This window comes from Sprattus sprattus (assembly GCF_963457725.1).
Source record: "Sprattus sprattus genome assembly, chromosome: 2".
Taxonomy (NCBI): domain Eukaryota; kingdom Metazoa; phylum Chordata; class Actinopteri; order Clupeiformes; family Clupeidae; genus Sprattus; species Sprattus sprattus.
Genome location: NC_137921.1, coordinates 47,850,501 through 47,922,189, shown reverse-complemented (window position 1 = coordinate 47,922,189; position 71,689 = coordinate 47,850,501). Strand labels below are relative to the sequence as shown.

At 44.4% G+C, this 71,689-nt stretch overlaps 5 protein-coding genes across 5 annotated transcripts; 1 reads left to right on the top strand and 4 right to left on the bottom strand.

Annotated features, from left to right (window-relative positions):
* Positions 1–1,555: 1,555 nt before the first annotated feature.
* org (oogenesis-related gene) lies at positions 1,556–5,737 on the bottom strand (the record flags this gene model as incomplete). The annotated part of the gene is made up of 6 exons (XM_080860260.1): positions 1,556–1,606; positions 3,075–3,164; positions 4,329–4,463; positions 4,565–4,728; positions 4,926–5,142; positions 5,684–5,737. The coding sequence occupies 6 exons, from the start codon at positions 5,735–5,737 to the stop codon at positions 1,556–1,558; spliced, it is 711 nt and encodes a 236-aa protein (XP_080716386.1).
* Positions 5,738–17,781: 12,044 nt separating this feature from the next.
* Positions 17,782–27,863, bottom strand: oaz1a (ornithine decarboxylase antizyme 1a). Its single transcript, XM_080833080.1, is given in 6 exon segments — positions 17,782–18,756; positions 18,858–18,943; positions 19,188–19,366; positions 20,356–20,442; positions 20,444–20,501; positions 27,670–27,863. Coding segments are annotated over 6 exon segments (660 nt in total). The 5' UTR covers positions 27,789–27,863; the 3' UTR covers positions 17,782–18,625.
* Positions 27,864–28,301: 438 nt separating this feature from the next.
* LOC308360106 (uncharacterized protein) lies at positions 28,302–30,321 on the top strand. The gene is made up of 5 exons (XM_080831869.1): positions 28,302–28,409; positions 28,802–28,836; positions 29,215–29,349; positions 29,607–29,662; positions 29,790–30,321. Coding segments are annotated over exons 2-5 (354 nt in total). The 5' UTR covers positions 28,302–28,409; positions 28,802–28,835; the 3' UTR covers positions 29,952–30,321.
* A 485-nt stretch (positions 30,322–30,806) lies between these two features.
* On the bottom strand, positions 30,807–34,520 carry amh (anti-Mullerian hormone; the record flags this gene model as incomplete). The annotated part of the gene is made up of 7 exons (XM_080860860.1): positions 34,182–34,520; positions 33,580–33,942; positions 33,082–33,266; positions 32,398–32,515; positions 32,117–32,264; positions 31,465–31,901; positions 30,807–31,228 (listed from the first exon to the last, which is right to left on the bottom strand). The coding sequence occupies exons 1-7, from the start codon at positions 34,471–34,473 to the stop codon at positions 30,807–30,809; spliced, it is 1,965 nt and encodes a 654-aa protein (XP_080716986.1). The 5' UTR covers positions 34,474–34,520.
* A 2,713-nt stretch (positions 34,521–37,233) lies between these two features.
* dot1l (DOT1-like histone H3K79 methyltransferase) lies at positions 37,234–67,248 on the bottom strand. The gene is made up of 28 exons (XM_080833142.1): positions 66,972–67,248; positions 54,437–54,480; positions 54,264–54,338; positions 54,012–54,075; positions 53,184–53,412; positions 52,984–53,078; positions 51,694–51,756; positions 51,534–51,589; positions 51,242–51,321; positions 50,815–50,883; positions 50,605–50,711; positions 50,441–50,482; positions 50,025–50,114; positions 49,485–49,758; positions 49,258–49,371; positions 48,934–49,025; positions 48,577–48,678; positions 48,166–48,303; positions 47,851–47,976; positions 45,915–46,357; positions 45,521–45,620; positions 44,981–45,127; positions 44,621–44,705; positions 43,894–44,423; positions 43,437–43,642; positions 43,215–43,273; positions 42,433–43,095; positions 37,234–40,119 (listed from the first exon to the last, which is right to left on the bottom strand). Exons 1-28 carry the CDS (start codon positions 67,050–67,052, stop codon positions 40,112–40,114), a joined length of 4,182 nt encoding a protein of 1,393 aa, XP_080689268.1. The 5' UTR covers positions 67,053–67,248; the 3' UTR covers positions 37,234–40,111.
* Between the last annotated feature and the right edge of the window lie 4,441 nt (positions 67,249–71,689).

The window sequence follows — 71,689 nt, the reverse complement described above, 5'->3', positions numbered from 1 at the left end:
GCACTTTCCACCCCGTAATGCCAAAACAATCTAAAATAGCTACAGGCAGATCCCTATCTTAGTACTGTGTGTTGGTGCATTACCCAAGCCTAAAAGCAGACCACATGTTCATTTATTACTTGCTGTGTTCTGGTTGTCGTGCACCTCAATGGTTAAGTACGGCTTCCCATCTATGATCAAGGACCTGTGTTGTCTTATTGCACTCCTGACACACACATGCACGCACACACGCACACAGTCACTTTCTCTCAATGCCTCAGGGAGTCATTCAGAGTGACTAATATTCTCTGTTGTGACTGGCAGGCTGCTGGGTAAAAAAAAAAAAAAAAAAACCACAGGTGACTTTCACCGTTCCTCCGGTGTCAGACGAAAATGAGCTATCGACCATACAATACATCGGCAGCAAAAAAAAAACCTGCAAGAAAATCTTTCTTTCTATTGCCATGTTCCTCTCTCTTGTATAAGCTGTCAAAAAAGCACATCAGTTGAAATAAATCACTGTGTCTGTGCCCTTAATAGGCACCACGTATTTCCACCCAACTGAATCACTTTCACCCACCTGTGTTTCTGCACCTACATTCCAGCTGTAGCACCATCCATTTCTCTGGCCTAGATAAGGAAAACCTCACCAAGTTCATTGAATGGAGTGGAAAATACTCTCAGCTGGAAGTGAGAAGGAGGGGGGGGAAACTAAACAAAGATAATGAATGATTAATTAATGGGAGGATTTAACTCTCTCCCTCTCTCTGTCCCTGTGGAGCTAATACTCATTAATTAGTATCTCAATATCAAGAAACAGCTCTGGCACGAGGCAAGGGGCGGGGTGGAGGGGGGTGGGGGGGTGGGGGGGGGGGGGTGCTAGTGCTTGAGCATCGGAGTGTGGATTACAGACGACTATTAAGACACTTGCGGATAGCATTATCAGTTACACAGCTCACAGGTCTAATCCCTCCACATGCCCGCTTCAGCTTTCTCCCAGGACCTCACTGGCTGTTAAGGGCAAAAAGGTTAGGAGATATCAGTGCAGGGAGATAAAGAGTGGGGAGAGAGAATGAAGGAGTGAATGAATGCTAAATAGGAAAAGTGCATTGCATGAAAGGCATCATGAAGTAACCGTGAGGGCATGATAATGGCATAATGAGGGAAAAACGAATTGCAATGGTGTCAATGTGCAAGAACACAGGTGAGGGTGAATGAATGATGGAGAGGTATATTAAAAAGCAGAGCCTTCTCCTTTTACCACACGACCTTGCAAGGTGAAGAGCCAATGAAGTCCACTTTTAGCCTAAAAGAGATCCCCCCCCCCCCCCCCCTTGTAATTTTTTTCATTTGACATGCATTTGCTGAAAAACGTAAAAGTGACTTCATTATGTGTTCAAACGGTGTTAAACAGAAAGTGAAGAGAGAGTGCAAGAGAGAGAGATATGCCACAGGTGAAAAGATGAGAGCCCCTAGGGGAGTCAGGACTCATCAAACATTATGTAATCCAGCAGCTAATGGATTTCGAGGGTCAGAAAATGGAACCTAAAGACGGTAAACGCTTGCTGTCTCGCCCTCAAGGTGACAGCGTGGCCACACCAGGATGTGCTGACAGAGGCAGGGTCTGCTGCCAGAAACACCAGAAGGGGGCCTGTCACACCCCCGGACGAGTCCACTCAAGGTCGGCAAGAGGACGGACCCGTCCGCAAGAGTGTGGCCTCACATCCAGGCAGCAGGCCCTCTTCGCAAAGCAATATCAGCGGTCAGCCAGCTAGCCTGTAAAAATATACTCACACTATAGAGGTTCTCATAATAGCCCTGCATTTAATTACATTTACTCATTTTTATGGGCCATCATGCCAGCACTGGACAAGGTAGCAGTCATAAAAACATTACAAAAGACATGCAAGGTGAGTTGAGACAGAATGAGATGTTAAGTGTGATTCAAAATCTGCACCTGGTTACTGTAAAAACTGTTTATGACATTTATGACTTTCATGTCCCTCAAACAAAGACAGTGCAGTTACCGTTTTCTTAAATCCGTATAGCTATTCACCCTCATACTCAGGTCTTAAAAGAAATTAAATGCATCACCTACACCCCACACTCAGCCTGAATCCCCATGCTGTTGAGCAGAAACTCATCCATCCACATGGGCTACGTGCAGCATATTAATAACTCAAACCATAAACTCAAACCACAAAGCTCTATGCAGTAGAGCAAAAGTTCACCTTCTCAGCAGCCATATCCCACATTATACTTCCTGCAGAGGAAGGTGGGTAGAGTGAAAGTGAGAATGAGAGGCAGTTGGCAAAAAAGCGAGGGGGGTGTGGGAATAAAAGGAAAGACATAAACCACATAGGAGAGATAGAGAGAGAGGGAGAGAGAGGAGGCAAAGCTGGTTTATTTCCATCCTGCCACAGATACGGCACTCTCCCCGACTGAGCAGTCTCTTCACAAATGCAGACGGCCAAGAAATCCCGGCAGGCCACCGCCGCTCGCTTTAAGGCCATCTCTCCCCACATCTTCAAAGCGCTCCTCCTCGCCTTCCTCCCTCCATACATCCGATAGTGGACCCAAATGCAATTATTCTTCACTGCTCTGTCCTCCAAGGCCTCGTGCAAGGCCAATTTTTTCAAACATGGACAACAAAAAAAGCCAGCTGACTGGGAAAACTGTCAACCATGAGCTGCACCCCTTAATCAGTTAATGAGCTTACCCAGCTATGAAAGGACTGGAGTCAGTACTTTTTTTCTGTTGATCCCAAATGGAAAACTTGCTCAAGTGTGTGGTACTCATTATGCATGCTCAAATGGTGTCTCATTTTTTTGTGTGGGGGAAGGGGAAAATAAGACAGCCATTTAGTGAGAACAACACTTCTGCTCACAAGCACACTGGAAGAATAATTATTGGGGGATGCACAAAGGATTCTTCACAAACACCCACTGCTCTCCCAGACCTGACAAACACTAATTATGCATTCAAAACACTCTTACACACACACTGACTGTCCTCTTGCCAGCTTGTTGAACCAACACACGTGGTCTTGAAGGACTCGCAAAGCCTGTCGTGATTGGTAGCGTGGGTGCGCTCACCTCTCCATCCTCTGATGCCTTGTCCACATCCTGTGTGCCAGCCGAGTGCCACTCTGGGCCAGGGCTGCTGACCAGTCTACTGGAGCTCAGCTGACTCACCCCAAACAATTCAGTGTATTGGGGAAGAGAGAAAACAGCCCTGTTCTGATGCCTCCATTGTTACTTTATAAGGAGATTTACCTTGTCACAGTAAACACAGTGGTTTCATAGTAGACATGCATTTCAAGAACAAAGGCAAATGAGTGGAGCCTTGTGGAAGAAGGGAGGAGAAACTGCACTAAGACCATAACCTGACCCAAGGATCGAACACTACCAAGCAGCTCAAATAAGCTGTGGCTAATATTACATATAAAAAAAAAACCATTGCATCACACAGTAGAACATACATCTGACGGTATCGTCAGACACCAAAAGCATTCTCCTACTTTCCATCTTAGATCCATCATTGTAAATGCTTGCTACACTAATTAAACTGCCTCTTCCTGCATGTTTTGAAGACATTTTTAAATTCTATGCTTGGCTATGCTCATTTGCCAGAGTTATTACACAAAGACAGTTCATTTTAAAAAGCTAAGGACTGGTTTATAAAAAAAAAAAACTCTATAAGCTAGTTCACACCTATAGGTTTATACGAGATAAAAAAAAAAAAATCAACTATGAAAATGTGCAAACCATGCAGTGTAGTTTTTACTAGTCTGGACTTTATTTCCACACCAACATCTACAGGCTTTCAAAAGAGAACTGGGCCATGTTCAGACAACAACTTAACTTACTCCTGCCATCTACTGGCCCTAAACTACAACAACCTTTTCAGACTCAAGAAAAAAACACCCTGTAATTTTTTTTTAAAGAACCGCTTTATTTTTCAAAAATATATATTACATACAAGCATACAAAACTGAACACAGTCCAAACAAACAGACAGAGACCTGTGTGGGAGATCAGAACATTAAAGATAAGAATCTCAAAATCCAACTGGGCAAGACAAATTCAAACCTTAACATTTATTCACAATACATTTTCGTAAGACAAGCAACATGGCAGGAAAGAGGGGCCAACTTCTTACCTCAACTGCCACCATTGCCTTCCACTATGAGTCAGAGGGAGCCACACCCTGTAATGACATTAAATGTTGGTTTAAAGTGGGCCCAGCTTCACCCCCTCTGGTCTCCGTCCAATAAGAAAATGGGCAGCCAACATAAAAGGGATTTAAACTACTACAGGTTAAAACAAGTTCAACTGAGGACCACTTACTGTTTCAACAGCCTCGATTTCAACATCCTCGATTTCAACATCCTTGATTACAACAACACCTTTCTCCAACTCAATGTCACTTTCTGTGTTGTTGTGGGAACGGTACTCATCACTGTCTGTGCCAATACTGGTGGGCTGTGGAAAGATGGATGACTGGTTAGCCACACAATGACAAGCACACAGCTAACTTTTTTTTTTTTTTTTTTTTTTTAAACACCAGAACCACTAACACCTACCTCATAGTCTGGGTCCTCTGGATCAGGTGCATCCTCATCAGCCAACTCCTGATTGAGGGCCTCCACCCAGGATTGTTCCTCCACATCATCCTCGTCATCTTCCACATCATCCTGCTTCCTTTTGCTGCCCTTTCCACATGGTTTTGTGGGAGAGCACTGCACCTCTAAAGAGATTAGGCACAACGTCTCCATTACAATATGGGTCTGATCTGTTGCCAGTCTAAATGTCTTCTATATAACACATAAAATTAGCTAGCCATCTAAGGTGGAGGCTGATCCAGTAGTCTATAGTTTACGTAGTAAAGTTATGTCACCGTACACCTTTTCAACAGTATAAGGCAGGAGAGCCATGACTTCCTACCTGGGGAAACCGTGCGGCCGATGCTGGTGCACACAGGGTAACCCAAGGCACTCTGAACCCTACATGGCAAGAAAGCAAGTAGCGTGCGAGTCGCCCGCCACATTCGTTTGCGGCCCGTGCGGCAGGTACGGGCCGGAGAGTCGCCTTCAGCGGGGGAAAGAGGCTTTTCTGGTGAGGAGAATCCAAACAACCACCAGAATCCACGGAAAGCGCGCATCTACAAGACAGAGTGTTTGGGAACTTTAAACAAAAAGTTAACTTTACGAAAACCCCAAGACCGCAAAACGACGGTTCACTCAAATTCATTTTGCACCTTCTAGCAACCATTGTAACAGGCAAATCCACATTAACGTGTTATGCTAGGTTAACATGTCTAGCTTAAGTAAGTGGAACAAAATTGCATACCGCGAATCTGAAGGGCCAAAACTGCGAGATCCGACAGAGTACACCAACTCTCTTCGGTTCACAGTTATCCTGCAAAAAAGAGAGACCATGTCCCATCACTCTCATGAGAATCACTTAATACACAATAATTCATCGAGTCATCGAACTAGGAAGATGGCTGGTTAGCAAGCCAGCTCATGGCCACACATGTAACGTTAGATAACTTTAGCCAACGGTCAAAGTTATGGTAGATGCGAGGCACAACTTCCATTACACCAAATAATTAAATAATACACATTATCAGCATGGTAACCTAGTTCCCGCAGTTCTATTCTAGCGATTGTCAAAAAAATGAGAATGGCTTTAAAATCAACCTCAGAAATGGTCTTCTCCTCCGGCTCGATCACGATGCTGCTCTGAGAAGTCATGTTGCTGTTTGGATCTCTGTGTGAATAATGACGATAATCACGTGCCTTCTGTTACACCTGTGTTCACATAAATCCAGTGCGTGCCAAAGGTCAACCAATCAAAACGCTTCTAATAAAAACAATTAACTTTCACCTTATTCATTAGCTGACTAATCAGCACATGAATCACCTGGAGACTGATGCATGTTTTATTTTATTTGTTTATCACAGGCCACATAATCATTACACATTGTAATGTAATGCGTTGTAGTGTATCTATAGCAGTAATAAAGTAGGCTAATTTACGGATTGGTAAGGCTACGTTGAAGCTTAGTAACATTTATGTTGGATACCGGTCAGCTCTTTGTGTTTTCACATTTATCTCATGGATCATGGATAGCATGTGAATACTTAAGTGTCAGTGTTTGGTCTGCCATGGCGAGTGCTTCCGTTGGATTTGTTTCCGTCACATTTACGCACGTCTCATTCAACTTAAGAGGGGCGAGGAGGGGCTTGGGGAACTGAATATAAAAGATTCCCAACCAGCAGCTCCTTTACAAAACAGAACACAACACAACACATCTACTTACATTTATTTAAACAGGGAGGGACAAAACCGCGAAAATGAGCCGAAGCATGGCAGTGAGACGAACATTCAGTGTCGGGACCTGTTCAGCTTCCGATCGACAGGATATTCAAAGTGCGCGCAGACATAGCCTCGTGGGGATGAGGGCGCTCATGTGGTCTACACACTCGAGCTCTCTCGGCTGGGAGAGAGTGACAAGTAAGGACAACATCCTCAGCAATGTGGTGACGCCGAACAGCATCCCGCAGTTCACCATTCCACGTCTGGCTGTAGAAGACCGTGCAATGTGCACCGGGCATAATAGAGAGAGGTCGGGAGAGGAAGACGATGCTGATATATACGTGGAGAGTTTTGATGAGACTGACAACTCTACACACATTTCCACCTCGCTGTCCTCATCATCATACTCAGGCTCCTCATCCTCTGGGTCTGGTTCCTCCCCTGCAATTAGTCGGAAAGCCTGCAGAAGCATCTCAGACCCCTACAACCTGAACGGAACCTCAAGAGAAGCCCAGCAGCATTACGACCCAGACTCATGTGTTGCCCTCTCCCTTCCTCACCTCCCCAAAGTCACCACCCCTTACGGTTTCATCATGCTCAGTCAGAGCCCCAAGATGGCCAGTGAGGAGGCTCTGCTCTTCCAGGCTGGGCTCAACCGGCGGTGCAGGCTGGATGAGGTGAGCCCTGCCCAAAGGCACATCAAGCCAGAGCCAAGGAAAGCCCTCTCGTCTTGCCAAAGCCAACCCTCTACCAGCATTCACAGAGCCTCGCAAAAAACACTGACACCCCTGCTGCAAGGAACTGACGGGAAGAGGGCAGAGGGGGTCACGGCACCTAATCCAAATAACCCAGACACCAGAACCTCACAGAGAAAACCCAAGTCCAGGCTCTGGGGAATCCTGCGCAAACAATTTAACAGCCAGAAAGGACTGAAGAGACAAAACACTGTGTGAGGGAACACCTCTGCTCTCATCCCTGTGTTCATTATGCAGTTGAAGTTGCTATTGATTTCATGTGGGGCATGATGTGTGCTATAAAAGAGATACATGGCAAGACATGCTCAAGACATTTTTTGTTGTTGTGAGGTTGTGCACTGTTGCAATAAACCAAATAAATATACATTTATATGAGACATCATATCACGTGTTGTGACATCTGTTCGTTCTGTAAATCTTCCTTAAACTTTAGACCTGACTATCCAAGTGGTTGTTCCAACCCTTCATTATGAATAGTGTAGTCTGTAATGATGAATTAATGCATTAATTCATTATTCATATAGGGGCTGGTGAAAAGATAATTGTGAAATGGCAAGAAATTAATCTGTATAAAACTATATGAGTGAGGAATTTTCATTTTCCCTCGAAAGAAGTGGTCACAAAGTATTGGGTAGGTAACGACCCCTGAACCTTAACATAGCCCATGATCATTTTCATCGGCCTACCCCCATGTTGTCAGTGATTTGCTCATTGTTTTATTTTGAAGCCTCTCTGTTGTGTGAGCTCCCCGCTAAAGTACTTGCTGACGTAGTTGGGCTTCTGTCTCTGGCTCAAAGCCTCATTGCCAGGGACCCAACTCTGAAGGAGCTCTTCAACCAAAAAGCTTATGGCCTTAATGACACTCCGTCTCAACAGAACAACAAAAAGTGTTTTATCCCCCCCCTCCCCCCCCACCCCCGTCTAATTGTTATTCTCTAATTTGAATCAGTGCTCTTACGAGGGTCCCAAATTGGCCCTTCTCTCGTCCTCAAGCCATTCTAAAACAGCATACAAAAGACCCTGTTTCCTACCTGGCCATAAACTGTGTGGTGCTCTGTTCAATATGGTCAGCAACAGTGAAACCCCTTTATCACGATACACAGACCTGAGCTTAAAACAAAAAGTATTTAGTCTGATATATACAGCCGCGGAAAAAATTAAGAGACCACTTCAAAATTAACAGTTTCTCTGGTTTTACTATTTATTGGTATGTGTTAAAGTAAAATGTACATTTGTACAAGTACGTTATTGGTATGTGTTAAAGTAAAATGTACATTTGTACAAGTACGTTGTACTTTGCCTGGCTGAGGTTTGTAAAAGACCATAAGGATTGAACCAAAGCTGACTGGAGGTCCCTAAGTTCGTCTTCTCTGATGAGTCCAATTTCACAGTAGGTGCAAGACTCTGTGGCTTGTAGGCCTCTCCAGGTCTCAGTCTAACCATCAGACGACCATGTGTTGGGCAAAGCTGAAAATTGGACTCATCAGAGAAGACGAACTAGAAGACCCTCCAGTCCGCTTTGGTTCAATCCTTATGGTCTTTTACTAACCTCAGCCAGGCAAAGTACAACGTTGTCCCGGAAGAAAAACTTGCTTCCTTTTGCTCTGACAATGTTCCCCAACTCTGAGAAGTGTTTTTTCCAGCAGGGCAATGCTCCATGCCACACAGCCAGGCCAGTAAAGGTGTGGATGGAGTACCACCAGATCAGGACCCTGTCATTGCCAGCCCAATTTCGAGACCTGAATCCCATTAAAAAAACTCTGAAATGTGATCAAGAGGAAGATGGATGGCCACAAGCCATGAAAAGAAGCCGAGCTGCTTGAATTCTTGCGCCAGGAGTAGCATAAAGTCACCCGACGGCAATGTGAAAGACTGGTGGAGAGCATGCCAAGACACATGAAAGTTGTGATTTTAAATCAAGGTTATTCCACCAAATATTGATTTCTGAACTCTTCCTAAGTTAAAGCATTAGTATTGTGTAGTTTAAAAATTAATATGAGCTTGTTTTCTTTCTATTATTCGAGATCTGAAGACACTGCATCTTTTTTGCTATTTTGACCAATTGTAATTTTTCTGCAAATAAATGATCTAAATGACAATATTTTTATTTGAAATTTGGTAGGAATGTTGCCAGTAGGTTATAGAATAAAACTAAAATGTACATTTTACTTGAACACATACCAATAAATAGTAAAACCAGAGAAACTGATAATTTTGAAGTGGTCTCTTAATTTTTTCCGCGGCTGTATTTGCTAATGTGAATTTAGCTTTTGCACTAGTCGTTTATGTTCATGTTCATGTGGAAGGTAAATATGCAAGAAATATTGATTTTCTCAATTGTTTCTGTTTTTGTGATAGATAAAACATTTTAAAAAGTAATACTATTGGAATTGTATGCAAAATGATGGCATCGTAAACATTGTCCTCTAGTGACTCCAGATATATTTTACTTGATTAGTCAAAGTGAACATAATTTTACCAAGCTTGCTGTGACCACTGGGGCATTCTTGACTCTTGTATGTCTTGTATGTTTTTCCCATTACTCTGTGAATGCAGCTCCGCTGAAGGTCTATTGTGACTGCCTCTTCACATCGATGGTCCTACCCATCATCATTAGTACCTTAACTGGGATTGTGAATCACAGCAGACAATGGGCCTGAGGGCCCTGACTCACTCCCTCTTTCTTTCCTTTTCTTTCTCTTGTAAGATCAGAGGCCTGTTTCAGCCTAGAAGCCTGCCTTTCCTCTCTCTCTCTTTCTCTCTCTCTCTCTCTCTCTCTCTCTCTCTCTCTCTCTTATGAGGACCTAGGAACATCACCACCATCTTAGACGTAATTACCAGACAGGCCTTTGTGCTGCGCTGCCCAAGAAGACAGCCCACACAGGCCATTATCATGCTGATGAACATCAGCATCTGGAAAGGCCAAGGGTGACGTCATGGCAAGGACACAAAGAGGATAAAAATACTTAAGTGATGTACGTGTGTACCTGCGCAGAGATGGGCAAAAATACATCAAAATGTATTTTGATACAAAATACAAAATACCCTTCAAATAAATGTATCAAAATAAAATACAAAATACTGTTGCCAGAAAATGTAACAAAATACAATACATTATTTTTAAAATACAGGAAATACTTTTTCTGAATTTTCAGTTTCCTCGCAATTTGGTATAGCAGAACATTCAGGTTTGGCCTATTCAGTGGCGTAACGTAGTTATCACGGGCCCAGGTGCAGGCTATTATGACGGACCCTTGTCAGTGTTGTAAGGCAGTGGTTCCCAAACATTTGAGTCCCGTATCCTTTTTTTCATGTTTGTAACCGCCGCCACCACCCCCCTGCCCCCGCACATATTCCGCCTATTACACTTGTCAGTGTACTTTTTTCGCTGAATATAGGTATACATCAGTATTTTTGGCAATGTGACATGGCTATTCGCCCCTATTTAGATTGACATAAATATGTCTATGGGCCCTGGCTACAGAGCTATAATGTACACAAAGCTCTGGTGAACCCAGTAAAAAAGGAAGAACAGTCACAGAATGTCAGTGTAACTAAGCAAAGCTATTAAAGGACAACAACTTGATTGATTTTGTATATATTTTTGCAGGCAGCAGCTGTGTGACTTTCATGTTTTCACAAAACAGGGCTCTCATTGCAATCTCTATGGCTTCCGGGAGGGCTATCCCCACCATGCTGTCGTCATACGTAATTGCGTATAAGGACATCATACGGCTTTGAAATAACCTCCTTTTAGTCTGTGTACTAATGAAGATAAATTGACAAGGATCAAGACAGCTATCTAAGTTTTCGACCTGAGCCCTGTTTTGTGAAAAAAAAATGTATTTAACATGAGAGTCAATGAGAGAGATCTGGGGTGATTTCCTTTTCGCCCCAAATAGGGGCGGGCCATAAGAAGCACCACTTTTGGCAAATTGACTGATGCCTGATTCGACAATGACATTCAGAGGCAGATCAGATGGTCTAGTGGTAGAATCCGAAAGAAATAAATCTCCTGCCTAGACACTGGAGAAAGTCTTTTGAGTATTTTAAATACAAAATTACTCCACTCTAAAGTATTTTGTTACAAAATACATTCGATATTTGATCAGCCCTTGCATTGCAGGCTGTTTAGAATATTATGGGATTTTGTACTCAGACACATCTATGCTCACAATTTCCACCCTCTAAATTCACAATTCTGGGAAAAAAGGGTGGTTGCGTCATGTTGTGACACACACAGTCACACCACAGTCAACCTCTATTTTATTTTATGACTCTTAAAGACTGCCACTAGCTTTTGTAGCTGTGAGACATCTGTTGAGAACCATGTGTACAGGACATAAACTAAGCTATAGTTAGTATAGTATGAAACTATAGTAAGTATAGTACTAAACTATAAACTCTTGGATGATTCTTAGATGGTTGGATACTTTTCTTTGCAGGAAAACATTTAAGATTCATCTTTTCATTTGCTTGGTTACATGCTAAAACAAGGCCAGCATGAAACGTTTGTCTGTGTTTGACTCAACACATTCCATTTGACACTATAACTGTTTGGGTGTGACCAATGCAAATCATCCCCCCTCAACCACAGTAAGTATTGTCATATGGTTACACACACACACACACACACACACACACACACACACACACACACACACACACACACACACACACACACACAACACACACACACACACACACACACACACACACACACACACACACACACACACACACACACACACACACACACACACACACACACACACACATATATACACTTCCCAGCAGATGACACACCCTTCTAGTGAAGCACATCAGCATATGATGCCATGGCAACACCAACAGACAGGAAGAGATAGCACCAAAAACCTCCCCAAACTCTCATATGGTTTCCTCTTGCTCTTCCTCTTGCCAAATGCTTATCTCATCAACAAAAGGAAGCCTCTTCTCTTGAGTTGCCATCAATTTGTGTGTTAAGTTGTGAAAACGGCATCAGCCGCAGTGGGTTTGTTGACATAGCACTGTATGGGTTCTGTTAACATAGTATGGGTTCTGCTCACATAGTATGGGTTCTGTTGTCCTCATCTTGACTCTGTCTTCTTCAGCACCTTTCTGCTTGAGGATACAGGACAACAGACAGAGGTAGGAGCCTGTGCAGACAGCCAAGACAATAAGATAAAAGAAAATCAGTTGGTGTTGTTTTGTGGTTTCCCCCGGTCTGAACCTTTATTTCTTAAGAAATACAGTTGAAGCAGAAGTGGGGCATGATGACTGGACTTTCAGAAGTCCCGTCCGAATGCACACTGTAAAAGCGAGAGAATGACGATGCATAGAATACTGAAGTTGCTGTGGGTCCTTGTTTCTTCCTCATTTTGGAGTTGAGGTCAGTGCACAGCGGAGATATGACCCCACACTCACTCAACACACGCACTCGCATGGTTGCATGCACACACAAACACGCAGTAAAAAAATACTGTTCCTGTACCAGAGGTAGACTTCGGAAGACCGCAAGAGAAGATAAGAGAGAAAGAAAGTAAGTCAACTTAGGTAGAAAGGCAGAAGTACCGCCAGGGAGCGACACACTCCGTCTGCCAGCCTGCCAACAAGCCAGCCGGTCACCCATCCATCCCGCCATGGACTCTTCTCAGGCAGAAGCAGCGGAGCTGCCACCTGCCCTGCCAGCTAAACAGCGCAGGTAAGACCCGTCAGAATGAGGTCATCGTCTGCCTTACCTCCCAAGCACTGCCGTCCAACAAGTGCAGTTACTACCACATCAGAGAGATCAACAGCGGGGCGATTCTGCAGCTGTTGTGAACATGGCTGGTGTGAACGTAAGATAGTCCTGGAGAGGCATTTGAAATGTGTGGAACATGTTTTAGGCATTTAGATGATAAGCATTCATGGCTAGATCATTTATCACATCCTGAGATTAATGCCAAGAACGTATTCAGTCAGTAGTGTGTTTTATCTGAAACTGTCTCAGTTAAGGCTGCACTGAAAGTTTTGCATTCATATTAGACATTTCTAAGCACTCTGTTAATCTGTTTGTGTGTGTGTGTGTCTGTGTGCATGTGAATGTGTGTGTGTGTGTGTGTGTGTGTGTGTGTGTGTGTGTGTGTGTGTGTGTGTGTGTGTGTGTTCAGGAGTTTGTACTCTCGTAGCTCCAGCACCAGCACCAGCTCTCTGAACCTGAACTCCAGAAGAAGCTCCATGGTCCTCACCTCTCCATTACCCTCTCCCAGCTCACCCTTCGCCCCACTCTTTCTCCCCAACCCCCCTTCCTGTGATTGCTTTGCACCACAGTGCCCCATACACCATCGTTATGGTGAGTAAAGACGAACCCAGTGCATTGTATGACAGATGAGGTGGCAGTGTTGGTGTTGTTGTTAATGAGGAATCGAACAAGTTATTTGAGAGAAATGTGTGTTCATTTCAATGCAGAGCAGGAAAATCTATTTTAGTTTTCTAAAGAAAGAGATGGCTTTGTTGTTTGGCGTGCTTTTACACACCTTTGTTGTGTGTGAGCGCACTGCTTCCTCCTTTTCTGTGCGGAATTAATGAGGTGGAGTGACACCTGAAACCATAGCTTAAGAATACACACAGCAGCAAACCACACGGTAGACATGATCGTCACAAACCACAGCCACGTTAACATGTGATGGCTGCTACTTCCCACCAGCGTGAGCCTACCAAATCTAATTTGTGATTGAGAGCATGACCAGACATGCTTTAGTTCTTATGATAATAGACTGCATGATTTATTTTGTGTTTTGCGTTGTCATGGCATTTGTTTGCCTTTTATGTACTTTTAGCTATACTGACCAATTTTCATAGTCTTTTATATAAACATAGTGACAACTCAACGACTTGATGTACGCACCCCCCTTCGGTTTTCCATACTTATTCCTGTCCTGTTCTATGTGTCTTCTTTTGTCTTTTCTCCTCTACTTCAGAACCCTCCGATTGCCATCATGAGAGATATTTCTCAGAGAATACCCCTCCCCCAATTCCCAAAAAAAGGCTGGCACGCACCATGTCTCTACCAGGGGAGTTCCCTGGTTCTCCCTACACTCGTCCTGCTCTTCTACCTCAATTCAGCAACCCTCTCTACAGACTGTCACTCCTCGAGGACGCCGTGTTCGAACCAGGCTCTGGTGCTGGAGAGGCGGCAGCTGAGGCGCATGTAGTGCCATCTCTCCGCCTTCTTCACCAGCTGGACTTTGACACTCCCGACGAACACCTGCCCTGTTTCTTCTCAAACCTTGGTGACCGGGTGCAGGTGTCTGAGAATCTCCAGCAGCACCTCCTGCTGTTTCTGCGCAGTACTGCGGAGAGGATAGAGAAGGGGGTTGGGGGAGTGGAGAAGCCAGGGCAGCTCAAGCCTCATGACCTGCTGCTGTGCAGAGATCAGATTCCCCTACAAACTCAGGACGGAGTACTGTACTACAGCGTCAGGTGCCCCAGACTACAGGGACAGGAGTTTTCCATCAAGGTGAGAACCCCAAATTTGGAGTTAGAGAAATGACCAGATCCTTATTTCAGTTCATGAAATATGGGGCCGGTAACACAAAGCTTCTTGTGTCAGATTACAACAATTTACCTACAAGCAAATGTGAGACTAGACCACATAACCATAACAGTTCAGCACTTCCCTGTATAACATAATGTCAAATATACACCAGTTCATACATTCTTGATCTTTTTACTGACTGTTGGGTAATGTCAAATGTTGCCATGCCATCTCCATGTGGGCATTTTGAGATATTCTGCTATTTCTAATTGAGATCAGGTGACCAAGCTTCATGGCTCTGCAGAGGCATTGACAGCAAGCTGAAAGAAACCTTATCATTTGGAAAGAGATTCTCACACTCTAGATGAAACCACAGGCAAACACACTCTCCCATATAAGGAAGCCGTCTGAGTGCACTATCTGTCACACAAAGCCACTTCCTGCAAGCTGGCAACAGGTGTTGAGAAATCTAACTGTCACCCAGCAAGCACAATCATGCAGCTATCAGCCACGTTTTTAGCAAAGTTGCAATGAGTGGTTAAAAATCAAAAGCAAAAACATATGTAAAAAAAATTATTGTAGATTTCAAAACATCTAAGACAGAGATGTTCTGCTGAAAAATCCTACCTTCACTTTCCATTCCAGGTAAGCAGACAGACAGCCACACCAATTCCCGCTATACCTCAGCAGCCCCATGCCAATGTTCAACAGGTCATCAGTCATTTTCCAGCCAGTCCAGAGGTACTGTCGATGTCAGAGAAGGGAGGAAGAGGTTTAACACCGGAATGGCCACAAGAGGGCAGCAGTCTGATAGAAATGCAGCAGGAAGGTTCGTCAGATGAGAGAGAGCATTCAGTCCTGTCTCTGCTTAGAGAGGGTTGCTGTGTTTCGATCAGCAGAGATCTAACTCAGGGTAGTCTGGAGGAGTTTGTGCTGGAGATGAGCTCACTCCACAGCAGCAGGCCTGAGGTGTACCACAGGCGACTGGTCCTCCTGCTGCTTCAGGTGACCCAAGCCCTCCAGCACCTTAAGACATATGGCATTCAGGTGACAGACCTGGAGCCACACAACATCCTTCTGGCCTGGGCAGAAAATGAAGGTGGCAGAGAGATGCTCAAGAGAAAGGAGCCTGTAGAGTCACAGGAGACCAATGATAACCAAAGAATGAACAACTGTAAGAGTGGCAATGAGAAGGACACTGAGGAACAGCTGGAAAAAGAGCATGGAGGAAAGCTTGAGCACCGCTGGAGGAGGTGGGGGACGCCTCGGGTGGTTCTAACCCTGGGCCCTTCTACGACCAAAACATCTCAACCAATCACATCACACCACATTCAACTAGGACTGCTGCTTCAGCACTGTCTGAACCTTCCAGAAGCCTCGACGAGCTGCACCACGGCCCCACCAGATTCCTCCTACTCTCAAGGGCTGCTGCGCCTCCTCTCCCAACTCCTTGTCCCAGAAAATAAGCTGCAGATGGCCGACGCAGTTCCCTTCCTTCAAGCTCTGCTCTGGGGCCCACGAGCCTCTCTTTTCCAGCACAGCCTCCCCAACCCTATCACGGTCCACAACTGGCTGCTTGTCAAACGCTCCCTGCTGTTGCTCAAACTGGCTGAGAAAGGTCTGTTTTCATATCAGTCGGCTGTTGACTGGGAAGATTACCTCTGCCTGCAGTACTTCTGCCTCGCTGATACCGATACTGTGCTTAATGCTACTGCAAAGCTGGGCCTCCACAACACAGAGTTACGAGGCTGAGTTTATGCCTCTGGAGCTGCTGTTGTGATGCATTCCACTGCTGGGACTCTCCCACTGGTCTACTCTCTCAATGTAACATAATTACTGATAAGCTCTTCGAGGAAGTAGCTTCCAGGATATTAAATGTCACAGGTGTGCTACAAAGTTGTTGTGGTTGTGTCTGTCTCTATGTAGGTACATATAGTGGATACAAATACTTATGCATAACTTACCCTATGTTTGTTTATATGTGTGGGATGGTATACCATGTCCATGCTTCAAGCTGTGACATGTAACCTGTACAAATGTTTAAAAGCAAATAAAAATTGTCAATCGCCAAAAAAAACCAAGAGTGCTACAAAACTAATTGAGTGAATAAGTAAACCAAGGCCTTTTCATTTAGCTTCTTTTAAAACATGTCACTATTTACTCCAACAATTGTAAAGAATTGTAGAAAATGACTGTACACTGCAGGGATCCTTTCCATGTCCAGACAGGCATCAGAGATGTTCAGATTTGGATTACCATTTTTCCCTATAAAAGTTTGACGAATTTACATTTTATAGCCTACTTAGTTGTATCATGGTTATACCTGAAGACCCATCTAAGGAAATTGCATGGGGGGAAAATAAGTCAGATTGGATATGTCTTTGATTCCATAATTATACAGATTATCTCTCTTTAATCTTTAAAATCATGCCTGGCAATCGAACCTAATCAAAAATCATAATTTTTTAACACAGGCATATTTATTTTAATTTTTACAAATATTAAATCAAATGAATGTGCTCACATTAGCTAAGAAAGCCTGCCTTGTTTGATTGATTGTAAAAGTTCAGGGTCAGTGGCGTGGTCATATTACGCACCTCGATGCGGTGGTATATCTAATATTCAAAATTTTAATAAAAAAGGATGACCTATAAAATGTACTTAATTGCAAGAGCCTTCCCATTCAAAAACTAAAGACATTTACAATGATGCAAAAGACATGTTCGCTACAGCAGTTACCTAATGAGATATACATAAAAATATGCAGGTGTAGTGGGTCTTGTAATTTTCCATCTTAGGTGATGTAACATCCCTCTGAACAAGAAATTAAGTGGGCAAAGAGACATGTATTATCAGAGCTTCTTACGATCACCTGAGATAAGAACCTTGACCTTGGAGGCTCAATATCAGTTTTTTTTATTTTCCAAAGCTGGCACAGGTACAGTAGCCTACATGATCCAAGTCACATCCAGCATTGTGACAAAGCTGTACACTACAGCAGCAACTACACTTAGACTGTGGGAGAGCACCTGTTTTAGTTCATTTGTGTAGTACTTTAACTGAGTACACGTCAGACATCACATCCACGGAGGAATTAGCATGAACTTCAGGTCAAAAGACCATTAGCAAGAAGCACAGGATACCAAACTAATCCCTTCATTGAGGAAGAAAAAAACAATGACATCCAATGACAAAACCATTCATATTAATTTGTTTGAGCACTTTATTCTGTGCACTGTTACAACATGCAGAGTTCAATCTTCAATAGAATCACAACTAAAATTCAGATTCATGCACACATAAAAAAAAAATCAATACAAACATTAAAATCAACATGAAATAGCCATGAGAAACAAAACTACTCACATAATGTTTTAATGTTGCATGGCCACCTTCAATCATAAATATTACACCCTATAGAGACGATCAGTAAAGTGGAGGTTGGAGGGAGTTGGAGGACCAGAGAATAATTAAACCAAAAACAAACAAAAAAATCATGGGGATCTGTTCCAGCTCATTGCTCGCACTGCCTCCCTTCCTCGTTCATACTGTGCTAAAGTAACTGGACAGGCAGAAACAAAATGGCTGACATTCCACTGGGCCATTTGATAGGAAGAGTGAGAGGAATATCAGCCCGACTGCCCTCTCCCTCTCCCTCTCTCTCTCTCTCTCAAATACCCTTGACTCTGTGGAGGAGGGAAGGCTGATGCCTCAATGAACTGGGACAAGCCCTGGTAGGAAAAGTAACAAATAAATGTGTGCCAGGTGTAAGCTTGAATGAGATCCAGATCCAAAACAAGTGCAAATGTCACGTTTCTACAGCACGACTCCAAAGAGGTGGCGTGAAATGAAAAACAAAAGTCACTGAAAAATTCTACGCTCAGTTTTAATTTCTTGATTCTTTGTCATTCACTGAGAATGATGGTGAAGAAAGAGAGTATATTAAAGAGTATGTGTGTGCGTGAGTGAGTGTGTGCGTGAGTGTGTTATGTCTATGTGTGTGTGTGTGTGTGTGTGTGTGTGTGTGTGTGTGTGTGTGTGGATTAAGCTTATTCGTCGTCAGATGAGTCTTTCTCGATGCTGTAAACCATAAAGAACGCGTCAGGGCGGGAAGGGACGAGGGGATGACCTGGTCGCACAATCTCAAAGCCCAGGAAACTGAACGTCCGAAGCAGCGATGCTGGGGAGAAAGAGAGAGACAGTGTGAGTTTAACGTTTCTTTGCGATGGGGGAAGTGAAAGAGAAAGCAGACAGACGCAACACTCTGCCAAGCAGACTCACCTCGGTCGTCTCGCTTCTTGTGGAAGCAGATGAAGATGTGATCCACGTGCAGCTTCTCCTCCGCAAACTCCAGCAACAGAGCAAAGCTAAAAACACACAGACCCAGTTAAAACACATGTCAGAGCATCCCGAGTGCTTGTGTCCAACATGGCCCAACCCCTGCCATCACACTTACATGGGTGACCTCATATTGAGGTTAAAGTGAATGAGGCCAATTCCTCAAGCATCTCGGTAATACTACATAATAGGGGTGGTACATTTAAACATTTAAGAAGTGTGTGTGGGTGTGTGTGTGTGTGTGTGTGTGTGTGTGTGTGTGTGTGTGTGTACCTGTCCTTGCTGCCTTCAGGCAGGGCTCCAGGGGGAATCTCTACATAAAGACTTGTCCCCTTCAGCGCTGCCCTCCAGGCCGGTGCCTTGGCCTCGGCGGCACGCTGCGCCTCGAACAGCAGGAAGCGCACTCGGCCACTCAGCTGGGGAGGCTCCTCAAAAACCAGCAGATGATTATCCTGCATGGAGACACAGAGTGCCCAGAGTGTGAGACCTGCTCCTCAGCAGAGCAAAAGATACACAGAAAAATGCTCTTAGGAATCACCCCCTTAGGTTAATAATAGCCGTGCTACTGTAAAGGTCAGGGGGGACGGGCTGAGGATATAGATATAGCATGGCAGGGTTGTCTGGGCAGTCCCCCATCTTCCTACCCAATGGATAAAGAGAAGTCCAGAAGACCAACTGCTGGCTCTGACACAGTAGACAGCTCTGGCCTGTCATTTCAGTTGAGGGAGAGTTAATCTTGCTTGATAGTAGTTATGTTCGTAATGCTGTCGTTTTTGTTTCTCCCAAACAAAGCTATTTCGGTTATTCACTGTGCTCTCACACACACACACACACACACACACACACACACACACACAAGACCACTCGGGTTTACAATATCACTTGCAAGCAGATTTAAAGAAAAAGGAGAAACATTGATGAACGCTAAGCCGGTCACTTGAGGAGAGACACAAAACAGCTTAAGCGGGACACTGTCTCTGTCAGAGCTCGGAGAGGGCAGACAGGACGGGGAGAAAAGAGAGCAGATTAACTTGGAGATGAGAGTGGCGATGGGACTGGGCAGATTAACTGCTGCAGAGAACATGGGAAAATAGAGGACAGCACACCTCAGCCAAAAAAGGAAAATCCAATGCCGAGCGAGAACATCGTGGCCTGGTGGAGAGAGTGGTCAAAGGCCTTACAGGGGAGAGTGGCTGAACTAGAAGCACACGTTATGTTTTATTCCATACGTCCTTTTTTACCTGGAGCAGGCCATGTTTTGAATGAGAATGGTTTAAGCATTCTTGTATGTCTTTACAGAGTGTCAAGATGAATGACGGCATTAAACTAAATAATTGACCGAGGCTATGTAATACAATAGTTTATATTCTTGGCAGAATAGCAGTAGAGGCTTGGTTAGCTGGGAAGCTGTGTGTGTTTGTGTGTGTGTGTGTGTACTTACAGAATAGAATAGTTTAGCTGTAAGATTGTGATCCCTCTGGCCGTCCCCCCGCCCACCTGGGATCTTCAGGGGTGGGAGAGGGGCATCAGGAACACCACAGAGGCCCCGGACACGGGTTACTGCAACACCGGGAGCAACGACGCACACTAGAGATGGGGGGACGGAGAGGGAGAGGAAGAGAGACATTTTATTCCTCCTTTCATTTTAACCTCAGGTTTTGTAAAAGGTTAATTACTGATCATTTGGATAGGCCGAGTCAAAAGAGGATCTGTTTCCAGAGAAAACCCTGTGACTGACTTCCTCAAAATAATACATGTGGAAGAGAGAGACAGACAGGCAAGAGGCCAAGCAATGATGAGGCTACCTTTCTAAACTCTTGGGTAATGTGAACAACCACATCACATTTTTGACATTTCTGAAAGTCAATGTGCTTGTTTTATTCTAAGTAGAGGAGTTTTGGGTGTGACCTACTTAAAACAATTGGACAAACAAACCTCAAACTCTTACAAACATTATTTCAGTAAATGAACCACTGAAACCTCTAACTGTTTCAGAGTTTCAACTCTGCTAATTTTCCATTGTTTACAACTGACCGAAGCTATTCTGAGCTTAAAGAGCAAAATAGTTGTTTGAGAAAAAACTTCAGTCCAAATTCTCCAGAGACAACAAGGATTGGAATTTGGGTTTTGGCTTCACAAAGCATCAAAATAGCGATCTTACGAACTGTTATGACATGATTTGGTCACGGAAATACAAACTGTTGCCTTTCCTTGTTGAAACATTTTGCATTACGAATGTGGTCTGCAACATGTTTTGTTCATTAAAATAACATTCTATTTCCTTGTTCCCCACTTAACAAACTATAGACATGGTTAAGGTAAGCAATGGCACTAAAGAGCCACAATACATCTGCACTGTATTACATTGTTGATTTGCTAAACAAAAAGTAAAGCACTTAAAACACTGCAGGCCAAGATTCCACCATAAACCAATATGTAAGCCTTCAGGCACTTATCACTGATAACTACAAGTTTGTTCCCATTGTGAAGATTTGCAATATTTAATGGTAAATTACTCTTGACTGAACATATTTTAAAGCATCCAACAGATTTTAACGTGTTTGCACATCATGGCAGTCCCACTTTAGTCTGGATCTCATGGTGATCTGAACCCTGGTTGCTAAGGTTGCCAGTGGATTTACAATGAGGTAGTTTCAGAGCCTGGTTTGACAAAATCTAAGGCAACCCCTGAGCAAACGTGGGATCAAGTTCACTGCACTGTACAGCTGCTCTTCTCTCTGCACAAACTGTCCTTGTCAAACATTACCGCAGGAGTGTGCCATTCAGAGGGTCAAAGTTTAATTATTAAGACTGCTGACGTGATCATCATAAATGTCTGGTGTTCTCAGGACATCCAAGTTGGGCATGGAGGAGGGCAGTCAGCGGGTTTCAACCATGAGGAAATTTTGTCATCTACTCTCTGTGCATCATCTCAAACAGGCCATTACAGCAGCAACTGGCACATAATAAGTCATCAAGGTAGTGCGACATGTGTAGTGAATGTGCGATTGCAATGTCTGAACCACCACCATGTCACACACAGACACACAACACCAATCTAAACAAGCATGAGTCATACAGGCTCACACCTGCACACATACCACCAGTTCAGATGGCCACTGTACTTGGAATTTCCTTTACATATAAAACCTATATGACTCAACATCTCTCTGCAAACAAAAAAAATTGAATCATGAACCCTATACCCAGATAAAGGAGGGCTTGGAAAGCATCAGACAGCTGGGAGGACTGATGCAGAAATCCAGCTTTCTGTTGTATAATCACAGCGCTGATGAATGAAGTGGCTCGTACTTGGCTGAATCACAAGCATTACACAAGGGGATTAGAGTGGCCAGAATAACAGTTCCCATCCAATCCCATAGGTCAAGATGCAAATCCGCAAAAAAGCCTGCACAGGACAGGGCTCTGGTAAATACATCTTGTGTAAGGGATGCTGGGAAGGGATTGGAGCGTCATGGAAACCAGCGAGGCAGATGACGATGCAAGACTGCTCTGTACTGCACCGTCACTAAAACCACAAACACGCAAAGTACATTGAATGCCAGCAACTCCCCACTAAGTGCCCAGCTAGTTTGCTAAACAGCACCGTTGTTGGGTGTTGAGTATTGGGACAACTGATTAAAAGGCATGTGCTCAATCATACAACAAGGGATGGGGTTATATAATAGAGCTTGGGTTAATAACAAGTAGATACAATGGCCACTTTTTGATCAGGACTTGAATAGTTAAGGTGATGTAATAAGATAATGTACCTCTTGGGCAATTAAACAAACGAGTGATGTAGACCTGAATCATTTACTGACAAAAAAAAGAAGACTAAATGACTGCTGGAGGCTTCTAAATATCATGACTCAACTAAGGTGTTTGAAACTATGAAGGTATGAAGATTTTGTAGGCTTCATACTATGTGGGAATGACGCCAACAAGACAAAAAAGGGGCACGCTTTTCAATGCAAACTCGTGACCGACTTCCCTTAAAACTGAACTGAATGGTCCCTTCACTTGACAAGTTATCCGCCCAGAATACCAATAGTAAATAAGTATTCCAAGTCGTGACAATCATGCGCACAGGATACGATGCAAATAATCGAAAATCGTTGTGTTTAAACGCGAAGTACAATAATAGATTTAGCCTACATCTGAATGTCGTTAAGAAGTATTCCAATAAGTGGTCCCTGAATGAACCACATTTAAAAGTACCATCTTTGACCCATTCGGAATGGGGGAGATCGCTCGGGTTAACATTACCTGTGGAACTGGAGTTCGTTGTAAAATGCTAAACCACCTAAAACGTTCAGCCAACTAGTCTCTAACGTTTGTCTATTTTGTCCAAGCCTATTAGGCATCAGTACTTACAGACTCTTGACGCCTTAACAAATAAGTACCACGAATAACGCAATTCTGCAAATCAGAGAGGTATTGGTATTGGCTTGCTAGCTAGCTACGCAAAACAAAAAGGCTTAAAGGCGGCTGCTTGCTACAGCGTTGGGGGTTAACGGTTGCGCAAAATTTACTCAGTGCAGTTCATGCTCCCAAAGGTTGCGCGTGTTGTCATGAGCCTGCCAAATTGCCTGGCAGATAGAAAGCTGTTTCCCTAACAGAAAGTCTGAAGCTTGAAGTTCTTTTCAAACCTTTGCTTGGGTAGCACTGTTAAACTGAGCAGACATGCAGACTACATTTGAGTAATCTCATCACGTAACATTCGTTTTCTAAAAACAATCACATAGTATTGCATGTTTTACTGTGGTAGAAAATACGTTAGCTTAATGCTAACGTATATGGAAAATCCTATAGACACCGCGCTAGGTATTAGCATCAAGTAATTCACGTTAATGTTTTTGTATGAGCCTGACATTTGCTCTGCAGATAGATAACAGGTTCCCTAACAGAAAGTCTGAAGCTTGAAGTTATTTTCAAACCTTTACTTGGGAAGCACTGTAAAACTGAGTAGACATGCAGAATATTTTAGTAACCTCATCTCGTATCATTCGTTGATAGAATGCAGGCTGCGAGGCTCGCGTAAGGGCTTACGTAAAAAATGACGCAAGTCTAGAAAAAGGGGCCGACGCACGCAAGACGTAAGAAGTCGCGCGGCCTCTTGCGCTTGCGCTTACGCTTACGTAAGGAAGCATGAATCAGCCTTAAGACTGAAGGCGGCTGCTTGCTACAGCGTTGGGGGTTAACGGTTGCGCAAAATGTACTCGGTGCAGTTCATGCTCCCAAAGGTTGCGCGTGTTGTCATGAGCCTGCCATTTGCCTGGCAGATAGAAAGCTGTTTCCCTAACAGAAAGTCTGAAGCTTGAAGTTCTTTTCAAACCTTTGCTTGGGTAGCACTGTTAAACTGAGCAGACATGCAGACTACATTTGAGTAATCTCATCACGTAACATTCGTTTTATAAAAACAATCACATAGTATTGCATGTTTTACTGTGGTAGAAAATACGTTAGCTTAATGCTAACGTATATGGAAAATCCTATAGACACCGCGCTAGGTATTAGCATCAAGTAATTCACGTTAATGTTTTTGTATGAGCCTGACATTTGCTCTGCAGATAGATAACAGGTTCCCTAACAGAAAGTCTGAAGCTTGAAGTTCTTTTCAAACCTTTACTTGGGAAGCACTGTAAAACTGAGTAGACATGCAGAATATTTTAGTAACCTCATCTCGTATCATTCGTTGATAGAATGCAGGCTGCGAGGCTCGCGTAAGGGCTTACGTAAAAAATGACGCAAGTCTAGAAAAAGGGGCCGACGCACGCAAGACGTAAGAAGTCGCGCAAGGGGCTTGCGCGGCCTCTTGCGCTTGCGCTTACGCTTATGTAAGGAAGCATGAATCAGCCTTCCCAAGTAAAGGTTTGAAAAGAACTTCAAGCTTCAGACTTTCTGTTAGGGAACCTGTTATCAGTGTTGGGAGTAACGCGTTACTGTAATTCCACTACTTTTAGCGGTAACAAGCATGTAACTAAGTATTTGTTTAAATCGAGTAACGCAGTTACAGTTACTGAAATCTAAATTAGTTCGTTACCCGCGTTACTATCTTTTGTGGAAAATTAACACTTGCAGACAAGAAGACAAGATAGACCTACTTTATCTTCTTCTGATCTGACGTCGCAGGACCAATGCGACCGCACATGAAAGACACTCTGCTACCCAGATCCACGACCGCTTACGCACACAAACACACACACATTGCACCTGCATACAATCACGCACGCACACACACACACACAAAGACACGCACAAGGCTGTACATACGCAACTTTTTCTCCCATTTTCCAGGACTGCTAACACACACACACATTGCACTTGCATACAATCACGCACGCACTCACACACGGATATACAACCGCAATTATTTCTCCCATTCTCCACGGCCGCTAACACACATTCATTGCACTTGTATACAATCGCGCATACATATGGAAAGAAGGCTAGGACACCGATCGTGGTTTCCAACATTTATTGTTTAACCAGAAAACGCGTGGAATCTATTACCAACTGTATAGGGTGTTCGTGTCATAGACATGTATAGGTACACATGTCTATGGTTCGTGTCCTCAGTCATCTTGGCTGTCGGGGCAACGGCGAAAGAAGCGCCACCGGGACCAGTGGGAACTTATAAACAGTTCCTACCTTGATCAAGGTGGGGATTGCCAGCGATTAGGATGTATTAGAAAGATATTATTCTAATTATATATTTAGCATATTGTGAATACTGTGTGGGTGTTTCAGGGTATTTTGTGAACTGAACCACTAATTGATTATTTTGTATCCCCCTACTCTTTATATGGTGTTAATACTGTAAGCCAATCACTTTAACTACATTGGGCCTAATGTAGTAAAAAAAAAAAAAAAAAAACACTGTTAAATGACTGAGACAGTTATTTTGTGTTAAGTTAAGTGTTAAAAGGGACTTTTGTACTACTGCTTGATTTGAAGGCATGTTGCCCTGTTGTTTAAAATAATTAGGTAAAAAATATATATGGTTATTGGGTTTGTCTGTTCAGTACTGTTCATATTCATTATATTAAACGCAGATATAAAAGTAACTTAAAAGTTACTTTCCCTAGTAACTAATTACTTTTGATATACAGTAACTGGGAAGTAATTAAATTACCTTTAAAAGAAGTAACTAGTAACTGTAACTAAGTACTAATTTTCAGTAACTTGCCCAACACTGCCTGTTATCTATCTGCAGAGCAAATGTCAGGCTCATACAAAAACATTAACGTGAATTACTTGATGCTAACACCTAGCGCGGTGTCTATAGGATTTTCCATATACGTTAGCATTAAGCTAAAGTATTTTCTACCACAGTAAAACATGCAATACTATGTGATTGTTTTTAGAAAACGAATGTTACATGATGAGATTACTCAAATGTAGTCTGCATGTCTGCTCAGTTTAACAGTGCTACCCAAGCAAAGGTTTGAAAAGAACTTCAAGCTTCAGACTTTCTGTTAGGGAAACAGCTTTCTATCTGCCAAGTAAATGGCAGGCTCATGACAACACGCGCAACCTTTGGGAGCATGAACTGCACTGAGTAAATTTTGCGCAACCGTTAACCCCCAACGCTGAACCAAGCAGCCGCCTTTACTAGGATAGCGGGCACGGAAATAAGGCGAGCCTGGATACATTCCTAGCTCAGTCCTAATGACTAATATCGACACATTTATTTGAGTGACGATCGTTATTTTTTAGCACAGGCAAATATCTTAACCTTTATTTTAACATTTTTTGTTTCCCTTTTAAATGTCATCGCAATATTTGACAGTTTGTTGTGATAATCCAGGGGTGCTTCATGCTTCAGTGACTACGGTACCGTTTACTGGACCCCTTAGTAACCAACCTTTTCTAGAATATTCGATTAGCTATTTACCATGACATTTTCACACCACAAAGCGCTAGATAAATGCATTCGACTCCCGTATGTATAAAGGCTACCTGTATTTATAATCCATATTCAACTTCAAGCGCATTTCGACGTCTGAGATTAGGGGTCAGTTACTCGCTGAAATAGCTATCTAGCATGCCAAATCGTGTCCTACGAATTTCTGATAGCATAGCATACAATTATTTAGCTAGCTACGTTAACTTGTCTTAGCATTAATGAGCAATTACCTGACATTTATACTCGCCAAGTTATACATTAATGAATGAGGGAGTGTTCCACCCCGTAAAACCCCCTTTATAAAAATCAAAAAGTATTATTAACAGTACAATCAAAAAGTCTGTTAATTCAGCCAACAGCACACATATAGCTGCATAAAGCTAACCCTTGACTTCAGAGCTAGCTACCTCACCTAGCAATGTAAACACGTAACGTTAGCGGGCCACCTAGATAGCTACCCATGTCGGACTGCTAATTAATCTTTACAGGATTCTCAATGTGTTAGTCAGTATAGCCAACGTTATTCATTTAAACTCTTTCCCTGCATAAACCTGAATTTAACGCAGATGACAATTTGGGAAATACAGCATATACGTGTATTAACTTAAGTAAATGCATTGTAACGACCTCTTAAGTCTGAAATATTACAACATCGGTGAGATTTATTACGCATCAACAAGACACGAGGCCCAAACGCTAGCTAATGTTACCATATTCACAAATCTTGATTAAAAGGCATGCTAAGCAGCTACATAGCTAGCGCGACAGGATGGCTAACTCGACAGGTAACATAGCAGCAAGGCCCAATTTTCCATGTCAACAACTCAGTGATCCTGAACTTACCTTTCACTTTCGGGTTTATTACTACTCAGCTCAATGACAGGCATTTTGGAACTATTTCTCTCTTTTTCGCGCACAAAACAATGGCTATTCAGTATCGTCTGTAGGTTGGATTTAACCATCCGGCCAACGTCCAAGCCCGCAGATCTCTCTCGCCTCTCCACAAATGATACTGTTTTTCTAACGACGATCACTTTTGCCAGCACGGGGCGGGCGTTATCCGAGTGGAGTCATAACGGGGGCAGAGCGATTTATCTTACGTAAATGATCTTAAGATATATTTCTTTGCGTAACTGAGACTGACATGCCTTAAAACAACTCTGGAAATTGATTTACATAATATTCGTTAGAAATTGAAGACTAAGTAAGTCAACGAGACGTTTCTATCTTTTATGATGATGCCTGAGCAGCTTTGTTTTATTTGTTGCCTTACATTTGCCTGTTTCATTATTGTAGTCTAGGCTAATTTAACAATTAAATCTTAGGTCTTAGAAAACGCAGATGTATGAGAATGTCCCCTACTAGTTGGAGGTAGCCTACTACCTTACCTGCAATATGAGTTTTAACCTGAAATAAAAACACTGTCCATATCACCGCCAGGGTTTTTATTTTTTTGCTCTTGACCCAGCTGTGCCTGTCTGTCAGTGTCAAGTGTTTGAAACAGAATCCGAGACGTGGGCTAACACCCTGCTTCTAAAGTGTATAGCTCTTATCCAATCGCACAACACAACAGGTTAATCCAGGTATGGCGCTTTTATACTAATTCACTGTCATGGCTACGGCTGACTGATTTGTTTGCATGTGAATCAGGCATGTAGCTTGTAATTTTGCAACAGCCAACGGTGTTAACTTACTCTTGGTTCCATCTGATTGAGCCTGGCTATTTAAAGCAAGTCGTTGTAGCCTACACTCCTCTTGGGTGGTTGGATCACAACGTTGTCATATGCAGAGACACTGTTTTTCAGGCAGACTTGGAATCATCTTGCATTAAAATATAAGAATTTAACGTTCATAACACAGCTTCTGGTTCAGCTGAATATTCTGTAACCCACGCTTTTTGTGCGACCTGAAGCTACGTTTTGTCTTGGATAACATAGAAAGGAATAGCCTTCTAATCATGGTTTCTTATGTTCAGGTTCCCTGATTGCTCCAAAGAAGACCTGCTTTCAAGTCTGTTTATTACCCTTTTATCTGACAGCGTCTGTGTTATATAGCTAAATGTAAAAAAATAAAAACAATACACAGTGGGTTTGAAGAATATATGATAATGCAAGTAATGCATGCTTGTGTGAGAACAAGAACATATTGTCAAATATGTAAAACCATTACATAGCACTGGGGCCCAGTCCTACTCTAGGATGTCTACAGGTTTGGTTAAAATACCAGTTAGGGCACTAATAAGTAAGGGTAACAACCTGATGTAGTTTCAATGGGGTTTGCCATAGTTTGAGTCCGCTGCAAGTTGAGAACTAAGTGTGGAAGCATATGTATGTCATAGATCATGAAGGTAGGGGTGCCTGTTGACTTGGTTTTGTTATGTTACGTTAGTGCCCTATCGCCGGAAACTCCCTGTTGAATCGCTGAGTCAGGTGGAGAATCCATGGAAAGGCATCACACTCAACCGCTGTATTGCCCTGGCCATGCTCATTGTGGTGGTCAGCTCAAGTGTTGAGCAAATGCAAGGTAACACCTCTTTTCACTCCTTGCCATTGACTTTGAACATGAACTAATTCATTGGCCCATGCAATGGATGCATACGAATTCCTTTGTTTTTATCAGTCTGTTTATTTGATTGTACACTCTGCCAGTGGGCCTGTGTTCTATAATCATTAAAGACAGATCAGTGTTGTATGTTTTTGTTTACCGGTTCCAGGAGTGACCCATGTTTTGTGTTAGTGTATACATGGTTCTGTTTTACCCAGCATTCTGCTTTCTTTCAGAGGCTCTGGATGCCTTCCTGGAGGAGGAGCATGGTCTGACTGATGGAAATTATCAGGTAGTTAAAGCCACAGACCTTGCTTGGTTCATGTTCACTTTAGAATTAGCTAAGGGAGGAAATTACAGAAGCTCAGTGGGAAACGCTGCTGTGATCACATGACATGCTCCCTCTGTCTCGGTAACAGCTTGGCAGCTTGCTATGGGATACCATGGCATTTTGGAACCGGGGCTCGGACGAAGGCACGATAAAGAAACGATCAGTACGCAGAAAGATCCATAAGAGGGACCCATCTAACGGACTTCTGAAGGACAAATCAGCACTGGGAGCAGTGGATGGAGATGACTGAGGAGGAGAATGAAGAGCAAGTGAGAGCACGAAAAGCCAAAGGGGGAGGGATATGTTGGAAGAGGAGACAATAATGACAATGATGATGATGACGGTGGTGATGACTGAATCATCAGACAGTTGCATGACTCAACAAGCTCAGAAACTCAGTCAAAGACAGGATGTTAATATGAGTCATGCTAAGAGGGCAGATTTTATGTACCCCAAACTGAACATTGTGTTCAGCACCAACATTATTACAACTTCAGCACTGCCATTAGAGATATTGAACAACAGAGAAAGTCAAACTGTGTATCATTTGATTAATCAGTGTCTTTGTAACAGTTCTTTTGTCACTTTTTGTCACAATAAATGAAGCATTACTCCATGAACAGTTACATCATCTTTTGTTTACTAATATTTTGTCGGTCTATTTAAATGTACTGTTTGCCATAGCATGTCATTCACAAGCTGTTTCAGCCGAGATCAATTCTTACAATAACTTCACTCAAAAAGGCTATTAATAAAATATAAAATGTAAGTCTTGATCTTTAATTTGTTTGCAACATTAAAACCCTCCAGGCAACATTTCGTCTTTTCACAACGAGTGGTTTTAATGTTTTCTGCAGACAAAAACGCATCTGATCTGTGAGTCTCTACATACATACAAATACTTTCTCTGTCTTAAGGAATGTGTCAGCTAAAGTCATGTCTAAACACATAGACAGGTAAATGAATACAGTGGTGGAGTATTTACACAGTAATTGTAATACTTTACATGATGGTAGTGAGTGACAAAAAGGAAAAAAAAACATGCAAGTCTTTATATATTTGTGTGCTGCCCTGTAAGTGGGCTGTGGTTGGTAGGTTAATGATTTCAGCGGCAGCCACATTCCTTGGCCACCATGTTTGTCTTGGCGGTGATGGTGGTGCCATCCTTATCCAGCTCAATGACCAGCAGTTCTCCGTACTCTGTGGGCACGCAGCAGGGGGCACGGCCAGTCCAGCCCTCCTTCTGCACCATGGAGTTCAGCAGGATGGCATGGTTGTTGCCCTTGGGCAAAGGGAAGCCACACTCACCCTCACAGTTGTTGATGGTGGCCTCAGAAGGCTCCAGAAGGAAGGCCCCGAGGGAGATGGTCAAGCTCTGCAGGCGACAGGAGTTGCTTTTCCCTGGACTCTCCTCTCCACTGCGGGCTTCCCTCTTGGCTCGCTCTGCCTCCCAGGCCCCCAGGATAGTTTGTAACGCCTTCAGCAACAGCAGGGCACGGTACTGGCCCTCACTGGCTTCCCTATCACCTGCAGGGATATTCTGGTGTCAGGACAAAGCTGGCACTTGTGGAAATGGCATTTTACATCCTAATTTATATCACATTGTAAGTGTTGTGGGTGTGAGTGTGTGTTTAAGTACAACCAGCTGAGTTGATTTGCATGGTTGGATTAAACAGAGAGAATAATTTAGATAACTTTGAAGTCTCAGAGTTAGAATCATTCTGTTGCTATCAAAAGTGAATACAATAGGTAACTCCTCTCACCTTCTGATTGATCCATCCCTTCAGCTGGCAAGGCACTGAGATCACTGAGCATCTGTAGTCTGTCAATCAAACTCTGTCCCAACTCTTCGCTCCGAAACTGGGACCTGGCGTCAACCAACTGCTGCTGAAGCATAGATAGCAGTTGTGGCTGGAGAGAGAGCGCCACCCTGTGGCCCAGCAACCCAGCGCCCCACTGTGGAAAGGAGAATAGTGTTGGCGTTGAGGAGTTCAGTAGGCCCAACAAGAGGCTCTCGCTGGAGGCCACGCCCAGGTTCAGTGGTGGCAGAGAGCTCAGTGAGGCCAGTGGGAGAGCAACTGTATCTCTGTAAGGCTGAGATGATACTTTCATCTGGCGTAGAACATCACTAAGGAACCTCTGGAGCTCACACAAGAACTGGTAGGTTCTGGAAGGTGGAGGCGGAACTGTAGATGGGGCACTGTTAAACAAGAGGAAATTACAAGTAAGTCCAGTCACTCTTTAGTAATGATCATGTCAGTTTCATGTAAACAAATTGAAAAGATCTTCCAAAGATATGGCCAGTCAATTACAGACAGAATTACAAGGACGTGTGAAGATCCTTAATGGGGTTGTAGTCCAAATACACATTCAGAGAGACAAACAAGCACGTTTCTGTTACACATATGATCATACCTCTGATCAGCTGAGGTGAAACCCCTCGGCTTATCCTTATTTGGTGAGTTGTTTGGGACTAAGACCAGCAGAGGTCCGTTCTGGGCACCATCTCCTCGAACACGACTCATTAACACGTCTTGCACTTCAGACAAATACGGCTTTGCCCCTAAGAGAACTTCAGTTTCACGGTTAAAGATTTCATATTTATTTCCACATAGTCCAGATTAAACTCCAGACAGGAAAAAAAAGCGAGCAAATAATGAATGGACACCTTACTCTAGTAGAAGACAGGTTCTCACCGTTGTTTGGTTCCTTTGATTCAGCAGTGATTCGTATGGTCTGCTGTCTTGGACTCCCTGGTCCAGACGCCCTCCGGGTCAGAACGATGAACCGAGTTCCCACTGAAAGACATGCTGTCTGGGAGAAGGGCCATGAGATTTGGTCAGACACAGCATGTGAAGCAGTATATTTGCAGCATATATAACATATTGTTCTTTCTTCCCCAAGACCTTTCAGAGGAATTGCACTGAAATATAGTCAGAGGATGGAAGATCTCTGAGTTGCTTTTACACCTGCCTCTACTGCAGGTAGGGGAGATGGAGGACCAAAGGGAGGGAGCAGGGAGCAGTTGAGGTAAACATATTTCTGGGGTTTCTTCTGCAGTCACTGACACGTTTTATGCAATCAGGAGACAGAGACGAACAAGTCAATGCCATTTTCACGAAGAGTGTATTCTTGATTGTGACTAGTTGCTAGGTTTTAGTGCCCAAATACAGACCTGTGTCAGTGGTATTTAGTCATTAACTTTGATTCCTTGGACAGTGTAAAACTGCCTCAGAAGCTTCTGGACATCATTTTTCCTTGTGAAAGATTCAATTGTTATTGTCAGAATGCACTAGACTGGATCTTTAAAGTCTTAGTACACAAACAACATTCCTACACACAGACATGAAAACAAACAAGAAAAAAGCTCTGAGGTGAACCTGTTTGATGGGAAGGAGTGAATCGCTGCTGAAAGTAACTTCAAGGATCTCTGTTCTTTTGGAGGCTACAAACAACAACAGCATTGTGGGAACCGCTGTGCTGAGGCGTGCGCTCACTTCAAAGGCCTGAGGAACTTCAAAGGTCAAAGAAAAGCTTCCTGCTTCCTCTCCAGGAACCCAGCGTTCTAAAACCCAAAGTAAGGAATATCATTAATTTAAGCCATATAGCGGTTTTCAAAATGCTCTTAAAGCAGAAATGCAAGGTCAGTGTTTAGTGTTAGAGCTCAACTATACAGGTATTTCTCTTTAAGAAGATGCACATTGATGAGATGAGACATTGTCTTTTTTTCATGAGATAGCTTTGCAGACTTGACCAGTCATAACAATTCATTTCTTAAGAACTTTGCTTTGAAACCTTTGGAAGTAAATGTTTAAAACTAACTAACTGAAAAAAATATATATTTTCAAAGTACCATGATAACAAATGAAAAAATGCACCTTTATCCAGATGCAATGCCCAAGGGCCCACATTGTCTTTATCTCTGACTGCAGCCAAGATGGACAAAGCTGGGAGCCTAGCATCAGTTGACCTATCACTGCCAGTGCAAATCCCAAACTGAGCCAGGGTGTCTCTTCCCAACTCACTCTCCCTGTTCCAGCCAGCTGGGAGCGCAGACAGGACTTCTCCCAGTCTATCGCCTAAATTCCCAGCCATGGCAAAACACGACGCTTCCCCAGACACACCACTGCGCAGAGAAGGGAACGACCTCGTACTGATCACCGGAGGCTGTGGGAACGAGTCCTCTCCCCTCTGCACATCCTCCGTGCTCAGGCTGGATTTCAGAACATCCACCTGCTTTCCTTGAGAGCAAAATACAAACCACACCTTACAGAATTTCTCAAATCTTAAAATCGTCAAACAATACTAAAATGTAACCACAAAAACATTCTCTCATAAACAAACATGACAAAAGTGGACTATAGCCAATAGCAAATGATACAGAAATGCAAAACTCAAAAAAGCTAAATTCATCAGCAAATCCCAATGGCTGATCCAAACATCTGCCACATGGAAAATTCCATAAAAAGCTTTCACACACCTTCTCCATTTCCTCCCCCACGATGGGCATCACGAGTGTCTCCGTTCAGCATTATAGATCCCAACAGCCCTACATGTTCAAGGAGAGTAGCTGGCGTGGCAGATGACTGAGCTGACCCAGCATGCCAGATCTGAGGTCCTGATCCAGGGTCCTTGCCCACCTCTGGTGCAAGAGGCGTTAAGGTGGGCCCCTTGCTTTCCTCCAGGGGTGTGGTGGTGACGGGGGCAAGGCCCAGGGGCAGAAGTAGGAACAAGGGCATCCACATGTCAAAGAAGTTCTGACTCGCCTGCATCAGTTCCTGTTTTTAGGGTGGGCCAGAGAGAGACTGGTTTTATATCAGCTCGGACTTCTCCAGGTTCACAAGAGCGGGAACTGTCACAGAGCACAGGACTCTGGCCTTGATTGGGTTATTGGAGGTGGAGTTTGGGCACTACTTCACGAAGAGGTATGAAACTCACTGTCCACACACAGAGGTATTGTTTACTACAACTACTTGACTGTGTGTGTGCGGGGGGAAAGGGCTGAAGGGATTTACATATTAACACACTCCCACACCGCCTCCGGTCTGGCCAATTCTGTTATCATCAAGGGAGGTGAGATATGGACCTCACATTTTTTTTAACTTCTTCTAACTGTTAATAATGTTAATACCCCCCCCCCCCCCCCTTCACCATATATTATTTAGTGGTAAAGGTCTCAAGAGTCTGTGTGTATACTTTGAAACATCTCTCACCACTATAGTTCACTTCAGTTTCTCAATTTCTCAGTTTCTTTTTTTTCCCCTCAACACAGATGAAGGAGCTTCGCTATGAATCAAATTTTTATATGATGGAACATGTAAATATAACTCTGTGAGGGCGTTCAAGAAGTCCTAGCTAGGTTTGTGTTATGCAATCTATGGGACTATAGCTTTTAAACCACCACTCTTTTCCCTCAGTGGACTAATGTGCATGAGTGAGTATGTGCACATCGGCGAGAAGTTTATCTTCAGGAAGAATGTGTTCTGTGTTCTGACCAGAGGGAAGACAGCTGCATTTTTGTTTTGCAGACTTTCAAGGTCTCTCCTCTGTTTCCAGGGGTGCTGGGTGACAACAGATGTCAAGGTCCTCTAAAAAAAAATAAAAAAAATCACAGGATCCAAAGCAATCACTCAGAGAAATATTCGAAGAATTATTTCCTATTTCGGTGAGTGTTTTTAGAAACAGTCAAATAAGTGCCTCCACAGCATGACTTAGAGGTCCATCTTTATTTACATCTGTGGAGGACATTATTGTTTTATATGCAAAGCCCACTAAGACGCCTGTCCTTTAGAGAAACCCATTTGGCCAAGATTAGATTGCCACACCTCTATTGCTTTTGGAATGCCTCTTCCTGATTTAAACGACTGACAGAATGATTGGAGCAAATATAGGTCTTTACTTACACTTTAAATCTACTTGAAACTCATTCTGTGGCCAAACATTTCAAATACACCTTGAATATTGCAGTACAGCTCTGCCCTGAAGTGGCTCATTAATTGAACGATGAGAAAAAACGTTTGCAAGTCTTGAAAGGAAACGCAATACAATAAGATCTTAGAAGCGTCAACTCCATGTGAAGCCCATGGGGCAATTTCCCAAAACTGTCAGACCCATATTTGGCGAGTATTCTGATAAGGCTCTGCACATACTGTCCTCCCCTGCAGATGGACAAAACAAGTAGCAAGCAATTCCGCGCCCAGCTGCCAGCACCCACTGCTACGCTCTCTCTCTCTCTTCCTCACACACACAGTGGTATCCAACGACTTCAAGACTACAGAGGCTCAAGTTTCAAACATTTTCACGTTTCTCCTTTTCAGTAATCAAATACCCGCTCAACATCCTACTAATGAAATATCTCAACACCTGTTCATTGTTTTTGTACAACTATGTGCAGGGGGTGGGGGAGATCAGGACACATCTTAGAAATACTCAGACAGCAAACCTAACTGTGCTTTTGATCACTTGTAGTTGGCAGTTGTCTTTCAGTGCAGACGACGGGGATCATGGAACATGAGTAACCGGATAAGGTCACCAAAGTGACAGAGCAGTAGGGTGTGTGGGCATAGTGATATTTGACCACTGGACTGTTAACAGCGCATAACCCAAGCAACGGCCTTTTCACAATTACATGAGACTTTAGGCAGGCCACAGGTCAGTGAGGGCCACTTACACCCACATGCTTCAGGGTACACCTGAGAGACAAACTACAGTGAGTGGAAAATACAGACTAGCCTTCTGGGTAATATACAGCTTTTGGACAAGGACATGGCAAAGGCAACGCCGAGTTGACCAGACAATTATTTAACCAACACTATATTAAACTTTATGATGAAGTCACATTGTTGTGAGATATTTTTTTGGAGGAAGGATGGTGAGATTGCAGAAAATGTTCTTTTTGCACAGTAAAAAAGTGGGATGGGAGCAGGATACAAGGAAGACATGGCAACAGGGCATGTTTGAACTGAAGTTTATTAGACAGTTGCACCTCTACAGCACAGGAGAGGGCACTCATTATGTTCATAGCTGCATTTGTCCTTGTTTTAAGTGAAGGAGAGCACCTTAATGTCTAAAGAGTATTAAAACAATCTGAATCTCTTAATAAGTGTTATTAAAAGCATCACCATTTGCAATTATCAAACACGAATAAAATCAAAGTTGTAACAAGTACAAGAACAATTCATTCATAACAAAAACAAAACATAAAAAACCCTTTCAGTGCTGGTAATGAGGGACTTGTTTCTCTGGTCCACAGCATGGGTGTTTGTGTTGTTGCTGTTATTGTGTGTAAGTGTGTGTGTTCTCGTTTCTGGGAGATGAGAAGACAGGAAGGCTCAGGGAACATCTCTGATTAGAAAAGAAAAAGTGTTTCCTACCCGACAGCATTCAGACTCTAAAGCTGAGGTGAGTCTAAGCTCTCCCTGAACGTGTACAAAATCAATTGGAAAGAAAAGAAATGCAAACAACCTGATGAGTGGATTGTGGGGGGGGGGGGGGGGGGGGGGGGGGAGAGAGAGAGAGAGTTGAGTGACCCACTGACGGCTATACCGACAAACTGGGGAAATAGTCCAAAGTATGTGAGCTAGTATTAGTATGACAGCTAGCATTTGAACATCATCACTAATGACGTGGCCCAACCACCGAGGGGTTGAAAGTGTTAAAGGTTGAAGAGAGGCGGGTTTTGGTATCGGATGCACCAGTTATCACTTGTGTTTTTGATTCCAGCGGGTCAAGCAGCACCATAAGTTGTTGACATCGCTACCCCCCCCCCTCTTGCTTTCCCTGTTTCTCTCCAGAAGCAGTAAGGCTTAGAGCTGAGCATTCCCACAGCTGTGAGTGCTTTCGGAGGCCTGCAGTGCATGATGAGGCCCGGGGGAGTGAGGAGCCCTGCAAGACAACTGTGTAGCACCAGGTGAAGTGTGTTTTTTTTTTTTTTTTTTTAAGCGTATGTGCAGGCCAGGGGTAGGTGTGGACATGAAAGCACCCTGTTGGCATTGAGCAGTTTCAGGGGGGCTACAACGCACCTCCCAGCGGGGCTGAAGGCCCGCTTCCCAGAGGCCCCGTGGAGCTGACTGGCTCATTACTCAATCAGCTAGACTCTCTGGCCTACAGCACCAGTTAATAGGGAAGGGAAGGTAAGAAAGTTAAAAGGTTTAGAGTGACGGGACACACCTTAAAAGCTCAGCACCGGAGGAGTTATTCTGGCTCTGTACTTCGCCTGCCAACTTTCAGACTGTAAAACAACTCTAAAGCTAGAGAAAGCTCTACAGACACACCTGTCGATGTCACATGCACATCATCCTGAATGCAAAACAATGTCTAAAACAACCAAATAAACAGGTGTTGAGCTATGCATCAAAATACTGTATATATATTTACATATATATTCTGTGCCAAACATCGCAACTAAATGTATCGAAACAGGCAGGGACTCTTTCGCTCTATGCACTTAAGGAAATGTCATTACATTATAAATATAAAAGAAACACACAAACAAAAACACCAGAGCGCCACAAAGCGGCCTCTGTTTCATCCCTGTGAAAAAGAAGCACCAAGAATCGATAACTATTATTACAGATGTTCTTCATATAAATAGGCACAGTCCAGAGTTGTACAGATTGTAGCACCATGTTTGTTGTTTTTCTGTTTTCTTTTTAGACTGAGTCAAGCACGTATTCTTTACACAATCTATTGTGTTCTACACAATTAAACTCTTATCAATAGATTAAAAAACAAACAAATGAAAAAAAACATGAAAAACAAACACACGCACCATCGCCTTTGCTAGGGAAAAGACGCAAAAGATAAATAACCTAAATTATGCACAATTACACAGTATGAGAAGACACTCCATTCACAGTACAAGATTCATTACATTAGAAAAGGAAATACCCATCAATAAACAAAAACATAAACAACCGAACAAAAACAAAAAGGAAGAGTGAAGGTTGCCCAGTAGTTTTGTGTATTTTTTTTCTTTTGTTATTTTTGCATTTCCCAGTGTGTGAGGGGTGTGTTGAGGCTGTGTGAGTGTGTTGAGTGTGTGCTGGCTGGTCGAACTGGTTTAAAATACCACCACAACAGGGTTCCCATAGCGACATGTTTAAGCACCACCTTTTTTTTCTTCTTTTTCTTTACAAAAAACACAATTACCTGAATCATTAGACTGAGCAGAAACACAACCAGTCCCCAAAGGGCTTTTTCAATAGCATGGGTTCAGCAGGATGCTAGCCTTCACGTTTCTGGTTTAAATAAGGAAGCGTCAGATAAATAAAGCCTTGCGTTGGGAAAGGTGTTCCTGCGCAGCCGGAGAAGACAGCGTAACCAGAATAGGGAAACGGCAGTTGACGTGGCTGACCTGATAAAGACTTAATTTCTGACTGTCTGAGAATTCTCACAAATCACTCCACTGTCTGCTGTAGCCAAACTCAGCATATGTGAAAAAGGTTTTGTGTGTTTGAGACACATAGAAAACACAGAAAAACAAAGCACCTTTGAAACGCACAAACCCCTTCTCACAAGTATTCTGTGTATGAGAGGGTGTGTATGTGTATGTGTGTGTGTGTGTGTGAGTGTGTCTGCTTCTGTATATGCGCTTGAAATTGAAGCCGACTGTGCTGTGGTAGCGTCTGGTTGCACAGATGCAGGTGTGTGTGTAGACTGGAGGTCAGAGCTGTGTAGTTTTGCCCAAACCCATTGGCATGCATCAGTGTATCATTACACTGAGCCAACGCAGGGGGGAGGTGTGTGTGAGAGTGCAGGAGAGGGACAGACCGACAGACAGACAGAGAAGGAGGGGGTAGCTTCTTTATACCTCCACATAAACCCCCTCTTCACTCCTGTGCACCACAAGATAACACACACAGCAATCTATTGAAAACAGTGCAGACGACCTGCAGAGCAAACAGGAAGGTCTTTGAAGGAATAGTTAGAGAGAGGATGGGAGAGAAAGCGGAGAAGCACTGAGAGCCCACTGGCCACGACAACCGCGTCAGCTCACCTGCCAGCCACCGCATCCACACTGAGCACCTCTCTTCAGCTACGTAGCACAGTCACTGTTAGAATTCTGAACTCACCTGCGTGCACACAAACAGACAGAGACGGACAGACGGACAGAAAGATATCTGTGTCCTTTCTGTCCTCTAAACAGGATACTTTACAGTGGCCGTGGCTGCTGTGTCTCAGTGTGCGTGTGCGTGAGTGTGAGTGTGAGCGTGAGCGTGAGCGTGAGCGTGAGCGTGAGTGTGAGTGTGAGTGTGAGTGTATGGTGCTGTCGGTGCTGGCGTTGGGTTTCAGTGGATCGGTGAGGGAAAGGTCACAGCAGTGGCGAGCGTCGGGGTAACAGGATTGGCTTGGTCCACACCTGTCCATCTGAGCTTTGCATAGGTTTCCGCTGGGTTGAGGTAGATTTCTTCATGTTCCTGTCGAGGACAGGGCAAAGCCACTTTAGACAGAGCCAAGGGTGGGGGGGACTCAATGCTCAAGTAACTGTCTGAGAATACACTTGAACAGGGCAAAATGTTTTTATATGCTATTCCATATATATGCAGAGTGTGTGCTTTGGTTGACAATCTACACTACTGTGGGATTTAAAGTCAACCAGGGGCCTATGAAAATGTACCATGTCAAACAAAGATGATCTGTACCTACATGAGGTTTGCTATTAGAAAATCATTACCGTGGAATTAATATCCCAGCATAACTGTTAGAAGTACATAGGAACATGGCTCAAACTACCATTACACTCTGTTCAGGCACCACCTAGTGGCAACTCATGAATGTTACACCAACACTCCTCATAAATACATCTTTCCTAAGCACATGCAAACCACCACCCCCCCCCCCGCAACCCCACGTACCTTTACTGGAGAGGGGCCATGTGGGCAGCACCCTGACCCCCTCCCTCACTGCCGCTCCTCTCTCCCATACTGTTCCCACCCGTCCCTAAAGCCTATACCCCCCTCCCCATGGCAGCTGGCTGCTATCTGGGCCGGCTGGCCGAGGCCTGAGCCTGCAGCCCCACAGTCCTCCAGGAGCTGCCAGAGCCCGACGAGGGGGGCAGGGGGGCCGGGTGCGGGGGGTAATGCATGGAGAAGGTGGAGCGGGAGGAAGATGAGGAGGACATGATAGAGGAGGAGAGAGAGGCAGAAGCGGAGGCAGCAGACACTAATGAGGAGGAGGAGGAGGAGAGAGAGATAGAGGGAGCAGATGACACATGCATCCTGTGGTGATGCTGCAGCAGTGCAGAGGTGGCAGAGAGGGAGGGGGACGAAGAGGAGACATTGAGCAAAGGGGGCGGCGGGGGCAGGGGCAGGGCGAGCGTGAGGGGCGTGTGCAGGACAGACTGCGTCCGGTTGAGCATGGGCAGGGGGGCCGAGGCAGAAGCGGGGGCCAGCGTGAGAGCCAGGCCGGGGCCAGAGGCTCCTCCTCTGGCCTGAGAGGAATCCTGCTGCTGCGGCCGGGGATGGGAGGAGGAGGTTGAGGATGATGAGGAGGAGGAGGAGGAGGAGGAGAGGCTCAGCAGAGAACCCAGGCCTACAGAGCCAAACGGAGCAGCGGAGCTTGAAACTGGCAGCGTGTGGTGAAAGATACCTGTGAATACACAGCAGATGGGGGTGGGGGGAGGGCAGACAGAGAGAGACAGGGAGAAAGAGAGAGACACAAAAAGAGAAGAAGAGAGAGGGACACAGACATAAAGAGTGACAGAACGAGAGCAAGAAAATGAGGGATACAGAGAGACGGAGAAGTCAAGATCCCCGAGAGAGGGAGAGAGGGACAGAGAGAGTGAGGGAAAGATCCAGACAGAGAGCATGAGATAATGAGCAATAGTGAGTCAGAGACAGACAGACACAGGTAAATAGAGACAGAGAGAGAGAGAGAGAGAGAGAGAGAGAGAGAGAGAGAGAGAGAGAGAGAGAGAGAGAGAGAGAGAGAGAGAGAGAGAGAGAGAGAGAGAAAAGGAGAAAGAGAAATAGAGGGAAAGGGAGGGAGAGGGAGGGGGAGAGAACAGGAGGGGGCTGAGCCATGTTTTGCATAGCTGCAAGCAAGTCCACAAGCACATACAAGCATGAACATAAAAGGCAAGAGAGGCATTTCACAAGTGAGCCAAGACCCTCACAGCTTCTACTATTCCTGTACTAGTTTGGAAGGGTCATGTTCAAAGGCAAAGTGGATCTGGACCACTGTAAAATGTCTCTGTTTAAAAAAATCGGGGGCAAACACTCATGACGACACAAGGCACCACAGGAAGCGTGAGCGCTGTTCAATTACTTAAATGTTTGACTGAAATATATCCAATTCACCAGGTTCAGTCATGTCATACCTCAAGGTTTAGAGTCTGACCCACTCAGTTTCTGAGTCAACGGTCAGCATAGGGTTACATTTAAAGCCAAAGGGCTTGTGTCAGTTCATCATAGCAAAGCAGCACAGCACAATACAGCACAGCACGAGGCAGGACAGCACAGCAAAACAGCAAAGCGCAGCTATGGGTGGTCAGCGATGGATAGCTCCGTCACTTACCTCCATCTCTCCCACCTCACCACACTTCAACCTCCCCTTGATGCACCCTCCACCCTTCTGTACACTCCACCTTCCCTGTGACCTTTCCATCCCTAGTAGCCCATCCCAATATTCCCCAAACCACACAAAGGCCCTTCCATGTAAATGAATCATTCCTGTTCGAACCCCACCCCCATAACAGCAGTAAACTTTGACCCCTGTGGCTGGTGTCTTACCTCCGGCAGCCCCTCCCATCAGGCCGGCGCTGGAGAAGCTGCTGTGGCCGTTGACCAGGCGCGGCGGCACGCTGACTGGGGGCATGGTTGCCTGGCTGCCAAACAGCGACTGCAGCACCGAGGCGCCGCCCAGGGGGAACTGGGTGCCCACGTACTGCGCCCCAGAGCCGCCCACTCCTCCTCCACCGGAGGTCACGCCGGCGCCGCCCATCTTGCCAGCCAGGATGCCGCTGACTCCACTGGTGGCGGCAGAGATGAAGAGGTTCTGGCTGACCAGGCTGCCTCCGGCACCGCCGACGCCCTTCAGTTCCCACTCACGGGGCCTGGCTTTGGTCAGGCTGCATGCTCCAGTGACCCCCTGTCGACCAGCCCCAGGGTCCTGGCTGAGGAAGAGGTTGGAGGGGAGGCAGAGAGAAGGGCTGCCCCCCATCGCCGCTCCCGAATCAGGTCGCTGCTGCTGGGCGCATGCCTTGTGCTCTGTGTCGGACACCCCTGCTCGAAATGGGGAGCCACCCTGTCGGAGCTCTGGGGGCGTGGGCTTGGGGTCAGAGATGGGGGAGAAAGTGGACTTCCACTTGCTGGATGAGGAGGAAGAAGATGAGGAGGATGAGGATGAGGAAGAGGAAACATCACAGCTGCCCCCTGATTTACGGCCCAGAGACCCTGAGAGAGAGAAAGAGAGAGAAACAGAAGAAATGTGATTTATGAAACGGCTACATTATGAGAGGTACATGTTGAATGAAGCAAGTAAAACAAGTATCCTGAAGTCACTGGTTTCTCACCTCTGTCAGACTCTCCTCCTCTGCTTTCCAAGGAGATTGTAGCAATCTTCCTTTCAATCCTACAGCAGAACAGGTATCGTCATAGGTCATGACTGAAATAAACTTCTTCTAACTAACTTCTTCTTCTTCTTTGGGCCTTTTCCCAAACTCATACATCCTCCAACTTAGATCCCCCCCGCCCCCCCTCGCGCAGGAAGAATGGAGGTGAAACTGGGTGTCTACCTGGAGCTGGAGCTGTCGGCAGGGTAGCCTGAGCCCTCGTCCTCTGAGCTGGGGGTGGAGGGGTATCGGCCAGAGCCGTTGAGCTCCAGAGGGCGCTCTCTCTTCAGCACAGGAGGCTGGTCCAGGTCCCCTGGGCAGGGGCTGCGTCCTGACTGCTCCGGGGAGGAGATGGCAGAGATCTCCAGAGGCTGGTTGATGTTGTTCACCTGAGGGGAGCAGATGGGCAGACACCCACTCTACAGATGAGCTTAGTTACTTAGATTACTAGCCGTGACAGACTTTTCAGGTGTTTAAAACCACATTATCAACGTGCACAATTCAAGACTTTTAGTACCAGAATGTTATGAGTTCATTACCTCAGTTACATATCTTTACATAGACATTTTAGGAGGGTAACTAAACTGGATGTCTCCACACTAAAATGTTCCATGTATTTCCAAAACCTGGCATATCTCACCATGGAGTTGATGTTGAGTGGAGAACCAGAGGAGTGTCCGGTTGAGACCAGCCCAGGGAAGGATCTCCTCTTGGGGGACGTTGAAGCAGATGGTGCCCCGGTGGAGCCACGTTTCCGGCGTCCTCGCTTGCGGCCCTCCTGCGTGCCTGGCGAGTGGTGGTGGTTGCTGTTGTTGTTGTTCTGGTGATGCTGACTGGCTTTCGCCGAACTGTGGTGCAGGCGAGAGGAGGAGGAGGACGATGATGATGAGGACGATGAGGAGGAGAAGAAGATGCGGCGTGGAGCCTCACTGTCTGGGCCCTCACCCTCCGACTCACCCACCCGCTCGCCGCCACCATCCTCGGGGAGGATCCTGGGGGGGCCGTCAGCGTACTGCAGCACCCCTCCGGTGGCGTGGGGGGGACTGCGACCTTGCAGGGCCAGCACAGGGGTGTTGTACGGGGGCTGGCCAGACGCAGAGGAGTCCTGGTCAGATAACAGCACTGAGGAGTGAGGCCCGCCGTTCACCAACCCTGAGCTGGAGGAGTATCCTGGAGAGAAATGACACATAAGGCAATAATTTTTTTGGGGAACAAAGCACCATCAGAGAACTGCACTCTCAAAGAGCTGGGTCTGCTAAAATAACTCTCTCCGGTTATGTCCCAACTGACGAAGACATGGAGTTTTATACTTTGTCTTAGGTCTTAGATCAGGAAAATCAGCACAAGACTTAAGGGAAGGGACCCACCTGAGGTAGGAGTGAGAGGCTGTTTGCCATTGGTCTGGCTGGCTGAGGATTCTCTTCCTTGGGACACAGGACTTGGTGTGCTTCTCTGAACACAAACAGCAAAGAATGAGTTTTTAGTTTGGGCGTTAGCTTGAAAGAGCAAATCAGTCTCTCTGTAGGCTACCACCCTGATATTGTTGACTTCACAGATCACCTCCACATTACAAAACTGTGCAACAGTTAAAGTCACAAATAAGTCTTTTGCTAGATTTCCTAGACCAACTGAACGTGTGCTTGGGTTAAAGTGACAACAGACACGCATCTAGGGTGTGTGGCCTGAGCCTGAGGTATGTGGGCTGCAGATGAAGCGCCGACCCTTACCAATCTCTCGGCTCGGCTGGGCAGCACCACGCTGGCCAGAGGGATGCTGACGGGCAGCTTGTTTGGGTGCACCGTGCTGAGAGGGATGCTGATTGGCAGAGAGGTGATGGTGTCTCCGCCTCCGGCAGGACTCTTCTCCTTCCCCCCCTGAGCACAAAGGACAAATCATCTCACATGAATACACATGTAGCTACAAAAGTAAGTACACATGTAAACGTCTAACCAACTCACTAACCAGGAAACAAGCCCCCTAGGGAAATGTACAACCTCACAGACATTCCATTCCATCAATTCCTTAACCTGACACTTTAGCACATAGAGTACAGGTAGTGTTTTTTTAGTAGTGTGCGTTCACTCCCTTGGAACTGAACCATGATCTCTGTTGATCTGTAGGAAACCACCAACCAATATGCCAATCAATTTACCAAATACAGTGGCATTACATCCACACATGCACAGTAAATACATCTCTCACACATAATTCTATAGAGCATGTGCCATGCACAGGACCTCCTGCTTGCACACTGATGAAATACATACCCTTTCTGAGCCTCTGGTCTGCTGGGGGTCCCCTGGGCTGGGGGAGGGGCTGCCCTGTTTAAATCCTAACGGAGGAGAAGAGACCACACACATATCTCCCCTGAAACACACACACACACACACAATGTGAAGATCACACACACACACAGAAAATAAAAATGTCTAATGTTAAACACACACTCTAATAAAAGGAAACATTTACAATACACTCAGTTCTTTAAAAAAGGCACGCCTTTGTGTGTTAAAGTTAAGACAATTAGGTAATTAAGTAATTGCTTCAATTTCATGTTAACCTTCATAGCTCACCAATTATAGTCTCATAATGGGTCAACAATGTAACAGTACCAAAGGCACCTGTTAGACTAGCAGACCTGTGTCAGAGCAGTCCTCTCACCTGTGTGTGGTGAAGCTGCGCAGCGGGCCCGAGTCCTGATTGAGGTGGCGGCGCAGGGCAATCTTGGCCGGGGAGAAGCGCGTGTAGTCGGGCTGCGTTAGGCCCAGCTGTCTGTGTCGGCCGTCGGGGGTGGGGGGCACCAGCTCGTGGTCGGGTGAGATAGGCAGGTAGCGTGACAGTAGCTCGTTCTTCGCACTGCTGCCACGCTCGAAGTAGGGCGAGGCCGTGCCGTTCATGGACAGCTCCGGGCTCATGCCGTTGAGGGCAGCTGCGGCTGCGGTGGTTGGTCCCAGGCCGAGTTTGGGGCTGCCGGACTCCAGGGAGTGCCTCTGGTCCAAGCCGGGCAGGCTCTTGCGGTAAGGGGAGCCATCGCACGAGCTGTAAGACTTGAGCTGCAGCAGCTCCTGCTGCCGCTGGCTCTTCTCCAGCTCCACAATGCTGATCTGTGGGTTGGACACCAAGGGGCGCTATTAGCACGACTACAGTGACACAGCATTACACGATTACACTGATGGCAATTCTTGACAGTAGTTATGCTGCTGGTTCTGTGGGTTTCTCAACATCCTCTATAGCAGTGGTTTCTCAAACGTTTGCCAGCTGGGCCCCCCATAACTGGTTAGGTGTAGCTGGGCCCCCCCCAACCCGCCAACGCCCTCAACTACACCACCATAGATAAATAGATAGATAGCATATAGTTATTGATAGGCCAAGAGCAAAACCTTTGGTCAAGGTTATGCTATTGTTATTGTTAGGCCCATACAGACAATTATTATTACGATTATTATTATTATTATTATTATCAGAAGTAGAAGGCCTATTAGTAGGCTATTATTATTAGCAGCTATGTGAGCCTGCATGCTTTCTTATTATTAAAATCATCATTATAATCACCATCATTATCTTATTAGTATTATTATAATAAATGATAATCGAACTATTTTTATTATTGGTATCATTAGGCTACTATTATTTCTGTGGGCCTCTCGTGATCTTTTTCAAAAATCTTACAGGTCTGTCAATTAAGAAATGCGCCTGCTTTGACTTGCAAAGGTCCTTAATTCTTGGTGCAATGTTTGATTCACATAGCCACAAGTCATCCTCGATCTGTGCACGGTTGCAATATTTAGTTTTGAGCGCAGTCAGTCTTCAGAAGCCTTCCTCACACAAATGACAAAATAACTCAAATTACTAGCAAATTAGTTGTTAGATTAGGCTACGATTAGGCCTACTGCAAATGCAGGAAGGAAATATATTAGTAAGGAAATTGAGTCGTTTAAAAGACTGTTTATAAAGCAATGAATATATGAATGATCGAGGAAACAAGAGATCGCACAAACTCTGCAGGGTGTCGTCTCCGTGAGGGTGAGCACTTACCATGCCTGCGGTTACTTTTATACACGGAACGCTGTGTTTTAATTGGTTGATTCGAAACAAAACTGTGTATTTTGATTTGTTTGTGTCAGTCCAGTCCTTGCATTTCGGGATTTTCACCAACCAACAGGTCGGCAACGTTTTTTGTTTTTTCGTCTGTGACATCGCGCCCTCCCCCCTTTGAGAATCACTGCTCTTAAGTATAACCTATATTATCTGAACCACAACAGTGATGGTCTGACAACTTCTGCAGCTCACAATATACTACTGACACTTATGCCACACGTTTGTATACATCCACGTTCATCATTAAACTATTGAATGTCACATTTCACATATGTCCATACCTAAAGAGAGCATGACAGGCGTTGGACTGGATTGTAAATTCACTGTTTCTTTCCAAGGATGCATGTACAGTGAGGGTGGTGAAGGAAAAGGACTACACAACCAATATGAACCAAACTTCAATAATCTAAAATACACTGGACTTTCCTAAGCCTATACTAAAAGGGTACAAAGTAACAGCTCTTTCAGGGGTCGAAGTGAACAGCAGATGTGCGTCTACCTGCAGCTCCAGGCAGTGGCGCTGTTTCTCTGAGATCTGCCGGCGGAGGTTCTGCTTCTCCTTCAGCAGGCTCTCCACACACAGAGATCCCCAGTCAAGCTTTAGCTCCTCACAGCGTGCCTTCAGCTGAACACACATGTTGATGCCATGTGGCCAATGAAAAGACAGAATTTAGAAAGGTCCGGACACCTCCAATATGCCTTGATGTGACATGGCTTTTAAAACTGGATGGAGGTGATAAATGCTACAATGACGTCCGGTTTGTGTTTGTGTGTGTGTGTGCGTGCATATGTGTCTGCGTGCGTGTGGCCTCACCAGCAGCAGGCTATGGTCCTTTAGCTTGGACATGTCTTGCTCCAGTTGCCCGGTGTGTTCCTTCAGCTGCTGATTGTGGGTAGAGATCTCTGTCTGGGCCTGCAGCAGGTCGTCCAGTGTTAGGGCCTTCACACCCAGCTGGAAGAGCCAGAGAAAAAGGGGCACAGTCAGGAGTTATGAGCGGACATTCAAGGAATCACTACTGAAGTTTTGCTACAACCGAGTTGTACGACAGTAAAAAAATAACCTCTCACAGAAAGCTTAAAATGAACTAATACAGAGAACTAACAGCCAGAGATATCTTTGACACACACACACACACAAACAAACAAACAAATATGATCCTTACAATATGGTAACATGTGGAGCAGCCATCATGTGCACAGCAATAGGTGTGAGACACATACTCACCTCTTCCAGTTTTGCATGGAAGAGCCCTTTGATCTTATCTTTATGAGATTGACACACATTCAGCAACTGCTCCGCCTGACCGGACAGCTCATTGTGCCTTACCTAGAGAGAGACATCGAAAAAGAAAGTGAGGGAGAGCCGATGAGAGTGTGTAAGGGAGTGGGTGTGTGTGTGTGTGTGTGTCAAAAATACAGAAGCAATAAGAGTACATAAACATTGCAGAAAAGAGAAGAGTCCAGGGTTGACCATAGAAGAAAAGCAATATCAGCTGAACTGCAGCCTCAAAGAGGGAAGAGCAGCGGCCCATGATCAGTCATAGTCACTGGGCATGACTGGACTTTTGTGTGTGGACTTTACCTTCTCCTGCTCCAGGAGCTGCTGCAGGTTGGCACGGTACTGAGGAGTCTTCATGTAGGCCATAAACTGCATGTATTGAACCTTGAAGTTATCTGTGCAAGAACAACAAGAACGCAATATAAGCCACCGTTCAAAAAGGAAGATCAAGGCCATTTCACCACACATTAGACATTCCAGAACCTGGTATAATGGGAACATGTAACTATGGTACAGCCAGGTTGTGAGGTTAGAAGACAGGAATACAAATGAGAAAAGTGTAGTGGAAAGAGGGGAGGTGGCGAGAAGGAAAAAGAGGGGAGACGGAAAGAGGATAGACCATCTTACCCAGCAGCTGCTGAAGGGCAGGTGGGGTGGGCCCCTGCAGGAGCTGGCTGGAGGCGTAGTGCTGCACTTTGGGAGGTAGCTGGTAGAAGGGGCTCTGAGATGACCGGAATGCATCTGCAAAGCCAACCAAGAGAGCGAGAAAACAATGAGTCCACCTGCAGCACATGGACCTAAATATACACTCATTCTCTCGCATAACAACTGCCTTGCTGCAGTAGCCGGCTCACCCTGAGATGGTGCCGCAGACAGCGTTTTGGCGTGCAACAGCTCCAGAGCGCTCTGGCCCTTTTTGTTTTTGCGCTGGGCAGGGACTGTGACACCGGGGATGGCAGCAGCACCGGGGGCCTTTTTGGGCCGGCCTCTCTTCTTGCTACCCAGCTTGCGTCCCTTGGTGATGAGGCGAGAGCGGCGCTGTTTGGGCGAAGGTTTGGTCACGCTCAGCAGCCCCGGCCTCTCATCCTCCCCACACGAGTCTTGCTGCTGCTGCTGTTGTTGTTGTTGCTGCAGCACATACATGCACACAGTCACATGGACAGTCACACACACACACACACACACACACACACACACACACACACGCACGTTATTTACGCCTCCACAGAGCAACCCGCTGAGGACTTTTTTTAAGTTGATATAGAACTTTAGAAGAGGAACAAAAACCATAACTGAAAACTTGTAGAGCTGGATGTGTGGTGTGGAATGAATGTTGGAGTACGCGCCTGCACGCGTGCGTATAGAGTGGGTGTGTCGCGGGCCGCACTCCGTACCTTCTGTTCCCGGGCCTTAGTGGGGGTGGTGGTGTTGCTCTTGCTGTCCTTATCCTTCTGTTGACGCCGCCTGACTGCCTCCTGCTCTTCCTGAAACACAGGCGGCACATGTCAATGATGCCAAAAACATTCTACTAAACAAACACACGCGGTCTATCCACATGTCATAACAATCTACCCATCTTCCTACACTTGAACATTATACGCCTAAAAATGGTGAAAACAGACTGAGCAGTCACATCCTAGGATCACAAACCCTTTTAACTATTTGCTGTCCAACTACAAAAGGGGCTGATTTAACAGTCAAAACTAGGGCCAAGATACCACATTACATTTGAAACTCTGAGACAGGCCATTAGTCACAATCATCAATACTTATACAGGAGGTTAAGGAATAAGAACCCAAATGTACTCACCCTGAGTTTAGGATTTTTTAGGCTAGAAAAATAGTTTTCAAGCTGTAAAAGACAAGCATAAAGTCCTGATTAAAGTGTGAGAGACACCGACCACAGCTCCTACCTCTGACAAAAATACATGCATATAGATTAGAGGCAGGAATGAGCGGGAGGCAGACACTCACTATGGTGCGGTCTATCGTATGGAGATAGTAAGAAACTGGCTTCCCAGTCCAGGACACCGAGCCCCTCAGGGGGGAAAGCTCCACCACTCGCATTATTGTGCCAATGTCTGTAACACACACACACAAAGAGAATGCATAGCCTTTACACTCAAGCTCACAGCCCAGGCAGTACAACCCTGTCCAGGCCGCCCCAAACCTCCCTTCACTCACCACTCAAGTTTCGACTGTTGATTCTAAAGTTGAGAGGTGCAAAGGGTTTTGAGGATACAATTTTTCCACCTGTACAAATGACAAAGGAAGTGCATGATTGTAAAGAGGAACTCAAGTACACAACACCGGCAGCCTCACAGCCCCCTCAATCAGGACAAAGACTAGTCATGTCTAAGACACTGAAGGTCATATCACCTAGCCCTCCACAACCCCCCACCCCCCGACCAAACCGATCAGAGGGCAAGGAGTAAGCCGCCGAGATCGTACTTCACTTCTCGTTCAGAAATGAGTGAGTGGTGTCACATGAGGACATGGTAAGAGTGAAAGCATGCAGTTGAAATGGAAGTGCTAGCTCTTAATTGAATTTAGACTAAGTACAAGAGACAGGCTACATGGAGGAGCTTTTTCCAACTCCAGAGCCACCCACCTTCCTTCATGTTCGCAAAGCGCTCCTTCAGCTGATGGTCCACCTCCGGACCGAAGGCAAAGTTATTCACAAAAATAACACTGTCAAGAGGGAAGAAGAGATTATAAACCAAAAAAATAAAAAAAATGAATAGTCCAAGCAGGGGAAGAATCGGGAAAATTCCAATCAGAATCAGAAGGTTGTATAGCTTATCTCTTTCAAATCTAGCTCTTTTGCAAGCAAAAAAAAGCTGCCATTACGCTATAGAGGAGATATGAATGGATGAGAAAAGAGAAGGAGGAGTACTCCCTACCTTGTGTTGGCTATCCTGTCTCTCCACTCTTCCGAAAGGAAATCGCCCCTTTCAAGCTGGTGAGAGAGAACACAGAAAACAATGATTACACAAGTAGCTATTAAAGGAGGAAGTCACCCTGATTAAAGGCTCGGAAATGCACATCCAGGCTGTCTCTTACCGTGTAATCTCCATGCTTCTTCCCATACCACTTCATCCATTTCCTAAACTCTGTATCCATTGCCTGCAGAAATGCAGAGTCATGAGCATCCGCACTTTATAGTATGGAAATTGAAGACTTTTTTCAACAATGCCATAGTACAATATGCTGGGAGGTATATACAGCCGCGGAAAAAATTAAGAGACCACTTCAAAATTATCAGTTTCTCTGGTTTTACCATTTATTGGTATGTGTTAAAGTAAAATGTACATTTTTGTTTTATTCTATAACCTACTGGCAACATTCCTACCAAATTTCAAATACAAATATTTTCATTTAGATCATTTATTTGCAGAAAAATGATAATTGGTCAAAATAGCAAAAAAGATGCAGTGTCTTCAGATCTCGAATAATGCAAAGAAAACAAGCTCATATTCATTTTTAAACTACACAATACAATCACATTTCAGAGTTTTTTTTATGGGATTCAGGTCTCGAAATTGGGCTGGCCATGACAGGGTCCTGATCTGGTGGTACTCCACACCTTTACTGGCCTGGCTGTGTGGCATGGAGCATTGCCCTGCTGGAAAAAACACTTCTCAGAGTTGGGGAACATTGTCAGAGCAAAAGGAAGCAAGTTTTTCTTCCGGGACAACGTTGTACTTTGCCTGGCTGTGGTCCAGCCGGGCAATGCTCCATGCCACACAGCCAGGCCAGTAAAGGTGTGGATGGAGTACCACCAGATCAGGACCCTTTCATGGCCAGCCCAATTTCGAGACCTGAATCCCATAAAAAAAACTCTGAAATGTGATCAAGAGGAAGATGGATGGTCACAAGCCATGAAAAGAAGCCGAGCTGCTTGAATTCTTGCGCCAGGAGTAGCATAAAGTCACCCAACGGCAATGTGAAAGACTGGTGGAGAGCATGCCAAGACACATGAAAGTTGCGATTTTAAATCAAGGTTATTCCACCAAATATTGATTTCTGAACTCTTCCTAAGTTAAAGCATTAGTATTGTGTAGTTTAAAAATGAATATGAGCTTGTTTTCTTTGCATTATTCGAGATCTGAAGACACTGCATCTTTTTTGCTATTTTGACCAATTGTCATTTTTCTGCAAATAAATGATCTAAATGACAATATTTTTATTTGAAATTTGGTAGGAATGTTGCCAGTAGGTTATAGAATAAAACAAAAATGTACATTTTACTTTAACACATACCAATAAATAGTAAAACCAGAGAAACTGATCATTTTGAAGTGGTCTCTTAATTTTTTCCGCGGCTGTATGTGTAAATTCAGCTCATTGTACCTCTGCATAAGTGGCAGGGGTTTCTGCTTTCTCCACTCCAAAGTAGTGTTTACAGTTGGTCGCTGCGGCAACCTGTAGCACCACCTGGCCCACACCTGCAAAGCCAGAGCACAGAACAAGCCCAGTCAACACCATGTGGACCTTCCCCCAGTATGACTTTATAGAATAGCTCTTTGGCAGCTTGAAAGGTCTGAACTGACCACTGCCCAGGTCCACGAAGGTGTCATCCTCCATCAGCTCCACCTCGTCAATGATCTGTGCCACCAGGTCGAACGAGGTCTCGCCGTACACCTCAGGCGAGAAGGGCTCATAGTTGTTGAGTTTCTCGGGGTCGGTGATGGAGTGGTTGTAGACCTGCTGCAGGATGTGTCGCAGTAGCCCGTTTGACGGCCGCTTGTTCAGCTTCATGGGCTGCGTAGTGCCTTTCCACTTTGAGGAGGCACGCACACGCACACGCACACGCACACACACACACACGCATTAACACAAGCGCGCACACACACACACACACACCGGTAGCATCGCAATGTAAACACACACAGAAAAAGAAGAAATGTCAGTAACACGGGTGATGCGGATGGAAAATCTCCACAGGCCACTGTCAAGCGTCAGGTGTGTGTGTGAGTGAGTGGGGGGGGGGGATGCATGGAAAATGCAAGACAGCTCGCAGGGGGGATTACGATTTAAAGGGGGCTTGGCAGCTCTTTAAAGGCAAAACTGCAGATGCCTGCTGATCGAGGACAGGTTTTACAACACATGAGGGTTGTGCAGGAGCTTTAAGAGTCCTGAAATAGCCAGACTGTAAGGGTTCTTCACATTTCTGTGTGAGAACTCTCTGCTCTCTGGCAGTGGCTGCATCCCACACTGCAGGGAAGGCGACTACAGCAGCCCACTGCCAGAGAAAGTAGTGCAGACAAGCCAACACTGTGCAGGGACTCCTGCCTGTGGCATGTTGTTTCGAAAGCAAAAGCTTAGGTGTCAGGTTTTTGTTCCCCAATAAGTCTGTGTGTGCGTGTGTGTGTACTCACCAGCTGGTGGATGCTGTCGATTGCACGGTTGTACTTGTCGCACAATCTCTGCATGCTCTCAAAGCTGCAGGAAGCAAAAACAATAGATCAGGAGTGAAGAGCAACACAGGCTATATTCAAGTCTATATTAATTTGGTTTCTAAGACATGTCTTTAAGAGAGCCCATGGACAACAGTGCAACATCTGTGATATTCTATTAATTAACACTCTTATTGAATACCGTCTTTGGACTTTTGGGGAACTGAAGCTCACCTTTTGGTGTCGTAGTCAATGAGAACATAATTCTCCATGGCCAGCTTAAGATCGGGGATCTCCTCACAGACCCACCTGCAGATGGACAGGGAAGAGAAACAGTTATCAGGCATGACAGACCTCTGATGTCTGGCCAGATGGAAGGCAGTAAGGATAAGGAGGCAGTCACGTACCTAATGGTCTCGATGATCTCATGCGCAGCATCATGGTGTTTGTCCTGAAAAGAGAAAAGGAGAGGATAACAGACAGGGGAGAGAGAGAGAAGGACAGGATGAACAAGGTTATAAAACAATTTTCTGAGCAATTAGATGTCATGAAGAGGTGAAATGTCATTTGAGGACTCCACAACTCCACCATTTCCACCAGCCCATTTCCTGCCAGGCCCCACTAGGCCACTAAACTGAGCAGATCACATAGAGATACAACTCTACACACATACACCCACCCACCCACAAGGGACAATGGTCAGATAGGGACAGAACTAAAAGAAATCTCTGCATGGAGTTCCACAGAGTTTGCTGTGGAGCTGAAGACAAAACAGAATATTCATCCAGTTACTGGAGCAGCCTGAAGGCCAATTCATAGTCCCAGTGACAAGTGGCGCTCAACAAACAATTGACATAAAAGACTAAAAAGAGACCAAATGTGTGTCTGCTAGAGCATTGCAGACCTTGCTGTCTATTTTGAAAGGGTGCAGCTGTTGAAAGTCGATCACTATGATTGGATGCGAAGAAATCCAATGGACATTTTGTCTTGGATAACATGGATCAACCATCTGGCTAATGCTTTAGGCATCCTGGGTAGCTAGTAGTGCCAGCAGTAGTTCATATTTTACTTAATCTACGGTTAAGGATATATCATTTATAGGGGTGTGACGAGACACTCAGCTCATGAGACACGAGATTGGGTTCACGAGATCGAGACGAGACGAGATTTTTAAGAAAACTAAATTACAAATTATATGAATGGACAACAGACTTTTATTTAACTGAGTTGCACATGGATTTATAACTCCTAACATGCATGATGTAAGCGTTAACTTTTGAGGAATTTCTTCCTTTTAATGAACTTCTTAATGAACTTCTTCCTCTACAAATTGAAACTAAAATAAAATGTTATAAAAGTTAAAATAAAATAAATAAAATTATATATTTCTCCTTTTTTCAAGTGCAAACTATATGTGCAAGACAAAAAGTTATTCTCTGTCAATACAGACTGCAAATAGTGCAAACAGAGCCTCACCAAGTATGTCACTGACAAGTAGGCTTATGTCAGTTCTTCCTCTACAAATTGAAACTAAAATAAAATGTTATAAAAAGTTAAAAATAAAATAAATGAAATTATATATTATATAAGTGGTGGTAACGAGACAGCATATCCAATGTGCTATTCCATCTCGTCGTAACGTCCATGATCAATTTGTGTGGTGGCAACTTTAGCTGTTTCTGCTTGGAAATTAACACCGCGGTAGCTGTTGAACTCCGATGAAAAAAAGCAGCCACACGTCTCACTCGCCCGAGCAAACGAGCGACGCGGGGAACACCAAGACCAGCTTGGGTTGCAAGATTTATAGTGTGTGCAAAACACTTTATGTGCGGCTTCAATCCTTCCTCGCGCACGGTCACGTCCATATTACGTGCATTGTCAGTAACAATATTGTATTTAGCGATGTCGTGGTTGGGTTTTTTAAGTTCCCAGTCAGTAACAGCTGTCTGTAAAACTTCAGCTATGTTTGCCCCCTTGTGGGACTCGAAAAGTGGGCGAGTCTGTAGTACAACATTTTCCATTTTCCAGTAATTGTTGATTGTGTGGGCTGTAATTGTGATGTAGCTTTGTGATGTAGCTTTGTGTACTTCTCGATGTCCAACCGTCTGTCGTTATGGCGATGCTTAATGATTCTTGCAGGATCTGCACTATCTTGCTCTTTGACTCTTCATAGAGTTTCGGGATCACTGTACGAGTAAAATGCGTGCGTGATGGGATGGTGTATTTGGGTTCTAGTGTGTGGGAGTCGCCGAAATCCTTAATTTTCTACCACAGAAAATGGCCTCATATCTGCTGCAATGAAAACACCTATGTCTCTTGTTATTGCTGTGGCTTTGGCGCTTGACTGTGGAAGTTGAGGTCCGAATGTGTCCGAACCTGTGGCTGGCTGCTAGCTGGATAACAAATCTCGCGAGACCGATTTTTATAGCGACGAGCAATCTCGACAAATTACATCTCGCGAGATCTCGTCACACGAGATCTCGTCACACCCCTAATCATTTATATGTTCATGTTAGGGTCACACAGTTTAAAGGGGACCTATAATGCTTTCAGGGTTCACGCTAGACTTTTTCTTGGCCGGACAAATGTCCGACGCTATTCCAGAATATCTGCCATTTGGAATGTCTACCGGACGATATTCACTAATAGCCTAATTAAATAACCACCAAAACTCCAACTGAGTAACGACACAAATAAGCATAAGTTTCTTCAATAAATGCAGTTTATTTAGCCTAAGTAGTCGTCAAAAAAATATTGAAAGCCATTCACATCACGTTTTAAAACTAGGCCTATAATGTTGGAACTAAAAATACTAACCTATTGAACAAAGAAAGTAGGCTAGACGTTAAATTGCGTCTTGCATCAAATTGAAAATCAGGAGCTTCCAAACACTCAAGTAATTCTGTCAATCCGCAAAATTTAATCCGCAAATTACTTGGGATGTCACGTTTAGTCATGTGATACACCACTTTCATTTGTGCCACGAGTGCGTCTCTTTTAGATTTAGTGGCGTTATCGCAGTGCACTCTCATTGCACTTTGCTGCGGTGTTAGGGACATAGCGGCTCTGTGGTCAGACGACTCGCTATGGTCAACTAAGGCAGATCTTTTTAAATTGATGGGGCCTTTCGTAAAGCCGTTTAACTTGCCTGCTCTCTCACAAATGCTACAGAACATTGTGTCTCGACCATCCACCTTTTCCGACCTTAGCCAACGGAATTGCTCGACCCATTCAGCTTTAAAACTCCTTTTAAGTTTTTTGGCAGGCGCATTTCCTAAATCCGTCGGGGCCTCGGATGATGTACTTGGAGTCGAATAATTTCTTGACGAATCATTAGGCCTATCAAGGCTATCAGTTGTGTTTTTGAAGAACTGACCGAGAGACGTCTGCTTAGCCATTTTGAAATGTTGTTATTGTTTATTTTAGTGAACAGTTTTTAGCGGGGAAACCAGCCTGTGTGTGTCGACCAGCGCATGTTCCGAATGCAATCCAAATCTGCTTTAGAACTTTTTTTTAATGACAAAGCAGGCTGATTATATTCAGGTTAATGTTAGAGTTGTTTTATTGTTTTCATATGTTATTGATTAAATCATAGCCTACATACATATTTTCTATCGGACATTTGGGCCGTTTACATCTTATTATACCGGCCATTCATGCGTTCAATCGGCCAATGTCCGGCCATAGCCGGCTAACGTGAACACTGAATGCTTTCCCCCCTTTCCTTTAGTGTGTTGTTGAGCTTTTTGTGAATATTAACGGTCAAAGTACACACCAGAGGAAGAAACTCTCTCCAACAAAAAACACTTTTCTAATCTTCCCGAAATGCCTCGTTGGAATTTCAACCCTTTCCTGTGTTACATGATAACGCAAACTCGTAACACATTCCTAATTGTCCAATTATGTTATTGCCCGCAGAGCTGAACAATTAGAGCACACTGGACGCACTCATCAGGAGGTGGGGGGGCTAAGACAGGAGCTGTAACCTCAATTTAGAGGTTACATTTAGATGTTTAGTATGAGAAAAATTATGTTTTTTTTAATTATTATTGAAGCATGTAATTCTATTGTAGTAGACCCCCAAAAAAGAATTTACGCATTCCGTTCTGAGCCAGTTTGTCATCAGCGACAGACAGAAGGCCCACAAGTGCTGCACTGCCACCACACCCTTTTCATTTTCATCAAGCTACACCCTTCACCTGGCCCTAGAAACTGGCCTTGAGGCTGCAGCTGGGTTCACAGATCCCCAAAGCAGTAGAGAGACTCTGCTACAATCTGGGATAACCTGCTGATCTTATGCCTTCACTTACCCATTTAGCGCTTGGCTCTGTCACAACCGTAGTGTGTACGCGTGAAAGCGTGACTGCCACTCTGAGCGAGTGTTTGCAGGGGGGTGACCTTACGAAAGGACTTCAAAGTGACACAGACCTGAAAGAAAACAACATCTCTAGACCACTCAACACCTCAGGCATAAAAATCCAACAACCCAAAGTGAAGAGCTGTGTGGCATTCCCCATATGCTCTGGTAAACCGACTCTGCTTACACCATGCTAGACTGAGCAGAATGTTTTTCTTACTAGCTTTACTTTCCTCCAAAACGAGTGGATTTTATTTATCTCGCTCCTTGGAATGCAATACCTCTGAAGCAGGACTGGCATGCAAATATAGGCACATTTCAGACCTGTGGGAAAACAAGAGTCAGTGAGCCGGTCTGTGCTTGTGGTAAAGGAAATGCTGCAATGAGAGAGAGAGGGAGGAGGGGAAAGGAGGAGAATTGCAGAATTGAGGAAAAGCAGTGAACAGGAGGAGGTGAGGGGTAAGGGGGAGAAGGGTACATGGGGCTGGGTGGACCTCCAAAAATATATGGAGCGAGTGAGAGAGGGCAGTGCATCGAGTTCACTCCCGAGCTGCTTTGCAGGATTCTTTTCCCGCTCTGCCTGACCCAATGACCTACTTTCTGCTGCTGTTGTTGCTGCTGTTAAGCGCCAGCCTAGAGCCCCTCCTACTCGCCCCGGTCCAAATCCAGCCCCCTTCTGCCAGCTAAAGCAAAGTCCAGCCCTTCTCCTCAGTGCCCCTGCACCAGCCCCATGCAACCACCGCTGGCTTCAGCCAGCCTCCTCTGGCCCCGTCCTACACACTCCGGACCAAAGCCGGTCGTCAGCTGAGCAGTGGCACTCTGCCACAGCAAAGCTCCTCCTTTGGGGAGTTTCATGGGGTTCCCGCTCAACTTTGCCATCCTGTGTGCGCACACACACACAGACGCAAACACAAACACCTCCTATTTGAAATCAAACCGTTATATTTCGCGCGTCTGCATTCCTGCCAGGACACACACACACACACACACACACACACACACAGAAAGATTAAGGGCAGCTCAATTTCAAACTGCCAGGATGCAGAATTGCATGGTGTTCAACAGTGCAGACTCTGAGGTCTTAAGTCTGCTAATGTCACCAGAGCGGCAGCTCATGTAGGTCGTGAGCAGGGCAGGGTTAAGCTCACGGCACCCACTTCTCAAAATGGAGGCCAGTGCGGACTAAGAAAGCAGAGGATGTGAGTGCACGTGCGCACACGCACACACACACACACACACACACACACACAAACTGTGTCCTCTGCGTGTGAGAGGGAGGTGTTCCTGCTCCTACTCACTCTCCTACACAGACACACTGACATACGCACGCAGGCTCACACACACCCACCCACGGCACACAGCAACACTAGCGCTGCAGCTAAAAATAAACTCTGGCTGAGAAAAGAAACACCCAAAAGAAGGGGGAGGGCAAACGAGAGAAAGAAATAGAAAGAGTGTAAGAAACCATGACAACAAAATCTGACCCGGTTTCTCACTCAATCTCTTCGCCTCTCTCTTATTACAATTAGCTACGTCGTGAGTGGCATGTTCAGTGGTGCGTTTGACACACACACCTTCTCACCAGTGAACATGACTCACACTTGAAGGCGTATGGGGGGGACTGCACCTTGTTACTACAAAGCCGACGGAATACGTGACTACCCATTACGTCAGCAGCATTTTCACCTAAAAACCAAAAGGGCAAGAAATTCCTGTCCACTACATTCTCTCCACCAACTCCCCCTTCCACCAGATGACGGCAGCTCTCTGCCCTGACGCATTCCTGGCTCCTGTAACCATCCTCCCATGTAGGACTGAGCTCAGTAGACGTGTGTGTGTGTGTGTGTGTGTGTGTGTGTGTGTGTGTGTGTGTGTGTGTGTGTGTGTGTGTGTGTGTGTGTGTGTGTGTGTGTGTGTGTGTGTGTGTGTGTGGGCCAAAGTCTCGACATGTCAGTAAATATGCCTCTCTTATCTTTTAAACTAAGGGGAAAGGTCACATCTGCTTGAATGTGGGGGGACGTGGTGGTAATCGTGGCAGTGGTGATGTTTTTCATTTCTCTGCAGAGTTGGCACAAGCTGCTAGGAGGACTGGGCGTTAAAACAGAAATAAAAAGGGAGAGTCAAATAGGGTCACAGGGGGGTTAGAAAGGAAGGGACTGGGGAGAAAGGAGATCCATCATGTGGAAGCACTTGCAGATGACTGAGTTCTGCAGATGAGTGGACAGTTAAGCATGTCGAATGGGAATCAGTCAGTCTGCAAGGCTACTGCAAAAGTTGATCTTGAGTCTGCCAACAGTGGAGGAGATCCATGGAGAAGCTCCACTCTATGGATGCCCTCCATGCCATAAGAGAAAGGGATTTTAGCAATGTCATCTACAAATATATGGAATCCCTGACGGGTGCTGTAGAAAAATCCTCCCATCCTACGTAATAGCCATCACACACTCTCACTGAACCTCTCACCTATTGAGCAATTTCGCCGGCACTGTTTCACTGGCTCGAGTGCACTCAGTCTCTATGTGCAATCTGACAAAGAGCTACTTAAAGAGTGAGAGAGCTAGCATCAGCTATAATCTCCGCTGTGTGTACTTCCATAGGTGCGGCACTTTTGGAGCATTAGTCTTATCATTGGCCAAATCCTTGACTCAGTGTCGGGATGGGCTTGCTTCAGTGCGGTTGTGTCAAACCACAGTGTGCTTCTGTGCACAAGCGTGCTCAGCGAAGCGGACACTAACCACACCACAGGCAGAAGAGACACCTCCATTAAACCTCATGCGGCTAAGTTTTCTTTATATTTCGTACGGTGTGAAACTCATGCACGATGTCACACCGTACGTCTGCCTGCCCGCCCACCCGCCCGCCCGCGGACACTATGAGTGTGTAAGTGTGGAGGACACAGCTGAGACGCACATGCTCCCATTGAAGGAGGGGGGAAAAAAAACGTCAGCCTTTCATCTACTCCTCCTGTGCCACTATTTTTCTCCTCAGAGTACCACTAAATGCATTTATAGCTTCAGCGTGCTCTAAGAGAGGATTATGTAGACCACACACAAACACACACTCTTAGCTGCCCACAAATGTTAGAATTAAGAACATTTCAAAATAAATAAGCACAAAAAAAACCTATGCCGCATATATGAAAACAGTTTAGAATGGCTTGAACAGTGGTGTGGCAACCAAAAACCACAACAAAACAATTCAGTATGAATGGCTGCCTCAGTGCTCTGTCAAGTGCTTTACATCAAATATTGGAATGAATAACTAAAGCCTAATTTATACTTCTGCATCCCTCTCCGTCCTCGAAAAAAAAATGGGCGGGCGGGGGCAGGCGGTTGATTCAGAAAAAATTGAACGTACTGGTCGGGCTTATATACTACTCCGACGGCTATGCGTCTTAAAGCCTATTCAACCTATTCAACGCCAGACCGCTGGGTGGGGTAACTACTGTTTGTCGAGCCCGTAGCTACCACATAACCTCTTTATTGGAAGTCATTGATTGTTTTCCTCCCAACTGTCACTGACATGACACGGATGCTGCTTCAAGACCTGTCGGGCAAGTGCAGTCACATGGGCCTTGGAGACATGTAGCACAGTCAATACTAACATGTCTAATGCTATATATTCACTTGAGTAGGCAAATGTATCTCCATCGTGGTGGTCATTTTTTTGTGAAAAACATTGCGATTTATAACAAAACGATATGCTTATCTTACATACAATACAGAAACTATTATAAAACGATCCAATAAAATGAATACGTTCTTATTTTCTTTGGTATTTTTGTCACATTCATACTGCAATGATCGCTGGGTAACCTTTGAATAACTACAACGCTATGACAATGCACTCATTGGCCACGAGACGGTTGCCCTTGTCAAAAAGTGGTAACGTGAATGTGTCACTATGAAACAAAGCATGCACACTTCGAACAAAATGACCCCCCAAACTCTGAGGACAGGGCCAGAAAAATAAACCCACGGTATTCATCATACATCTTACATCATACATCATGCAGTGTTATAGTTATATCAGACACACAGCAAGAACATGCATACCTCAACATACAGTTGTGGGACTGCGATTTCAACCATGAATATGTTGGAAAAACACATACATTAGCACACTTACTAATGATCATCTGCCAGGCTCTCACACACGAAAAGTTGATTCCAAAACTCTCGAATTTAAGACAGAGTGGACTGACAAGTAGGCTATGCATTTGTGCTGCTTGTGGGCAGGACAAAACCGATGTGTTTAATCTGCAACGAGACGGTTGCCCTTGTCAAAAGTGTTAGCGTGAAACATCACTATAAAACACAGCATGCACACTTCGAACAGAATTACCCGTAGAACTATGAAGTAAGGGGCAGAAAATTAAACCCACTGCAGTCTTCATACCAATCCACATGCAGTGTTATAGTTATATCAGAAACACAACAAGAGAACTAACAACTAACAGACAATGGTTGATGGTGGAGCTGCTGGACTAGTTTGAGTTATAAGCAGAGGACGTGCTTGTAGCGATTTGAGCGACAACTACAACAACAACAGAACAGGAGACAGGTGGTACGTACGTTTACTAGATTTTCCGCTAAATCAAGCGTTAGCGTATTCACAATAACTCTCAAAAGTGTGCTGCTAGTACAACGTTGTCGTGCCGATTATGCTCTCACACGCCACCCTCATTGAGGCAAAAGTAATGTTTGACTCAAATGTCTTTCACTGCCGTTTTATGTAAAGTCAGTCATTCTAAATAGGTTCTACACATACATGAAATACATTTCCTATTTAATAGATGCAAAGTAATTATGCTGCCAGCATTACTCCGTAGCAAATTACGTTAGATGTCAGTTGAAGCTGGTTGGAGAAGGCACTTTCAACACCGAGCCACCAGCCAACAGACCAACAGTGGTCGGGAGAAATGTACTTTTCGAGGGTTTATATAAAATACGGTAGCCTAATGCTGCATGCTGTGCAGCTTTGTAGTTTACCAAAGTCGTACTAAAACATTTTGACAGAAAACAGGAAATGTGAGGTCCTGACATGTGTGATTCCGGAAATGATGTTTGGAAATGATGTCGTAAACTGGCCAATCACAGCCAAGGGGGTCTCCGACTCTCTCCGTCTCTTTAAGAAAAGTTAGAAAAAAGCGTTTGTCTCCGACCAGCTCTCCGACGGCTCTCCGACGGGTCGGATGGGCGGCAACACCTGGGTGAAGGTGTTACCAAGGCGTGCCAAGGCGTGCCAAAGTGTCCCTCTACGACCAAATCGGAGAGAATCGTAGAAGTATAAAAATGCCTTAATTCCACAGAGAAAAATATTCGTGGAATGTGATACATCCCACAGAAACCCCTTCAGTTTCAGGCAATATGACTACACTAAGCAACTTCAACCGGACCATTCTTCATTCAAGAATTCTGTAACTCCATTACCAGTCATCCCACAGGACTTAAGCATGGTTATAACTTCTTCTTCACAACGCACAACCATTTTCCTGTTTGGGATGGTTTAGCTCAGCATTTCACTTAGCATTCCTCAGCTGATGGCAAGAGGACATAAACGCATTATGTCTGAGAAAACGGATAAACATATGTTACTAATGAGGAACAACACACTGTGGCCAAAAACGTTACTGGTTCATCTGACATCATGCCTACCTCTTCGCACCCAAAGCCAAAAGGTGTTGCTTTGTTTAAAAGAGGCGACATATTTCGCTGATACCACTATTCGCAAACTCCGCCAAGCCAAAGCCTAATTAGTTTCGAGGGGGGTTGCTTAAGGTAACCGAAGTAGGGAAAGCGAAGCGAATAACTGCGGAACAGACACGACGTTGACTGTCATAGTAACGTCAATTAATCGAAATTGTAATCTTGACACTGGCATATTTGAAATGTCACTGTTTCGTTTAGAGTGTCTTATACTTATGGGAGCTTTCGGGTCTAACAAGAGGACAGGGAGCTATGCTTGCTATGTAAACAATGGGTCGCCTAAGAAAGCCGACTCGTTACCACGAACCAAATGCTTCATTAATCTGTTCGCATGAGAATGCACTTCTACCAAAACAAAATAGGTGGTCACTTTCTATTTACAATTATTATGATAAATATTACTACAGACATGTTTCCTTGATCTTATTTCCCGTTCGACAATAAAGTGTCATCATCAGTATTGCCTGCCAGAGCAGAGCAATACATCTGCTGACTCGTAGCGTTAGGGTAGCTAGCCTGATAACTGACATGTATTAACTAAAATACACACCACATACGTATAGTTGATGGAAGACAACCAAGACGGGAATGGTCACATTAACACGAAGGTTCCAATCGTGTTTTGTTGTTCGTGTCCGTTCCTGCGATTGCTAAGTACATACCAACCATTACTTCGACTAACCTCAAGGCTAACGTTTCCAGCCATGAAGTTAGTGACAGCATATTGGCGGTAGAAACAACTAAAAAGTAAACGATAATTTGAGTGTTGTTACTTTAAAATAAACCGAGATGTTATGGAATGTTATTGTATTTATTTGGGAGAATTGTATCGACAGTTTGTTTCACCGTGTAACGTTAGACAGTGATAGAGTTATTAGCGATAGCAAGCTAGCTTTGTGACTGGTTCCCTGGCTGACATCTTGCCGGTTTAGCTAAAACCACTTCAAATCAACTAAGTTAGCTAGATAGGTAGCCACCCATTTAGCTTCACGGGTTGAAACATCAAGGGAGATTTTTTTTCTTTAGCCATATCGTTAACGTTAGTTGTCCAACCAGCCAAGTAGACGCCTATGGTCTTACAGAATGTGACCATAACAACATACAATTCATGCTCTAAAAATATTCGACAAGAGGCCAACAAGAATAACATTGATGTTCCCCAATATAGGACAATGTAACGTAGAGGAAACGTAACCTCCAGCTATATCGCTAAAGGCGGCTGCATGCTACAGCGTTGGGGGTTAACGGTTGCGCAAAATTTACTCGGTGCAGTTCATGCTCCCAAAGGTTGCGCGTGTTGTCATGAGCCTGCCATTTGCCTGGCAGATACAAAGCTGTTTCCCTAACAGAAAGTCTGAAGCTTGAAGTTCTTTTCAAACCTTTGCTTGGGTAGCACTGTTAAACTGAGCAGACATGCATACTACATTTGAGTAATCTCATCACGTAACATTCGTTTTCTAAAAACAATCACATAGTATTGCATGTTTAACTGTGGTAGAAAATACGTTAGCTTAATGCTAACGTATATGGAAAATCCTATAGACACCGCGCTAGGTATTAGCATCAAGTAATTCACGTTAATGTTTTTGTATGAGCCTGACATTTGCTCTGCAGATAGATAACAGGTTCCCTAACAGAAAGTCTGAAGCTTGAAGTTCTTTTCAAACCTTTACTTGGGAAGCACTGTAAAACTGAGTAGACATGCAGAATATTTTAGTAACCTCATCTCGTATCATTCGTTGATAGAATGCAGGCTGCGAGGCTCGCGTAAGGGCTTACGTAAAAAATGACGCAAGTCTAGAAAAAGGGGCCGACGCACGCAAGACGTAAGAAGTCGCGCAAGGGTCGCGCAAGGGGCTTGCGCGGCCTCTTGCGCTTGCGCTTACGCTTACGTAAGGAAGCATAAATCAGCCTTAACTAACTAGCTACGTCTGGGATTCGAACCATGGCCACCTTTTGTTCAAATGTAGTTGGCTACACCGAGCTACACTACTGACAAAAAGCCAGTATAACACGTTAGCGCCGGTTGTTGTGTTTAAACCTTGTAATCGATAGTGTCAAGATGAAATGCGCTTTCATTCATAAAACTAGCGTTAGTTTAAATTAGCCTGGGTACAATGTTTATGGCCAAGCTAGATTGTCAACAATCCAGTCGGTCACAAGTGTATTGTCAGCTGGATATTAGAGCTTGACTGGAGAACGAGTAACAGTCTGTTTTCCTAGCTGATTTTTCATGTTTATCTTTGAATCACGCTCAGACCTTAACAAAGATCTACGTTTTGTTTAATCAGGCCGTCTGTATTTATAACCAAATTCCTTTAAGCTGGTGTAAATGTATCAAGCTAACTAACTGAGTGATGCCTCTTAACTTGACCAACTCTATCCTACATAGCCATTGGAAGCACTTAACTATCTACATTTACCCCAGTCACAACCAAATATAAACTGTCAGAGGAAACATTAAATATGCTCACTACAATGGTACTATGGCAATTTAAGTTAACTTAACTACGTTTAATATGGCTGGCGAGGTATGATTCTCCGCCAGGGAGCTACTCAAGCACGTGTATAACGTCTATTAGTTACCATTATATACTGTTTTCCTATGCATTTAATAAGCGGAAATATCCAGTACAATACTCTTCAGCAGATAATAAGTTTACCCACGGTATCATGTTGTAACGTTGTACAGACTACACAGCTTGGTTGGCCATGACTGCATCTCTCATTCGATGTGAAATAGAGCAGTAACCTAGCTTGGATAGGTCGTAAGCTAGCTTGTCAACTAGCTAGCCCCCGTGCCATTTCCCGTGGAAATGTCGTTTTTTCCCCATTGTGATTTAATGACATTTGGATATCGACAAACTGTATACTTACATATATTGGTAATGGCCAAGGATAACCTGCTGCTTCGGCTCCAACCGGCGATTTTAGCTTCAGTTCTAGCTTCTCTCCCATTCTACCGTACTTTCTCCGGCGATTTCTAACGTTTGCTATGCTAGATGTCCGAACTGAACTAGCAATATAATTTGAACATGATGACTGAGATATCAATGAAAAAAAAAAACCCAGGTTGGTACTGATTCAGATATGCTACCTAAGTGACTAAGTATACACGAAGCCCGAGTTCCACTGTGAATTACAGAAATTTCAATAAAAAAAAAATGCTCATGCCGAGCGGCTGCTTTCCCTCGGCACAGCCGCCATCTTGACCGGCGTGAAAAAAACTCTTGCTTGTTTGGACACTACCAAAAGACCGAAAACTACAGGGAGAAACGCTCTATGCTTAGCGCAAACACTGGGGACATCAGCTGTAAACATGAATGTTCGATCGGGTTGTTTCATTTTTTAATACCTTCATTCAGCGAGGGGGAGGCAGTTTCTTCCACTATAAAGTTTTGAAATAAAGTTCCCGGTGGCTGTAACGGTAAATGGGCGGGAGGTACCACTCCAAGATGGTCTGGTAGAACTAGACATGTGCACTAGAAACAATAGCAGTTAAGAGATGTTCACAAGTATTTGTGTTAATATTGTGTTCTCATAGCAAGTCTGTTTCATCTTTGGGACATCTTTGGTATAATAGCCTACCGGAGCATTTATATATGCAGAACAAACTAAAACAACCCTTTCATGCACAAATGATTACGTTTTTTCCCACCATTTTTTAAATTTTATTAGCCTACTCCAACATGACTTGTTTAAACGTCTCTCATCTCTGTTACAAAGCCTACAATTTTGAGCAAGATAGCCTACACAACTGTCCACAGTGGAAACAGGACATCAGAGGTTTAAAATGCACTTCAATAGTTAATATTACTTTTCAACCAACCAAAATATAACAATATGAATAGACAACATATAGCTAATTGCAACAGACAACATAAAAATGAAAGTGCCTTCTAAGGTGCCCCTAAAGAATAGACCCTTGTTGGTGTAAACCCAAACCTCTCCTCCTTTTCAATGCCATGGCATATTATTATAAAATATTGCTAATTAGCAGGTGTAGGACAAATTGCGGGTTTGTAGGGGGACATAAGGTAACATTTTAACCTGCCCATACAAGCATACAAGTTCACACATGCACATGGGGGGGGGGGGGGGGGGCGCCTAATATATAACATTTTATAATAGGATAATATCATATAACCATTGATGCATAACGTTCACTACAGTGGACAGTTATATTTTCACTCATAGATAAAAAAGCCATATTAAAACTTTCAGCAAAGTATTCCCTATAGTTAATCAGAAAATATTTTGGCCTTTGCATGTATCTTTTAGAATAAAAGGATTGAGCCTGATGAGGGTGTCATCTGCAAACTTCTGGAGCTTGACAGACTGATGATGACTGGAGGTTCAGCTGTTTTTATACAGGGCGAAGAGTACAAAGGAGAGAACACAGCCTTATGGGGAACCAATGCTGAAGTGCGGGGCTTTCCCAACTTCACATGCTGCCTCCAGTCAGACAGGTCTGTGTTCAACCTGCAAGTGGAGTCAGGCATACTCAGCTGTGAGAGCTTGTCCTGTATAGGTCCAGGTGCTGGAGGATGAAATGGAGGGCCATGTTTATTACATCGTCAACAGATCTATTAACTCAGTAGGCACACTGTCGGGTGTCCAGGAGTGGATTTGTGATGGCTTCGAGATGTGATAGCACAAGGCGCTCAAATCACTTTATTACAAGACTGCACCGGCCCACCACCGGCCCACAACGTGCCCAAAACTGGCCCAACCCATCCCCTCCACCTCCCATACAGTCCCGCTCAGCATTATTGGCACCCCTAGTAAATATGAGCAAACAGGCTATGAAAAAATATGTTTTTGCTGTTTATCCTCTTGGTCTTCCACTCAAAATATTCATAAAAATCTTACCTTTTCATTGAGGTACAATAATTGAAAGAATTTCTTTTTTTTCACATTAAATAAATATTATTCTCCAAAAACATGTGTGCACAGGTATTGGCACCCCATGATTAAATGTTTTGTGCAGCCTCCCTTTGCCAAGATAACAGCTCTAAGTCTTCTTCTTTAATGCGTGATGAGGTTGCTGAACACATGGCACGGGATCTGAGACCATTCCTACATACAGTGTCTCTACAGATCCTTCAGATTCTGAGGTCAACGCTTGTAGACTCGGCTTCAGCTCATCCCACAGTTTTTCTATGGGGTTCAGGTCAGGGGACTGCAATGGCCATGGCAAAACCTTTATTCTGCGGTCGGTGAACCATTTTTGTGTTGATTTTGAGGTATGCTTCAGATCATTGTCCTGCTGGAAGGTCCAACCACAGCCCATTTTAAGCTTCCTAGAGGGGGGCTGTTAGGTTTTTATTTAATATCTGCTGGTATTTGATGGAGTACATGATACCATGTATCCTAACAAGATGTCCAGGGCCTTTGGAAGAAAAACAGTCCCACACCATCAGAGATCTGCCACCATACTTCAAAGTGGGTATGGGGTGCTCTTCTGTATGACTATCTTTCTGTCAACGCCAAACCCACCTTTGATGTTTGTTGCCAAAAAGCTTAATTTTGGTCTCATCTGACCATATAACTTGGTCCCATTAAAGTCTGACTTACATTTGGCAAACTGTAGGCACTTTAGTTTGTTGTTGATTGACAAAAGAGGCTTTTTTCTGGCAACCCTCCAAAACAACCTGTGGTGCACTGTAAAAAAAAAATCTGTAAAAAAACAGTAAATTACTGGCAGCTACGGCTGCCAAACAAAAACCGCAAAATTAAAGTAAAACATCCTAATTCAAATAAAGTGCAAAAACCCTATATTTACAGATATTTCCATTTAAGGATTTGCAGAGAAAAACTGTTTTTTTTTATAGATTTTTCCTCAATTAATACAATCAAACACCATTATTAAAGTTACAGCCCTAACAGTTTAGCAGAGAAAAACTGTTATTGTACAGATTCTTCCTAATTTATTACGAGCAAACACCTTTTATTAAGTTAGGGTACTAAAAGTATAGCAGAGAAACACTGTTATTTTACAATGTTTTCCTCGATATTTAAGATTAAAAACCTTCAATAAAGTGGCAGCCCTAACAGTTCAGCAGAGAAAAACTGTTATTTTACAGATTTTTGTATCTATTATTAATATCGAACACTTTCAATAAGGTGACAGTACTACAAGTTTAGCAAAAAATGCTGTTATTTTACAGATTCTTCCTAATTTATTACGAACAAACACCATTCATTAAGTCAGGCTTCTTTAATTAAGATTAAAAATCTTCAATAAAGTGGCAGCCCTAACAGTTCAGCAGAGAAAAACTGTTATTTTACAGATTTTTTTATTATTAATATCGAACACTTTCAATAAAGTGACAGTACTACAAGTTCAGCAAAAAATACTGTTATTTTACAGATTCTTCCTAATTTATAACGAGCAAACACCATTCATTAAGTCAGGCTTCTTTAATTAAGATTAAACACCTTCAATAAAGTGGCAGCCCTAACAGTTTTGCAGAGAAACACTGGTATTTTACAGATTTTCCCTCATTTATTACAATGAAACACCTTCAATTAAGTGACGGCAATTCACATTTAGCAGAGAAACTGTCATTTTCCAGATTGCTCCTACATTTTTATGATCAAACACATTCAATAAAGTGCTGACACATGCTCAAGATTGTAAAATGATGGTTTTATTTTGGAAGACAATTATTTCAAACATTGACTTGCAGGGTTTGTGATTGAAGAGTTTCAGGTGATGCAGAGTTTATTGATGGAGTACAGACGGGGAACAGGACACAAACAGAGTATACAAATCAACGAAAGGGTTAACAGACAGAGTTCTAACACAAAGATCTAGGAACATGAACTAAAGATCGCACAGAGTCTCACTCTGGCTACTGTGCGCAAGGGCAAAGAACAGAGGTACACGGCTACAGGCCGGACAAGACAGTCACATTACTCCCGGTGCCGTATGCACGGCACTCTGGATAATGCAGTCCTAAAAGTCTGCCGGCACCGAAATGGCTGACTCGGAAGCCAGCAGACAGGGAGCTTGCGGGGCTGGACGCCCACGGACAGAGAGCTTGCTGGGCTGGAAGCCAGCTGACAATGGGGTTGTAGTTGCCGGTGGCCGGAAGGCGGAATCCCAGGGACGTAGAGTGGGCCACAGAGCTAGAAGACTTGGGAAAAGGTTTCACCCTTGTAGCGACGAGACCAAACACGGAGTGAGGGGAGTGCAGGTTATATATAGGAGTGAATCAGGTGTGTGTGATCATGTGATTTGGGACCTGAATGCAGTGCAGCTGGGATGGTGAATGATACTGATGACATGCAGCTGAGAGCATGAGTGAGAGTGAAACAGGTGTATGTGCTTGTGTGATTGAAGGGGGCGTGGCCGGAGCGGAGCTCAGCAGGAACATCACAATAGCCTCTACCCACAAAAGTTAAAACATTTGACTTCAGACTCATATTAAACTACATGGAGTGAGTCAGTCCATTGCAAAGTAATTTTCCCCTTGTCTCGTCTTTATTGTTCTGCATTGCTCTGGGCCAGCCAGATCCAAGGTTAGGTCAGGTCAAAAGTATTGGGACACCTGATCATCACACATATATGAGTTTCACGCACATCTCAT

Bases quoted from the DNA above. Each gene is read 5' to 3' on its own strand.
- dot1l (XM_080833142.1), bottom strand. From the start codon at position 67,052: ATGGGAGAGAAGCTAGAACTGAAGCTAAAATCGCCGGTTGGAGCCGAA. The intron at 51,757-52,983 runs GTACAATGAGCT...GCATTTCTGCAG, and splicing joins CCCCTGCCACTTATGCAGAG to GCAATGGATACAGAGTTTAG. The intron at 44,706-44,980 runs GTAAGGGTCGGC...GTTTGTGTTCAG, and splicing joins CCAGCCGAGCCGAGAGATTG to AGAAGCACACCAAGTCCTGT.
- LOC308360106 (XM_080831869.1), top strand. The intron at 29,350-29,606 runs GTAACACCTCTT...GCTTTCTTTCAG, and splicing joins AAGTGTTGAGCAAATGCAAG to AGGCTCTGGATGCCTTCCTG. The intron at 29,663-29,789 runs GTAGTTAAAGCC...TCTCGGTAACAG, and splicing joins TGACTGATGGAAATTATCAG to CTTGGCAGCTTGCTATGGGA.